Source organism: Pieris brassicae, chromosome 14 (assembly GCF_905147105.1).
Source record: "Pieris brassicae chromosome 14, ilPieBrab1.1, whole genome shotgun sequence".
Lineage (NCBI taxonomy): Eukaryota > Metazoa > Arthropoda > Insecta > Lepidoptera > Pieridae > Pieris > Pieris brassicae.
This window is the reverse complement of record NC_059678.1, coordinates 714,623-786,711: the sequence shown is the minus strand read 5'-3', so window position 1 is coordinate 786,711 and position 72,089 is coordinate 714,623. Positions and strand designations below refer to the sequence as shown.

General features: G+C 35.5%; 3 protein-coding genes across 3 annotated transcripts in view; 2 read left to right on the top strand and 1 right to left on the bottom strand.

Moving 5' to 3' along the window:
* The window catches only part of LOC123718101 (transferrin-like), a 21,527-nt gene extending 4,396 nt beyond the window's left edge, over positions 1-17,131 (top strand). Inside the window, exons 4-16 of the mRNA XM_045674484.1 lie at positions 2,389-2,537; positions 2,794-2,938; positions 3,873-4,066; positions 6,280-6,422; positions 7,098-7,264; positions 8,301-8,541; positions 9,972-10,129; positions 11,128-11,270; positions 11,655-11,718; positions 13,213-13,329; positions 13,722-13,863; positions 14,212-14,330; positions 15,974-17,131. Coding sequence (XP_045530440.1) covers positions 2,389-2,537; positions 2,794-2,938; positions 3,873-4,066; positions 6,280-6,422; positions 7,098-7,264; positions 8,301-8,541; positions 9,972-10,129; positions 11,128-11,270; positions 11,655-11,718; positions 13,213-13,329; positions 13,722-13,863; positions 14,212-14,330; positions 15,974-16,182 — 1,991 coding nt within the window. The 3' untranslated portion in view covers positions 16,183-17,131. The remainder of the gene's footprint in view (positions 1-2,388; positions 2,538-2,793; positions 2,939-3,872; positions 4,067-6,279; positions 6,423-7,097; positions 7,265-8,300; positions 8,542-9,971; positions 10,130-11,127; positions 11,271-11,654; positions 11,719-13,212; positions 13,330-13,721; positions 13,864-14,211; positions 14,331-15,973) is intronic.
* A 10,855-nt stretch (positions 17,132-27,986) lies between these two features.
* LOC123718189 (lactotransferrin-like) lies at positions 27,987-40,770 on the top strand. Its single transcript, XM_045674632.1, is given in 6 exon segments — positions 27,987-28,006; positions 30,890-31,029; positions 39,606-39,722; positions 40,135-40,218; positions 40,221-40,263; positions 40,612-40,770. Coding segments are annotated over 6 exon segments (498 nt in total). The 3' UTR covers positions 40,706-40,770.
* Positions 40,771-48,748: 7,978 nt separating this feature from the next.
* LOC123718186 lies at positions 48,749-58,587 on the bottom strand. Its single transcript, XM_045674625.1, has 7 exons — positions 58,493-58,587; positions 57,926-57,993; positions 56,992-57,084; positions 51,499-51,630; positions 50,219-50,293; positions 48,892-48,959; positions 48,749-48,767 (listed from the first exon to the last, which is right to left on the bottom strand). The coding sequence occupies exons 2-7, from the start codon at positions 57,989-57,991 to the stop codon at positions 48,749-48,751; spliced, it is 453 nt and encodes a 150-aa protein (XP_045530581.1). The 5' UTR covers positions 57,992-57,993; positions 58,493-58,587.
* Between the last annotated feature and the right edge of the window lie 13,502 nt (positions 58,588-72,089).

Genomic DNA, 72,089 nt, shown 5'->3' with positions numbered 1-72,089 from the left:
ATAATTAGTGACTGTAATTATTTTATCAATATAATAACTCTGATCGAAGCATTCATTTTAAACTATATTCATTGTTTTACATCCTCTTTGACGATATTTGCAGCTTTCATTCTGGCAATGTTATGTCAAACGCAATAAGGTTACATCAAGTTTGAATGGTAAAAGCGCTATGCACTGAAATAAAAATTTGCTACCCTATGAAAAGTATTCTTACATTTTCATTTTTTTTTCTTTAATAAGAACCTTCTCCTGACAATGACAAACACAACCAAAGAATAATTAGCGAAAACGGTCCAGCCGTTCACGCGTGATGCCGTGACCGAGGGAGATAGGGATTCACTTTTATGTATCAACCCGGCAGAAAGCTCACCTGATGTTAAGTGATACTGCCCGCCGCTCATGGACACTCATGGTCATTTTTGAAGGACCCCAAGTCGAATTGGTTTAGAAATACTTCAGTGGGCAGCTGGTTTTACATTGTAAAAGGCGGCAGAAACTGCCTCAAGAAACGCTCTTGTGGAACAACGGCTGTTGAGGTGATACGGCTGGTATTTTGTATTCAAATTTAAACTCAAAATATCATTATTCATTTAAAGAAAACACTTTTTCGAAACCCGACGTTTCGCGTGGTCACGTGAACACGAACGCTGTAAAAATTTAAAATTATGTAAAATAATTATAGGTTTATAATAATACATAGCTTCAATCCGGTAAAAAAGTGTTTTCTTTAAATGTGTAAAAGCTATGTTAACAAATGACAACACTAATTTTATTCATATAGGTCAACAAGTACATTTATGAACGTCAGAAAAGAAGTTAAATTAATTCTAACTTTACATTTACCAGTACGCAAGTCAAGGGCGTAGAGCGGCCAAGAAGAACTGGCAAGAAACTCTGCGCCACTCTTTCTAATCGCTATTATACCTTGACAGCCGATATATTTAAAAGAAATCTGTCAGATTGTTGGTTCTTCAGCTAATACAAAACACTTCAATGAAATCATGGCCTGAATCTCGCCTACTGATGAGGATCCTACAACTTCTGGACTTTCTACTTCGGTCAGAAAGCAGCACCCTCCTTCCCCCACAAACTAAATGATCCTATTTACACTGTTTTAACAAAAACCGTTCTTTTTCCTGTCATTGTAGCGTAAATAAATTTTACAACAGTTCAATATGAGACACTACTTCAATCAAAACATTGCCCAATTTATATACAATTGCTGTATTCTCCATGCTAATGCGTAATAATTTTAAAGGTGTATATGGTGATAATGGTGGTTCCTATAATGATCTTATCAGGCATTGCAAGGTCATCAGCTCTTATGCAGGTAGCATACAAACAATTACGCATATCTTATTTTAACTCGATTTAACAACGAAGTCTCTAAAGCATCAAATCAATTGGCTTTTGTTGGTTTGACTTGTCTTCTATACAATGATACACTCAACATAGCATTACACCCACTCCAAATAACGATAACAATTGAGTTATTAAGTCAAAATCAAAAATCATTTATTCATATAGGCAACACAATGTACACGTTTGAACGTCAAAAAATAATACATTAAATGCTTCTAATTTTACATTTACTGCCAGTTCTCAAATCAAGGGCGTAGAAGAGAAGACAAGAACTGGCAATAAACTCTCCACCTCTCTTTTTAATCGCAATGTTTTTTTGTTTTACAATCAGTGCAGTATTTTTTAAGTTGCTAAATTTAGTAAAAACTGCGCAGCTTTATTATTCCAGTCCGCAATAAAGTCGTCTGTCGGCATCATGCATACGAACTATCCAAGAAATTCGTTCTTTTGTTTACAAATTGGGATTGCTTGCACGTGTAAATGCACAGTCCTTACAGTGTCATTACATAGTGTCTGCACTGTAACTTATATCTTATTATTATTCCCATTGACCTAACATATGAAAATGCCACAGAGGCTGGTACCATTGAGCAACCTAGAAGGTTACACAACTTAAGGTCTGGGCCTCAGATTTTATATATGTTTCGTGGTCATTAGTTTTTTTCTAATAGGCAAGACGATCAGCATTCTGTGCCTGACATAGGCCGTCGACGTTTTTGGGTCTAAGGTCGGTTTCCTCGCGATGTTCTTCACCGTATGAGCAATTGTTATATTCGTATGCGCATATAGACAGAAAGTACACAGCTCGTGTTTTATTAATAATATAATATTTAGCAAAAAGTCAGGTAAAATTATAGTAATGGTATCACAAGGAAGTCAAAAATTAGAAAACATTCGTAACAGTGCTTTACGACTGTTCCTTGGGGCAAGCGATATATTAGTGAAACCGTAATTAATTCGAATCTTTATTTAATAATGAGATTAAACTCAATATCAAGTATTTTTAAATGTCACTTATTGTTCCAGAACCCTTCGCCTTCGAAGCCGTGGCCGTGGTAGCATCGAGCCACACTGGTGGTCTGGAAGGACTACGTGGAGGTCGCTACTGCCACCCAGGACTGGATGAGCCCGATCTACGCTGGTCATCCAGAGTTTTGAAGACTTTGGAGAAGCTGGTATGATATTAACATGAACGTTAATCACATTGTTATTTGGCTAAACTTGCGGTGCTCCTATGGACCTGGTAGTTCATTATAATGTACAAAATATGTATGACTGTGTTAGCAGCTAATTTGAAGTCTTGTGGCGACTGAGATTTATCAGAAAATATACTAAGTATAACATTATACTCTCCAGCATTTAGTCAACCGAAGTCTCCGCATTAATATCCATAATATTGTATCACATATGAATAAAGTTAAACATCTGCAGGCTGCCAAAACCGACCGCTGTCCCGATGCAAATACCAACGGAAAGACCGCTGAAGAGATGGAGGTGGAAACACTCTCCCAGTTCTTCAACAGCGCCTGCAGACCTGGACCCTGGAGTGCTAATACAACCGTCGACGCGAATTTGAGTACGTATCGTATATAAAAAAACATATTCTTGCGTCTCTTTAAAGAGGTTTACTTGTATTTATTTACATATACAGTTTTAACAATAAACTTAACCTACATAGTTATAATAATTTAAAATTAAAATAAATTTAAAAAGTTTGGTTTCTGTGGCAGTACCTCTATACCTTTAATGCTGGCATTTCCTCGGTATATTACGATGTTTAATTGTTGACTGAAGAAAACATCAGCTCTGGGTTCACCAGTATTGCCTACCAGGCGCCAACTTTAATTATTTAATTTTGTAAGCTAGTTCTACGCCAAGTTTCGTTTGAGTTCTAAAGAAAAATTGTAAAGCTTACAAATTGCCGCGACAGCATATATCTAAAATAACATTCTAGACGACGCCAACATCGTCCAATTCATAAAGTGCAACAGGCTCAAGTGGCTGGGACATGTGCACCGAATGGCGAACGACAGAACCCCATGGTCCTTACTAAACTCACAACCTGTAGGCAAGAGCAAACCCGGTAGACCGAGGCTACGTTGGTGGGATGTTGTGAAGGACCTGGAAACAATAGGGGTTCGCAATTGGAAACGGGAAACTCTGGATAGATTGCGATGGCGAAGTGTATTGAGGAGGCTAACGCTCACATGGCTGTATAACCATTGATGATGATGCATATATCTGACTATTAAATTTAAATCACAAAAAGTAGCCCAAACTAAGGCTTACAAACAATTTGTATAACTCAAAACTTGGCTATTAAAAACAGTGGAGAATTTCTTGCTAGTTCTCGCCCTCTCTACGCCCTGGACTTGCGAACTGGTAGTAAATGTATTATTAGAATCAATTTAACATCTTTTCTGTTGACGTCCATAAGTTTACTTGTTTACCTATATGAATAGAGTTATTTTGAGTTTGAATCCAGTAATATTAATTAAATATACTTACAGAAAGCCGCTTCCAATCCCTATGCTCACTGTGTGGTGACAACTCGGATTGTTCCCGCTACACCATTGATATGGGAGTGACAGTTTCCGGAGTACGAAATGACAATAGACATATTCAAGCATTGGAATGTCTACGAAGTGGTAACGAATCACGTGTAGCTTACGTAGCATGGCAGCATGTTCGCGAATTCTTTAATGTGAGTACTGGTAAAGGCCGACCAACAAAAACAAGCTAGTGGCGAGTTAAGTTCGATGAGTGTAGGCAATCTATTGGACATTATCCGAAACGAGAGTTATATTACAATTTGTGTGGGGAAAACTGGACTCATTTTGGTTTCTAATGTACGATTGCTAATACTTGCTTTTCTCTCCTTATTATTAACTAAAACCTATATATATATTATGGAGGAGTAGCGAAAAAAATACCCTTTGTCGCTACTCCGCTTTTCGAAAACACTCTTCTTGAAGCCACAGCCAGCATCGGAATACTTGGCGTTGACATATCGAACGACGTTCAGTTTCGCGGTCATTTGGAGGGAAAGGCTAAATTAGCCTCCAAAAAGCTTGGTGTGCTCAGCAAGGCGAGACGGTACTTCACTCCGGGCCACCGCTTGCAACTCTATAAACGGCAAATACGGCCCCACATGGAATACTGTTCTCACCTCTGGGCGGGGGCTCCCCAGTACCAGCTCCTTCTACTTGACCGTATCCAACGAAGAGCGGTTCGAATCGTCGATGACCAATTCCTCTCCGAGCGGCTCGATCCTTTGGCGTTGCGTACAGATGTGGGGTCACTCTGCATCTTCTACCGCATTTACCATGGAGAGTGTTCAGAGGAGTTGTTCGAATTAATACCTGCAGCTGAGTTTCATGATCGGACGTCGAGGCAGAATACAAAATTCCACCCGTATCACCTCGACGTCCGCCGTTCCACGACTGAGCGTTTTTCAAGGCAATTTTTGCCGCGCACCACCGCTATGTGGAACCAGCTGCCCACTGAAGTATTTCCGAACCAATTCGACTTAGGGTCCTTCAAGAAAAGAGCGTACAAATTCTTAAAAGGCCGGCAACGCACTCGCGAGCCCTCTGGCATTGAGTGTCCATGGGCGGCGGTATCACTTAACATCAGGTGAGCCTCCTGCCCGTTTGCCCCCTATTAAAAAAAAAAATGTAGCTTAACTAATGTTGCATAAGTTGTGCTAGAATTTTTTTTAGGTGTGGGCCTCAGATTTCTGTATCTCTTTCGTGATCATTTAATAGGCAAGTAGGTGAACAGCCTCCTGTGCCTGACACACACCGTTTTCCTTCGCCGTTCGAGAAAACGTTAAATACACATACAATAATACATAGACAGAAAGTCCATTGGTGGACAGGGAGCGTTCAAGTATTTTTTGAGATTCTTGATGTGGGGGGGGGATTCATGGGGGGGGGGCATGAAACGCACCGTAACGTTTTCTGTATCCAATAGTAAAACGTTTCGTAACCACCCCCAGTGATTCTTTTTACCTAAAACTTACCATTATGTAGTGTAAAGTACTGGTAAGTCGAAAATAATATTATAAATAACGCGTAATTCAATCCCTGCCCCGCATCGTAACGTTTTACAAGAGGACCTCCCCCCCAAAATTCGTTACGTAATACTTGAACGCTCCCACAGTCGGGTATCGAACCTACATCTTAGGGATCACGCTGAAGCTAGGTGGGGTAGAAAATGATTTTAATTGAGAATTACCTAGAAACTATTGAATGTTAGTACTCTGACCTTTTCTTCATTAAATAATTGAATAATAAATAATAAAATAAAAAAAGCCTCTTAATTCTTACTTATAAAACAAGAAGTTAGATTAAGTTAGTTTACTTACATACAATTATTAGCTTTGTTAGTAATTAAGTTTGTATCCTAAATTTACTTGTGTTAGTTTTTCCTTAACCTTACTATTAAACTATTATTCTTCATTCTGTAAGAACTCTTCAGTAGGCCAAGCCCTCTTCCAAAGATAATTGAATAATAGAAAAATAAAATAAAAATAAAAACAGAACGTTTATGTTTTCGTAAGTTTATGTATGTTCAAATATTACGGAAAGAGACTACATACAATATTTCCGAACCAATTCAACTTGGAGTCCTTCAAGAAAAGAGCTTATTCTTAAAATACCGACAACACACTTGCGAACCTTGGCAATGTGAGTGTCCATCGGTATCAGTTATTATATTTAATAAATACCCTCCTTTATAACAAAGAAAACAGTTTAAGAATAGAAACGGTTCGGTTCGTTGAACAGGATATATATAAACCAGTTTACTTGTTCTAAAGTACTTTTATTCTATATTTCAACCATTTCGACACACAAGTATTATAAAAATTGATATTACAAAGAGCCTTCGATACCAACCAACTCTATATTCCAGATCCGCAACCCTCAAGAAGCGACATCATATTCTCTGCTATGTCCGGATGAGACCCTTGTAGTGCTGACTAGTGAGGTCTTGGCTCAAGGTACCGCTCCTTGCTCCTTCGTTAAGCAACCATGGAGCGCTCTTGTCGCACCAACGTGAGTATTATTTATAAATCAAGGAACTAACATATGTTAAAAGTAATTATAAAAAGAAAACTGAAATAAATTTAAAAATCTTGGTCCCTGTGGGTAGTGTGCCACACTTAATGCTGGCAGTTCCTCGCTATATTGCGATACTTATTCGTTGAGCGAGACAAGCACCAGCTCTGGGGTACTATCAATAAAATCTTTTATTAACGGCTGTACACTTGGCACAAGAGGAAAAAGCTTTTCTGCCCTGCTCTGCGGTCTCGCCAGGTGAGATGGGGCTGGGCTCCAAGGGGTCAATGATGTTCCATTCAGGCGCTTGCCATAGTCACTAGCGATGCCTGATATAACCTAATTTTAAAACAATTGAATAACTCACGTCACCATTTCGTCAATCCAAATTATTTTCAAATGAGACTTTCCTAAAATTAGATACAGAAAGTTTGGTTCAGTTAATTAGTTCAGGAAGAGGCCTACGTGTCTAAGGCCTTTCCTGTACTTTCCATTTGGATTTGCTCTTTGCTTCCTCGATCCATTTCTCCCCAGAATCGTTAATGATGTCGAAAGCCCATCGCTTGTGTGGTCTTCCTAAATTTCTTTTTCCTGGAGGTTAAGAAGAGCATTAGATTGTTATCTTTTAATATTTGCCGGTTAAAAGCAAGTAAATGTTATTGATTTATTCAGAAATCAAGCAAAGGGAATCCAGACCAACCTACAACAGTGGTGGCAAAACGGCGCCAGTCCTGGTGGTAATTCTTGGCAAGCGGTGCTCTTTGGTGCCATCGTTGGAGGTTCCAGTGCCAGGGTTTTATTTGACGAGACACTACCAAATTTGTCGTATTCTGCTAATTGTAAGTGAATGAAAATCTTTATTACACACAAGCTGAACCCGCGTACTTCGTTTTGTTTCAATATGATTTTTTACTTAGCCTAAGTTTTTAGTAGCTAGATACCAACATACGGAACATTTTGCTAGAGGCTATTTTCCGGAATCAAAATCTAACTACTAAATTAAACTAAATTGTTCATTTTTTTTCCATAAAAATCTTTCTCATAGATCAAGGAATAAATAAAATAATAAAACTCTATTTGGTCCAGCCGTCTTCGATTTCTGCGCTTAGCATATTTTGCGATCCCTTTTTATTTATATAGATAGTAAAAAGATGTGACAGCAGGGTTGGCCTAGCGGCTTCAGCGTGTGACTCTCATCCCTGAGCTCGTAGGTTTGGCTGTGCACCAATGTACTTTCTATGTGCGCATTCAACATTCGCTGGAACGGTGAAGAAAAGCATTGTGAGGAAACCGACTTTTTACCCATAAGTTGGCATACAATACTGTCGAGAAAAAAAAGTCATCCGTTTAAAAAGTTTTTTGCTTAAAGTATATAATGTTAAACGTATAATATACACAATATCGCTACTGTGAATTCACTCTGCGAACATATAACTACGTTGATAGTTTCGGAGACAGTCTTTGATGACAGGGATCTGTCTAACAGACTGGTTCTGACCCTTGGTCAACAACCATGGCTTTCGCCGTCGTACATGTCCCCTAGGTACAAAGAAAGCCAGTTCTTGAAGAACGCTTGGATTGCACACCACATCCCGCATCCACAAAGTCCCGTTTGGTTTACAATTTACGTATATTGTAATCCACAATCCCTAACACAAATAATGTTGGGTACATTGAAGGAAATACATTATATATGATGTAGTGTACTCCAAAAAATAGCTGATTGGAGTCGCTGAACGCGTTCAGGGATAGTGTCAAACTCCCTAACTTGTTTAGCTCATACTGCTCCTGATAACTTAACGAATTGGGAAAATTTTCACTAATACTAACAGAATTTTTTATAAAACTATACTTTTATGCCAATCATCTTTGCAGTACGAAACATATCGGCAATCGATGCGTCTCCAAGCTGCATCCCAGCCCGTCGCTGGTGCACCATCTCCGAATCTGAACACTCCAAGTGCCTCTGGGTGCAATTAGCTGCGCATACCCTGGGAATCGAACCGGCGATTTCCTGCCAACAAAGGAAATCCATCTTCGAATGCTTCGCTGCTATCAAGGATAACACTGCTGATTTTATCGCTGCACCAGCAAACTACGGATTTCTGGCCAGACAGTGAGTAAAAATTGATCTCTTTCAAGTATACAACAGTGTTTGTAACTAAACTCCACTGATTTTTAAAAAATAATAATAATAGTAATCAATGGCGCTACAACCTTTTAGGTCTGAGCCTCAGATTTCTGTATTTGTTTCATGATCATTTGTTAATCGAATAGGCAAGTAGGTGATCAGCCTGTGCCTGACACACGCCGTCGACTTTTTGGGTCTAAGGCAAGCCAGTTTCCTCGCGATGTTTTCCTTCATTGTTCGAGCTAATGTTAAATGCGCACACAGAAAGAAAATCCACTGGTGCACAGCCGGGGATCGAACCTACGACTTCAGGGATGAGAGTCGCACGCTGAAGCCACTAGGCCAACACTGCTAATTTTTTTTGAATATGTGAAGTGAAATCTAAAGGGTTGATGTCTGGGCTGGATATTTTTAAAAAGTGTATTGCTGAGAGGTTTCACCACATGATCCAAGCGTATATCTTGATACACTTTGACTGAAGTCTTCTATATTTTTTGACAAAAATGTAGTTTTGTGATTCCTTCATAAGACACGCCCCACCAAACCATAACTGACTGATGCAGGATGATGACCACGTTGTACCTACCACTTGATCAGCTTCTTTAGAACTATGAGCGTACTCTTAATAATTTTCTCTTTAATGGTAAAGATTGAAGACATGTCCTGTATATCGGCGATAAGCACCTAGCTTCAGGTCTTTCGTATTAATGCGACAGTGACAGTAATGAGTCCTAGCGGGAATCTTCATTTCTCGCGATAAGATTTTTTGCTTCTTACTAGCGTTTAGACGAATTCTGACTTCAACAGCACTAACAGCCTTTGTAACTACAAAGAACTCTAGAAGTCTAACAGCACGCGGTTGTTGTATTTGTACGAAGACGGCCATACGGCTGGTACCAAGCTTTTGAAGTGTCTGAAGTATGACCGACGGCTACATACTCACTTTGTGCAAGGCGATCACTGCCTGGTTCCCATTTTCTTTAACATTCCATTCCATATTGTAATTAAATAATAATAAACACGAAAAATGTATGAAATGGCGAAAAATCTAAAGAAGTTTTTAAAATAGTATAGGTGTCCAGAATAATTAAACAGTTGAAAAAATAAAAGCTTTTATGTAACAGTACTAATGGTCCGACTAGTTATAATCAAGGTCATTCATAAAAAGGTGTTTTTTTTTACTATTCTACACTCCCTATGTGGAACCAGCTGCCTGCTGAAATATTTCCGAATAAATTCGACTTAGAGTTCCTCAAGAAAAGACCGTGCCAATACTTAAAATGATGGCCACGCACTTGAGAACCCTCTGGCAATATGAGTGTCTATCACTTGGTAGTTGCATCAGGGGAGCCTTTTGCCCGATTGCCCCTGTTCTATAAAAAATAGGTACGAGAAATATTCCTTTTATATTGCAGACACTACGGTCTTTCATCAGTGAAGCTAGTTCAGAACTCTCGCAACGACCCGCGCGCTTTCTCCCGCGTCGCAACACTTCTACAGGCTTCGAGTTCCATTACACGCTTTGAGAACCTTCGCGGGAAGAAGGCTTGCTTCCCCGAGTTTGGAGGAATTTGTAAGTGTTAATAAAAAGACAATCAATACTAATGTAAAACCTTTGGTCCGTTTGGTCCCTGTGGTAGTGTCCTTTAACGCTGGCAGCATTTACTCGCTGTTTAGTTATTCGTTGAGCGAGGAACGCACCAGCTCTGGAGTCACCGGTACTATCTACCAGACGCTAAGTTAAATCTTTAATTAGAATCTGTGCACTTGACGGCCACGGCCAAAGAGTCTTAATTCCAAAGGGAATGAAATCGAAGTTGAAAACTCTTATAATTATTTGAGCCGTGTATTATTTCCCGCCTGCTTTTTTGTTTGGCCGAGGAAGGTGAGACGGTGCTAACGTGTCCAGACAAGAGACTCTTATCTGACATCTTCCAAGGGATTAATGACACCCATCTGGCCACTTTCCATTGTCTCTAGCAATGCCTGTTGGCTTCAGAATGGCTGGAACATTGACGGAGCCATGGGAGCTACGTATTATGTCGTCAGCAGCAGCATGGTGACAAAAAAACGACCTGCTCTGTCGAATACTGCTTACGTCAAAGCCATAGGGACACTTATCGGGAGTACATATGGGCACTCCTAACCGAAGGCCGATGGCAATGCAAAGTTATTTAGGGTCCAAAAGGGTGCTAGTGTTTGGTAAAGGGTAAACATTAATGACCAGCTTTCCTAGATCCCACTGAGACCAACTCGGCGCGGTCCCGATCATCATCCCAGCTGATCCCATCAAGATCGTCCCAGCTGTTTTAAAAGTTGACGCTAGAAAGTAAACTCAAGCTTTGGTCGGATGCTAAATAAGCACTTCACGCATCTGTTAAATCCACAGTCTAGTTTTTTTATTTTACCTAGCAGACTCATAGAATTGTGAGCATATGAGAGAAACACTGGAAGAGCTACCTACCATTGTTATACTATTATTCATTCAAGCGCGAACTGTCGTACTAAAACCAGCCTTGTTCGTGACAGGCTTCTCCACTACACAGAGTACATTTCAAACATTTATTTCAGCATACGTAGCCTTCATCAGAGCTGCGCAAGAGCGCGACGTGATCTCTCGCTCAGAATGCGACTACGCCCGCGCGGTTGGAGAGTTCTTTGGCGGCGCATGCGCACCCGGAGCACTCAACGCGTCACACGTTATCGCTTCATCTGTAAGTTTTGAAAAAGTCTACTTCCAATACAGCAAATGCCAACTACTCACGCGAGAAACGGACTGTACATTGTAGTTCCATTCTGTTTGCATCTTTTAAACAAATATAATCTGTGGATATGTGATGCTCTATGCATTCATAATTAAAATTTGGCGGGAAATAAAAATTATTAAAAAAAATTGAATCTTATTCATTTGATTTACGAAATATAAAATTAGTTTTAGTTTGTCTCGATATTTTTTAGAAGTCATTTGTATGTAGTAATTTGGATATTAAATTTTTTTGTAAATGTTATCTTCAGTCAAAAAGGCACTCTATTAGTCATTACATCATTTTCATCATAATCTATGAAATCATGTTCATGTTCGTTTATATTTTTTTCAGGATTACGATGTCAAGCCTCTCTGTTCTTTGTGCAAACCAGCTAATACCAGCGTAGCCCCAGAAGGTAAGTTTTATCTAAGACTTACATTATCGACTCCGAACCTTAAGGTATTTTTAGAATGATTAACAACTCGGTTATATTTGTCTAACATAGAATATTACTGCATCTTACATTGGAATTCTTTAACCGAACGGCAATGCAGATCCTTACAGATTCTTCATGCCAGTCCATCAGTATACCACAGCCACTTTATATTATACTTCAGACTACACAACAGAACTTCATAGGTATTTTTTTAACATCTATACGATTACGTACGGAGTATCTATAGGTTGGTCAAATGACATCACTTTCATAACCCTTTTGGAGATGTTTTTTAGTAGTTCAAAGAGAAATAATCAGTTGTTTTTGGTATAATAAAGTACAGAATATATTTGTATAGTCTATGCCTATAACTTAGAAACGTTTCGTGAACAAATCCTACTTGCACTAAGCTACTTTTTAATCTATACTTGGGTTAACTTCGGTGTCGGTTGTTGTAGATATGTTCAAACATATGTTAAATGAAACACTTTGTTTGAAGATGGGTGTCAACTGGCTTAAACATGAGCTTATAACAAAGATTTTTGCGAACAAAAAACTAACACTGACTATTATTGGACATTATCGGAAATGATAATGTTTAATTTTTGGCTTGAACTGTACATCGTGCATTACGTATTACACACTTCAATCTAGAACGAGCCCTTTATTGTACATAATTAATGTTAGGTTACATAACTTTTGTTTAAATAAAGTTTATACAGCTTGCTAGATAGTGGACTGTGAAATGTGTGTTTAATCTTTAAATGTATTGTATGTCAGGGGTATCTGTATAGTATATGTAATGTATGTATGAGCAAGCTGCACGAGATAACTAAATATATGAGAGGGTGAGATGTAAGAACCTATCAACCCTACGGATCCCTAAGCCCTACAGATGTACCCTAACACATAAATGGGGAATATATACATAAGCACGGGATGTCTTCACCAAGAGACCTAAGGTAACAGACAGAGCCCTACGGGTAGGATCAAAGGTTTGAGGTGGTGGGATTATCTCAAAGTTATCGGGTATCACCACGATAATAAAAGGCTTGAAGACGTCTTCGCCACTTTGAGAGGAATCGAGAAATGAATAAGACAGAACAATATTCAAACTGATTTATTGTTATATAACAACATCTTAAATATTACTTACACCTATTCACACATACATAATATTATTTAAGTGAACTGTTGGTGGATTGCGCAACTTCAGCTATTGTCAGTGTCAGCAATTCATCAATATTTCAATAAAATATAATTCAAAATTACACTTCATCTAATAATATTTGGAGCACACGTTAGCCGTGTCAATTGGTCAATGTTCAAATGAAATCTGAACAAAGTTCATAAGTAGTTATGCGGTTTTTGCACTGTCTTTAATTGTTTTCTTATACCCATTTGTGTCTATTTTACATAATTTATGTAGATTTGAGGAAGTATCTAATAGATAGAAAAAATATTTTTTTCCAGGAACGGAAATCTGTTCATATGACTCCAACAACAAATACTATGGCAACGCAGGTGCAGTGGCCTGTTTAGCTGATCCAGACAGTGATGTAGCGTTCGTGGAATTGGAGAATATCGATGGTGAGTGACATTTAATCACTTGCGAGACATTTAATTTTCTTATTCATATTTTTTGGGTACTCAACTTGTGTACTTAAGCAACAGCTCATTCATGCTCCCATTGACATTAGCAACATGCTGACCCTTTTAAATGGACTTTAGAACACAAAGATAAAATCGTTACTAACTGTTCCAGAGTTAACAAAATCTTTAACTTTCTCACACACTCAACAGCTCTCACTTTCATAATCTGTTATAATAAATTGTGTGTTTAGTGTTATGTACGCTTTATTATCTTTTATCTGTGTTGCAATCCTCAATTATAATTCGTATTTCTTTTATATATCCTGCTTTGTGATGTTATGTTTCACTATTCTCATGCTCTGTGCGTATTCAAATTTAAATGTTTTCAGCTAATCTACGAGCGGCGGGTCTTGATGCATCACAAATTCGAGTTCTTTGTCGTAACAATACCTTGGCGTTGTCGACGGGTGTTTCGGTCGACTCGAACTGTCTCCTCGCTGATGTTGTCGACTCCGAGGTCTTGGCACGAAGGTGAGTTATGAATTTTATTTATTTTACTAAAAGTTAAACGAATTGTGTTTAAAATCCAAATGTATTTCGTCAGTCTCCTGGTGCTATATGCACAAGTAAATTCCAAAAATGGCACTTTCATTCTAATATTGAAACGACTTTTTGTTTGTCAAATGTTTCTTTATATTATTTTTCTAAATAAAATGTTCTTAACAAGCTAAATAATCTTATTCACGAAAATACCTTTAATACGTTTGGTCATATATATCACATTCGTGATTCATAAACGTCTTTAACTAACTACAGTATCTAATGAATAAGAACTTTGATATTGAAACAAAATCACAATTATGCCTATCTATGTTTCAGAAATGACCCACTCCTAAACAGCTTGAACGCTCTACTGGACACTCTTGACCTACACTTTGGATACAATGCGGCCACATCGACCCAACTCATCAATTTGGCGATTTATTCACCTCTCGATGGTATGATTATGTCCTTATCTAGTTATATACATTTCATTTTTATTCATTCATAAATAAGGTAAACAAATCGGGTCAAAGAAATCTACCTTGTCATACCCTATCATTTCCATAGCAATTCAAGTTTTATCAGCTTTCAAACGTAATTCTAGGTTTGCGGAAATAACACTATGCATATTAAAACAATTCGCCTTTGTTATTCACTTTAGTGGAAACGTCCTAGGTTCTTACTCTGACACTTCTAGTATGTTAGTCAATTATTTTCACCACTAATTGAAGATAAATCTTCAAAATTTTCGCTTTTCATACATTAATAGCTTTTAAATATTAAGTAAAGCATGCTGTATTTGCCAATTAAAGGGTGTAAATAGTCTTTATTTGTTTCTAGATGGAAGATTTGATTATCATGCCCATTAAACGTTTCTTTAAAACAATAAATTACACCAATAGAAAATATCAGAGATAATGTTACGCTTTATGTCTCATTTCATTAAAATATTTAGCTGTCTGTTAAATTATTATGCACATGCCGATGTTGCAAACAAGGTTCCCGGGTTCTGGAAACTTTCATAAAAATTGTAATGGTCGCCCTAAGTTTGGATGTTCGCCGATTTTTGTACACGTTTTCTGGCACCCGGTGTCTTGGCTGATCACATTAGGCTGCCATGTTGGCTCTGTTATTATCGCAAACATGTAGACATTCAGACGCGGCAGTCGGTAGACGATAATTGTTTCATATATAAATAGTAAATCGTTTATTTGCAAAGAAAGTGGTACATTCAGATTAATTATTTATAAAGAAACCGCACAATCAATATAAAAATAGACGTGCAAGTGTCATATTAATTATCATTATAATAATAAGAACAGTTAAGTTATTTGCGACCGTTGTCAAAATTTGGTCTAAATACTCTCTATTCTATAAACGCCTTTTTCAATGCGTAATTTATAAATAAAATCACCAATAAAAACAACATTTTTCGAAAAATAATATTCAAGATGCAATTTTGCAGAAATTGGTTAAATAAAGTTGAATTAGATAAAGTTTAACAAAAGGCTTTTATCATCATAGACACGAATACAAATAATTCAATCAAAAACTGAGGTTAACTTGAGATAACTTAGAATAGAGATATAATTGCCTACTTTTTTTAGAAATTCACTGGAATTACAATTAAAATAAACCCTTTGATTTTGCTGATCACTTTAATACATATATATATATAACGTCACTATAGAGGGTTAGAAATAAATAAGGGTGCAATAGAAAAACGGTGGTGGGAGTAAATCCGCTTGAACGACATACTGTCTTTACTCCGCTGGAGAAAGTACTCTTCGAATCAACTTTGGTAGGGACAAATAAAATATGGCGCGTAACGAAAAAATGTGACGATAATGTTTTTCCAACGCCGATAAAGAAGTTTTACTTTAAAAACAGATTAGATAACACAAAATACTGCTCTTACACTATTAAATTTAAATAAAAACAATAACTATTTGACCAACAAATAAGTAATGTAGTAATCATGCGCGAGCGACGAAGATGTGAACCAGACCATGCCACGCAAGCTGCTGAAAACCAGTTTGCCCTCACTCCTGCGTATCGCATGAGGATTATCAGCTCATAGTTCTAAAATTTTCCTCAGGTGTGAATGACCTACTCTTCAAAAACACAGCAGTTGGCTTATCAGAGCCATCCAGTGCAGCGGCGAACGAAGCTTCCCGTAATTACAACGAGTTGTTCAAACATCTCGACTCCTGCACATCAGCAGCCCCAGGAAATGGAGCTAAGAACTACTACAGCTATGTCACATTTGTCCTCATGGCTATTATGACTAAATATGTCGTTTATTAATAAATTTTTGTATCTTGTCTTCGTGAGATTCAGTGTCGAGGCTTAGTGCAAAGTTACGTTCTCGTAACTGTCAAAATCCCTATAAGTTTTTGACACACAGGAGTCATACGTGACGCTAATTCTCAACTCTCTTTCACTTAGTTTAAATTAAAGAATGTCAGATTTCATTTTAATAGATAAATAGGCTTATCAGGGTTATATGTCGCAGTCAACTAGCTTAATTAGTCCTTCTATTAACAGCCATTCAGCCGTTTGATCAAACAGCTAGGCAAATATTAAATGACTGGAATCGATCACATTTAATTACATAACTAAACGGTTCATTTCAATTTAGTTCCAATTTCTGCCACAGAAAAACTGTCAATATGGCTTGCTTTCCAAAAACCATTTTCATTTTAAATATATTAAATAAGGATGATTCATCTTTCTTATTTCTGTCACATGGTCGTCCTACCGTACGAATGGCCGCTAGTTAAACGGCGCTGTTAAGTAAAGAGGCTCTTGATTGCACGGCTTATTATGCTAATTGTCTGTGACATATACAAAATTATCATTCCATTTGTTATAATACATAAATTCTACGTGAATCATAAATGTTTTATTCCTTCATAAATTATTATTTTTGTAAAAAATTGTTACTATTATATTCGACTTATATGCTATTACGGATTGATGAAATACGAACTGTTAATTGGTTGGAACCAGTCACCTAAAGTGAGTTTTTACGTTGCCGTCTATAAAATTAAAATCTATACAATTTACTCAATAAGAATCCGCAAGGCATTCATGACATTTCATGCCACGATTAGGATATGCCAATTTGACAGTTTGCATATTACATCTGTCAGCTATCATTTAGCATCTTTTGCATGCTTTGCAAAATGTTACCAGTGTAGTTTTAATTTGTTTTCCGATTTTACAATTAGAATAAAAGTTTTTTTAAATAAAATTTGTTTTATTTGAATCTTAGAATGTAAAAGGCATTTCATTTAATTTCAAGTTAGTTCTCAATTACACTTGACGTGCCACATTTGTGAGAGAACTGGATAAGTTTTGTGACTCTTATAATATACATTATTATTTTGAAGATTAAAGAAAATATTTTATTTATAGAGAAATTAACACGCGAAATATGAAACACCAGCCAGAATAACTTCCACGTATATATATATTAAAAAATGTAATTGAGTCGCTAGTCGCTAGTCGCCAACCAAGTCCACTTTTTCAAATAAACGACTTTTTCTTGTCTCTTGAAAGACGATCAAAATATGTTCCACTGCTTCCTTTCAAAAACGCTCAAATCCTAATATATTCCATACAAAATGGCTTTGAAAACTTTTGTCACAAAGGCAAAAAAACCAATATTTCAGACAATCTGCTTTATTTACATTGGTAAAATGTTAGACAGCGATAGAGCATTAATAATAAGATTCATTTTGAATTAACACTAAGGCAACAAATAGCTTTGACAAAAAGAAAACAAAAAAAGATGATTTGCTGCTAAACAACCTGTTTGGATTTTGAAATCTAGCGACTCAATTAGAGTCGACCAAAAGAACGATAGACGACCTCGATCGATAGATAGACTATCTACTATAGTACTCAATGACTTTAATCTATTGCCAAGTCATGTCGACTAAGCCATGCCGGAATTAGACGACTGTGTAATAATATAAAGAAATACTATTTCTGGACTGGACTAGAAAACGACATTAAAACGTTCGCAAAACGCTGTAATATGTGTCAAATAAGTAAGAATTTCAATCATTATGTAAAATCTAATCTAATCTAATGTTTTCTCATCTTTTATCATCAGTGATAAAAGATGAGTCACCTAATGTGTCTACATAAAAAAATATAAGTAGTATTATGTCCTATTAATATAGTTAAATAAATCAATCAGGACGTTTGAATGAAAGAACTATGTCCGATAAATTTCCTTTACCAAAAACCTGATCGTCACTATGAGTTTCTAAGAAAGCTTTTTCATTGCACCGACTTTCAAACACATGATGAATTGAATGAGATTTCGCGATTGAACTGGTAAGATATTTAAAAAGAAGCTTTACTTAAAGATAACACTTTTTATTATAGAATATACAAAAGTATTTAAAATTAACTAGAGCTTAGTGGATGCGACGTCTGCAGAGTAAAATACCGGTGGTCACTGGTGTCAATGCAATAATGCTTCAATGCTCCATGATACATATTGTAACATTCCAAGGTGTCATTACCCGAAGTTGTTTATCTTTATGACAGTATACGGATTTCTCAAGAATAAGATCATTATTGTTTATGTTAAAAAGAACTCTTGGGTGGCTTGCGTGTGAAAGAAGAAATCTAATTTTTAGGTCGTGTTTTAAATAAAGATGGATTAAAACGAAACCATTTAAAAAATTCCTATACCTTAAACATTAAAACAGAGGATTCGTAAGATTCAGAGAATATTATAGATTTTTTTCCAAATAAAGAAAACGTTAGTGTACTTATGTACACCCGATAGAAGTTATACTTTTTTGGCGTAACAAGATAAAAATCTTTACAATGATTTTACTCTAGGTGTGTAGAAAAAAACTACACTAACAATAGGAAAAAACTAAAATATGGACTATAGCTAACTACAGGGTGTAGATTTTTTGTGACAGTGTGCGTAAATAAAAAAATACTCTACAAACAAGAAATATATAGAAGCTTTCGAAATCTGTGAGCATTTATTGAGTAACACTCATATACTAGCTTTACCAGATTTTGATAAATATGACAGAGGTATGTGGTGTTTTTATATTCCACCAAATAACGAAAAACAGATTATTAAAGAATTTATGTGAGAATATTTAAATAAAGATAAAAATGCTCTAATTAATCCTATTGAGGAATTATATTATAAACAGAAGTTAATAGGAAATACTTAGACCACAGTAAATTTAAGCCAGCTAGTATTACGAGAAATTTATTTGAAATAGATGGTATGGAGGAGCAATTAACATTAATTAGGGATTATCATTTGTTTGAAAATAGACATGCTGGTATAGAAAGTGTGTATAAACAGTTACGAGATAAATATTATTGGGAAAATATGCGCAAGCACATTAATAAATTTATTTTAAATTGTGAAACTTGTATAAAAGAAAAATATAACAGACATACTAATGTTTCTTTATCTTTAGAAGGACAATTGAACCTTACAGTTACAGATATATTTTCAAAGTAAGCCATAATTAAACCATCCGAAAAGTATAGTCTACGACACTATCGATGCAGTAGCATAGGTGCCCAAGGGCCCTGGGGCAAACTAAAAAATGAGGCCACACTATTACGCTATGTAATCTGATTTGGTTTTATCAATTGGTACTTTATGGCAGGTAGTAAAAATATTAAAAGTAGCAACATAAATTACAATTAATACTTGGTGTAGGTTTGGCTAATAAAACAAAATAGAGAAGATTTGAGGGTTTATTATAGAAAGGTTAGGCCTACCAACTGACTAAATAACAATTATAAAAAAAAACCATGGCGCTACAACCTTTTAGGTCTGGGCCTCAGATTTCATAGGCAAGTAGGTGATGAGACTTCTGTGCCTGACACACACCGTCGACTTCTTGGGTCTAAGGCAAGCCGGTTTCCTCACGATGTTTTCCTTCACCGTTCGAGCTAATGTTAAATGCACACAAAGAAAGAAAATCCATTGGTGCACAGCCGGGGAACGCAGCTACGACCTCAGGAATGAGAGTCGCACGCTGAAGCTAGGCCAACACTGCTCTTTAAAAAATAACAATTATATCAACAATTTTTCCTAGCTTTAGTTTTCGCAAAAGTATCAATGTCTTCGTTTAAATCCAGGCTTGATGCGATTGTTTTCATTTGCTATTAGCTATAAATGTCGAGTTTATTATTTTTATTATTCTTAGCTAAATAACCTTTCAGCTGCTGCAGTAGTGATAGGAATTGTAAATAATAATAATATTGCTGTAAATACTTCCGTTGGGCCGCATTCTAGCACTCCATATTTGTTCATTATTTCCTTACATAAATCGTGAACAGTCTTCATGCTTAAGTAAGTTGAGATAAAACTTGGTGGTGAATATTAATAAATTTTAGTAAAAAGGTGGAGCCTATTATATTTGAATATTTTTTTTTGGAATTCTTCACACTTTTGTAATGAAGTTGCTTCATCATCTATACAGTATAGAGAAATCAGAAAAAGAACTTTATATCGCATTCTTATAATACAGTGCATAGTTCCATAAATATGACACAATTTGAAATTCATTTTGGAAGAAAGGATAAGTTGCGTAGATTGCATAATCTCAAAGTGGTACAAAATTATACAGCTTAACATCGAGATTTTTATTAAAAATTTAATAAAAATGTTCATGAGCTATTAAAAGGAGGAAAAATTAAAGCTCCTAGGATATATAAACTAGGTGACGTGGATTAATTAAGGGACCGTACGGCATATGGACACAAAATCTAGATTTTTAGATTCATTCACTATAGTTAGTATAGAGCCACACAAAAAATATAAATTTGAAACACAAAAATTACACTGCAAAATTTAACAATCACATATCTTACACGGTCATTATTATATGTACCTTCCCAAATAATAAATTATATAAATAAGATTGTCGCCATGAATCAGCCTCTTGAACAATATACTATTTAAACCACAGCTTAGTTCAAATTATCTGAATTAGGTCATCGATGTTTTCGTTTTTTAATCGTTATTTGACGAGGTGATATGCTATCAACTCGCTTAACATATTTATTTGACATCCTGGTATATAAATTTAAGCCGGGAGGGCGCGTGTGTAAACAGAACAGAAGTAATAAATAGGTTTTAATTTAATTCGTATCTAAAAAGACTTAGTGTTAACAATTATTTATTGATTAACAATTCGTTGCTTGTATACAATAATACAGGACAATTAAAATAATTAAATAAAAAGGAGGGCAACTGGCGGCCATATCTCATTCGGACAAGTAAGAAGAAAGAAATACAAATTAAATAAGGTGAGCGAAACAAAGTAAATCGAAAATATTATTGTGAAATTCGGGTATGGCAGGAGTTACGTTCAGTGGCGGTTGTTTAAAGGATGTTCAAACAAATGTTAATTGAAATACTTTGTTTGGAGCTGGCTATAACTTTGAGCTTATAACTTACATTAAATTAGGGGCTTGCGGGGTTGCGACGCTAACAAAAAATTGACTTAACTAATTGAAGGGTTCTTAAATCTTAGTGACAACTAACTATAAAGAATGTAGTTCGAGGCGACATTTTTGACATTAACGACAACGAGAATGTCATATTACAATGAGTGTGGGAGAGACTAAAGGGCTCATTTTGGCTTCAAGTGTGCTATAATTGCTAACATTTGGTTTGCGCTTCTAATTATTAACTAAAATATATATTAGTAACTTATGTTAGGTTACATAAATCAGGCTAGTATGAAATATTTATGCGCCGTAATATAAAACATCTTTATACAATTGTTTGTATAAACTTTAAAGTATAAACACTTGCCTTACTACACATTACTTTATCAACATTGAACAAGATTCAGTTTCCGCACTTGGACGCCCATTGGGTCCGTTGTGCGTAAAGCCCTGGCTAATAAAGTTTGCCTAGCTCCTTACAAAAGCTCAGAAGTGCACTCTGCAGGCTTCACGGAGCGACCTCACTGCTACGAGGATTTCTGTGGCAAGCCACAACTCGTTTATCAGTATTGGTTAGTTGTTAAACTACTCGTTTGTAAAGAATAATTTGATGGACGACTATCGCCGCGTCTATAAAAATATAAAAAAAAACCAGTGGTGGTACAACGTTTATAGGTTTAGGACTCAGATATCTGTCACATAATCATTTGTCATTCTAATAGGAAAGTAGCTAATCAACCTCCTGCAGCTAACACATGGCGTCGTCGTTTTGGATCTGAGATAAGCCGGTTTCCTCACAACGTTTTCATTCCATCGAAAGTCATCGAAAGTTAAATGCACACATAGAAAGAAAGTCCTCAGCCCGAGATTGAACCTATGACCTCAATCATTAGAGTCGCACGCTGAAGCCACTAGGGTTACGGATACTATACAGTACAGGGATTCATTAGGTGAATGCATAACTTTGTCATCCCATATATAGGATTTGGTGTAACAAAAAAACCAAATAAAAATTGCAAAATGTGTTTCCTTGATTACTCTAAACACTAATGGTATTCAAAACTTGAATCTTCTATGTCTGGTTGAAGATATTAAAAAACCATAAGGCAGCTGGCAGCATTAGATGTTCGATCAGTCAGTGAGGGACAAAAATTAAGGAATTTGACTAGTTATAATTCTCCAACAACTGGTTCAAATTATATATACCGTGTTGATACAATGCCTACTTGGTAACTGAAAGGTTGAAAAGGGTGGTTGACAGTGGCCTCTTTCTAAAACCTATCAGGAATTATAGAACTATTGTGTTTGCTGCCAGAAGTCTAATTTTTTGTGCTCTGCTGGTAAGTGCTCTGCTAACTTCACAGACACGGCCTGAACTGCCTCGAGAAAGGGATTTTTTGCTCGACTTGGTGGTCGCACTCTATTTCTTCTGCATATCAATGAGTAAATGCAATAATTAAAGTCAGTCACAGGCGTAATGAACTGAAGACAAATCTCTAACTTGAGAGGTTACTAAAACTCTAACTAGGTTACGAAATCTAGTCCAATTTAACTTCAACAAGACACCAGAAAAGTCTTTATGCAACAAATACTCCTTTGAATTGACCTTTAGTTTTTTGTTTCCCAAGTAAACAATAAACCACATTTTTCAGCGCGACTGCTTAGTGCGGTGGGTTAGTGGGACTAGCTTAACCCACAGGAGCCATCAGCAATCGCATTTTATTTCTATACGAGATGAGACAACAGCCGAGCCTTACCCGTGACGCGATACAACGGTTGCGTCAGAGTTCACGCCCATTGTCAGTTTGTGAGCTGAGATTGAGTCAAAATCGGAGCACTTGGTCCGAAAGTGAATTACTAGCAGCGGGCTGAGATGGTACCTCTCTCTGAGTCACCGCTTGCAATTACATAATCTGCATTGGTCTCTCATGAACTACTTACCTTGCAAAAGCATCGAGTGGCATCTAGGAAAGATCTGAGTTTCTACGGACGCCCCGGTTCTACAATAGATATCGCCAACTTTGGTTGAGACTTTTGCTTCTTTTGCCATCATTAAATTGTATAACAAATATTATCAGTGTTTTTTTATCACATCTTTGCGGTGAATGTCGGTGATAAGCGTTAACGAGGCTTTGAGATAAAAACAGGTTGGCCAAAAAGTCGAAGATCAAACGCAACTAGGGGTCAGGTTCCACAGGAGGTCCTTATACTTGACCCCTGCATAGTTATAATTTATTTTGCGTTTTCATAAGAAAATTTCCTTTTTGACTAATTCTTATTAAAATTCGAAAAATCTACATCCCGTATATTTTTCAAAATATCCACTAGATTGGTACTGATGAGACCTTGCGTTAGACATGCTATTAATGGTTGTTTATTGGGTTTATGGAAAATAATGTTAAGTTTTACTAAATCAAAATTTCTTTATTTCGGACCCCACTGTAATATCAAGTTTTGGCGCATTTAATAGGGATTCTGAAAAGAATTTTTAGAATCCCTATTAAATGCCGCAAAACTTGTAATACAAGGTCACTTTTTGATATATATTTTTTTAACAGTGTGGTCCGAAGTAAACAAGAAGTTACGATTTGAGAAATTTTAATTTCCTAAAACTTAATATTGTCTTCAGTACACTCAAGTAACAACCATAAATAGTATGTCTAACGCAAGGTCTCATCAGTACCAATCTAGTGGATATTATGAAAAATATACAGGATGTAGATTTTTGGAATTTTAATAAGTATTAGTCAAAAAGGAAATTTTCTTATGAAAACGCAAAATAAATTATAACTATGCAGAGGTCGGGTTTAAGGACCTCCTGTAGAACAATTTTTTGCAGCGTATGACCCCTTTTAGTCTTTAGAGGGATTAGTCCCTAGTTGCGTTTGATCCACGACTTTTTGGCCAGCCTGTATACGTTTGTCAAGGTATTGAAAAAATTTTCTACGAGTTTTAAGCATCGTCTAGAATAATGGGGATTAATTTCTTATTAATATTAACTGTCATCGGAGCCGCATCAGCACTTCATACAGTTTGTCTGTAAGTATTGCTTCTTCATAATATTTTCCTTTTTACTATCAACAAAGATTGATTTCCAACACACAAATAAACAGTATTAACAATATTCGTATTACTGATAATAAAAAATGTTGGTCCTCACTCTATTGCGATACTTCCTCCAGTCCTATCTACCAGGCGCTATCTTAAATGTTTGTGCAGGCAGGCATAGGCATGCAAATGTCATATTAATTATCATGATGTCACAATAATAACAGTTTATTATAATTGTTGTCAAAACTTATGATCTAAACACATTTATGTCTTTAAAAATCTAATCACATCCGGCAGTAATCTATGTTTGAATACACTGTGGTGCAACATACAGGCAGTAGTGTTAGATTCCTTGGTAGATACAGGCAAGTTTCTTCAAATGTTTTGAATAATTGAATATGTTTTTTTACAGTCATGACTGTTTGTAGCGTATCTTAAGTCTAGTAAGTCGTCATATAGATGCCGCAGTGTGCGGGATATAAGCCTTTCTGTTCAGATTTCGCTTGAGCATTCACCAACTGCTGAAACGGCTGTTAAATCAGATTTGAATATTGCTTATTGAGTCTTATTCATTTCTCGCTTCCTCTCAAAGTGGCGAAGACTCCTTCAAGCCCTTTATTACCGTGGTGATGCTCGATAGCTTTGAGATAATCCCACCACCTCGAACCTTTGATCCCTTAAGGCTCCGGCTATATATATAAATAATCTCTTGTCAATAATTTATCCGTCAAAACTTATTTTTAGTATATCTTATTAGTAACTATGTTTTATTATGTTCGCTTTGTTCACGTATGTGCGCAATTATCATTCGTATGGTAAAGGTATATGTATATGTCGCAGTAAAGTTAAATCAAAGAGTTAATTCCCTTCCTCAACAGTGACTCAATTCTTATCTATACTAAATGTTAGACATAAATTTCTCATCAAATAGACTAAAGATATGTATGTCGTATGTACTTCATAGTTCGTGATAGCACTACCAATATTTCATTAGTAAAGCAATCCAAAGTAATCGTTAAATCGAGCATTTATAATAGTAAAGTACTTAAAAACAGCGATATCTCTCGTAACGAAACGAAACCGTATTGAATTCTTATTAACAAGAGCCATAGTCTAATTAATTAACTCGGATGAGACCAAGAGCTCACGGCTGCTCGTGGTAAAAGTAACACAGAGAAGTGTAAAAACATCAAATACATATTTGCTTCTTGTATTTCCTTACGTTAGTCTAGCCATAAATACTGAAAAATAAAAATAAATAAATCAATGGTGCTACAACCCATTTAGGTCTGGGCCTCAGAATTCCGTATCTGTTTCATGATCATTTGTAAATTGAATAGGCAAGTAGGTGTCCTACCGTGTCTGACGCACGTCGACTTTGGGTCTAAGGCGAGTCGGTTTCCTCACGATGTTTTCCTTCACCGTTCGAGCGAATGTTGAATGCGCACATAGAAAGATTCTCTTTGTTGCACAGCCGGGGTTCGAACCTACGAACTCAGGGATGAGAGTCGCACGCTGAAGCCACTAGGCCAACGCTGCTCTAACAAATACTGAAAGAAAGTAAAAAAATCTATTGCAAATAATATTTATTACATTTACAGTGTATTAGTTTATTATATAAATATTTAACAATTTATAATATAAAAAGGTTATTCGAAGTGGTCTTCATTGGCTGCAATACAGCCCTTTAAACGTTAAGGCCAGATATCAATAGAAGCACGCACTCTTTCCATGGGAAAATAAGGAAAATTCTTCACTGCCAATCGTACGGATTGTTTGAGGGACTCTAAATTATCATGGCGTTTAGAGAAAGCCGTGTTCTCTAAAACTGGCCATAAATCATAATCCATCAGATTAGGATCGGGACGTCGATTAGTCTTCAGCTCTGCGTAGACTGAGCTTTATGCTCAGGCCCGAGTCTTGCTGGAAGGACCATTCTTGGTTATTGGACATGGTGTTAAGGGCCTTTACTACCTTGTAACAATGGTATCACTTGTGCCGATGTTTTGATACCTTTTTCATAAAAGTATGGCTCAATCCCTCCTTCATAGCTAATACCCCACCAAACCATCACTGAATTTGGATATTGCCCACGTTGCACTCTGTCGACTAATTGGAAAGCTTCCAGAGCTTTGAGTATAAATACGGTCATATTGTTTGTTAAAATGCTGCTCAATTGTAAAGAATGTCTCATCCGTAAACAAAAAATTTCTGTAACCTCCCTTTGTGTACCGCTTAATTAGTTGTTTTGGTTTTAACATCCTATTCTTTTTTAAAATACCAGTCAATGCTACAAATCCTAAGTCAACTTGTAAAATAATAAATTAGGTGTGATCTTCATTCAAATTTATTATGCTTTCGGACAGGTTCTCTTCGAATTCTTTCCCTTACTGCTTTGACCACCTTTTTCGTACGAACACTACGTCAACGGCCAGTTCTTTTTCTGTTACAAACAGAAGAGGTCTCGTCGTACCTAATAATAGCCCGGTACACAAACATTTTACTAATACCAAGCGTATGGAGAGTTTTAAAAATTGCATTTGGCTCCAAACCTACTTTGTGTAATGCAATTACAGCGATTCGGTCACCACAGTCAATTTTAATATCGCAAAATATTGTACAATGTATTGGTGCCAAAATCAGAAATCCCAATGAACAAAGTTTGTTTTTTATTTATTTTATTTTATTAAAGTATTCCTACAGCTACTCATTAAACAATATTCAAACAATTACATTATACACAAAAGCCAAAAACGGAATACACATTCAAACATAAACATAAAGCATACTTTTACCTATTTATACAAAAAATATAACAAAGTACAAATTCATACTATATTCTAAATTATCAGTTCTAAGATTCATTATTAAAAATATAAAGGAAGATTAACAAAGCCATTATTAATAAAAGATACGATAAAGTTTTTGAAATATTTTTTCAAGCATTTTTTAGTCACATTAAGTATATATATTTGCTGGTAATTTGTGTTATATTCTGAAGGTATACGATACATAAATGAGTTACGTGAATAGTTTTGATTAGACCGAGGAATTTGAAACAGTTGGGTTTGCCTTGTATTGTATGATGAAAGGGTGTGAAAAAGTAAAAGCGACAATAAGTCAAGTCAGTCAATTAAACCGTTGCAAATAGTGTAAAAACATTAGGTCGTATTGTTTACGTCTACATTCAAGAGATTCAATACCAAAGTACTTGCAGGAATCTATGCAGCTACTATGCTTTCGGAAACCCTTAAAACTTAAGAAACTGTTTTTGAATATTCTCCATTGCTTCAATGTATTTCTTGTAAATGGGGGACCAAACAATGCATGCATATTCTAGTGTGCTCCTAACAAAAGCAATTTTTGAGCAATTAATGAATTTTCAATTGTAACAGTATTTATGGCCAGAAGTATAATAATATAACAAATGTAAATTATGATTCTTAAAAGTAAAAGAACAAATCTCAATGATTAACAAAAGCAAACCAACAATAAGAAAATGATCATATAACTTTTCCACTTTTATATTATTTTTTTCTAGACTGAGTATGAATTCCGAATTCTCAAAAACATTTATGCCAGAGCCTTGAAGTCTAATGGTGGTGGTGGAGTCCAAGTAAGGCACAAAAATCAAGATAATAACGCAATTTGGACACATTATTATACACAAAACTATTTATTTACCTTTCGTTAAACACATAAAAACATCAGACTACAGGCGGCTTTATCGCTAACAAGCAATATCTTCAAGGCAACCCTAGTATGGAGGCGCATATAAAATTAACCAAAAAAAACATACAATTACGTGTAACACTAGAGATACTAACTGAACTAAAATCTATAATTGATAATAATAATAAAGAAAACTGCAAATAACAAGATACAATTCCTTAATGAAATTACTTATTATATTTAACTTAAACTACTTAATACAAAATAAATTCATTAAAATCCTCTTTCTCCGCCTCTAACATTCACTAACAAACTATACTTTGACACTATGCTTTGAAAATTCATGAGCATTAAGCAGCTGTATAAATACACGCATGCATGCATGCAATGCATGTTGTGTATTTGCAACTTAATTAAAAAAAGTGTCAGAAGTGAAACATCATTGGCAAAACAATTTTTATGTAAATTTTCAATATCATTAAAATTTTAAGTGTCGAAAATTGATACAAATATTTTTTTTTAATTTAATTTCTTCGATATTTACATTATTCGACGCGATTTCTATTGGAATTGTTGACTAAAGCATTATGATAAGTAAAATATGCAATACGACTGGTATTCGACTGTTTCGACATTATCAAAGATCTTGTAAAAAAATTGGTTGTCTGTCAAGTGGGTTTACTGACAATAGTTGAACGTGACAACGTCATAAGAAAATACTGATGCAATGGTTGCTTTTTCAAAAGAAAATTTTAATTTTATTTGTTTCATAGATATTTTGTATGAATAGAGAAGTAGGTAAATGGGAATCACGATTGATCAAGTTACCTTTATTAATACGCATAAATACAATTGTGTCAATTTTCTTTTTCATCGCTCACTCAAGTAGATGAGACACAGCCTCAGAGCTAGGTATCACCGCATGCGTCATGTTTTTTCGTGCGTGCAGCCGGCTCCATCGAATTATAAGACGTTGTCACGTCAAAATAGCATCTATTGTCGTTCTACTCTCGCTCCATGGCTATTTGTTTCATGCTACGTTCGCCGTTTCTCACTCTCTCTCAATTGGTCTCATTCGCTCTCTCTTTTCTTCGTCAAAAACGTTGCACATCTTTGTGACGCTAAAAGTATTATTATTGCGTTTGATCCGTAAATAAATTACACTCATGCGCCTAAAGAAGTTTCATTTCAAAAATATTTGCCCAATCAAATATAAACGAGCATTAAATTTAACTTCATAACCAATATCCGAGCGAGTCTTTACAACAGCTTGCCTCTAAGATATGCGAAATAGTATACCGTTACGAATACGCCTTCGAAGTTTTTGGTAGATGGACTCTGATGCAGCGTACGATGATTAATATTTTCTTTTCTTCATGTAAGCGACATTGAGATTAATGAGAATAAACTTATTTAAGCCTCAATGGGGTTTATAAGTCATACTTATTATATATAAGAACTTAATGGTCGGCATTGTATACGTACTACTTGATAAATTACGAATAAATATAATAACAGCTCAGATATATAGTTTGTAAATGTGTGAAGTGTTTCGTTTCTTGATAAATGTTCGTACATAAGTGGACATCGAACCTTTATGATTACATGGTATTCCTATTCATCCAGGGCGATATTGTCATTCAATTAGTTTCACTATCATGACACATGTCTTCATGAAAAAGCATTTATTGTCTGCTTAAAGACAGGTCCTATGGTACTATGACATAAAAGCTTTATTAGAAAATCAATAGAATTTTTTTAATAATTTTAGTTATTCACAAAAATACTTTACAATAGTGTCCAATACTATAATATCGAAAAAAATCAATATGTAATAATACTTTTATAGCATAGTATTTGGACCATATATTTGACATCGATTTTAAATAATTTAACTTTGCCATTATTTAATTGATATGACATTTGTATGCCTATTTATGTATGGCTGATTGTGCGGGTATTTATAATTGATCGATCTAACCACTGTACCACTATTCTGGCACATAAACGATTATTATTATTATTACTGTTAACACGGGCTGCGAACATGTTAAGATGTCGATTGTATAGGAGACAGCATTCAGTAGGTGCAACGTCTTTGATGTGCATCTGTGCAACATACTGGCTCTGGCCTTTGGTATCGCAAACAACCTTGGCCTTTACACATATCCTCTAGATACAAAGCAAGCGAGCTCTTAAAGAACGCTGGGATTGCACACCACACCCCGCAAGACTTAAAGTAGATAATAGGCCAAATGTGAGTTTCCGATTTATTGTATCCCATAATCCCATCAAAATGTGGGTTCATTTAGGGACAGTACGGATAGATGCCATATAGTCTGTAATAAAGGAATCGTGTAAACGTATCCTGTATGCGCTCCAACATAAGGCAGTATTTAGTTTCGTACGGGGCCCGAACAGAGGAATTACACTCTAACACACTTGGTAATGTTTTTCTAGTGAGTTTCATATAGTACTGTCTTGTGTTAACATAGCTTTTACACATTAAGAAAAATTTGAACGGATTGAAGCTATGTATTATTATTTAAAACTTATAATTATTTACATAATTCCAAATTTTAATTGTCCGACGTTTCGCGTGCTTTTCAGCGTGCGTGGTCACGGTGACTGAAGACAAAAGGTGTTGAATGTCAAAAGTATCACAGCTGCAGAGTTAACTGTTATACATGTTACCAGCAAAGTAGTGTTTTTATAAGTTCTCAACTCTGAATCCCCTCAACCCGGCTGTGGAATCGTATTTCTGTGCACACACCATCCCTTGACAATAATTACTACGAATTATTCCGTAAAATGTGATAATTTTTAGAATCGACTGCGTCCTTAAACTATCTCGCGGTGAGGCTGATCTCGGTGTATTATCTGAAGAGGAGGTGGCCCTAATCCCGCAGCATGCTTCCTGTATAGACTTCATAATCGTGGGCTCCATCAGAAATGACTCAAGGAGCGGTAAGACTGAAATATCAAACAAAATTAACATTGTCCGAAAAGCGAGAATTGAGAATCCATACACAATAATTATTTCGTTAAGAAATATCCGTTAAAGTTTTACTAATTAAATGTTATATATTTAACGATATAAAATATACTATTTTTTAAATTTTTATGTAATAGCAGGCAAACGGGCAAGAGGCTCACCTGATGTGAAGCGATACCGTCGCCCAGGGACACTCACATTGCCAGAAGGCTCGCAAGTGCGTTGCCGGTCTTTCAAGAATTGGTACGCTCTTTTCTTGAAGGACCCTTAGTCTAATTGGTTCGGAAATACTTCAGTGGGCAGCTGGTTCCACATAGTAGAGGTGCGCGGCAAAAACTGCCTTAGAAAACGTTCAGTTGTGGAACGACGGACGTCAAGGTGATACGGATGGTATTTTGTATTTTGCCTTGACGTCCGATAATGAAACTCAGCTGCGGGTATTAGACCGAATAACTCTTCTGAACACTCCCCATGGTAAATGCGGTAGAAGATGCAGAGAGACGCAACATCTCTCTCTACGCAATTAATTGTAATCTCTGTTTCATTTATTTATTTATTAATATACTTGTGATACGATAAATCATTGTAAGTACTCTCGACTTCTGATCATAAAGATATTTTTTCACGAATTGTTTTTGAAATTTTATATGCGAGAAAAATTATTCTAAATAAGATAAAACTAATATAACATAAAACAATAACTAATCTTAAAAGATACTATAAAATACATTATTACACGGTCCCTTTATTTATTTTATTTAATAACACTTCGTTACACTAAACAAAAGAAAAATCTTCAGCGTTTCCCCTTTGAATAGCTAGACTAATGCCTTGTTCGAGGTGCCAGATCTTCGGTCTCCTGTGGTGTTGACTAACGCATTCTTTTATTTAGTACTAGCTGCCTCGCGTACTTCGTTTCTCCTTACTGTGATTATACTTAGCCTACCTTTTTAGTACATACCAACATGGAACATTTTCCAACAGTCTGTTCGGTTTTCCGGAATGAAAACTTTATAGGGTTTTCTGTAAATATTTCTCTATACGTGTATAAACCTCGGTGTTCACGACATAAGATTTTAAGAATTATAAAATAGTGGTTGATAATAGAGGGGTGAAAATGAAGGGTTGTATGTATTTTTGTATGCTGCATCTAGATCTCTGTAGATAGATAGTAGCTGATTCTCAGACTTACTGAATATGCATAAAATCATAAGTGTCGGTCGAGCCGTTTCGGAGGAGTATGGGAACGAACATTGTGACACGAGATTTATATATATATATATATATATATATATATATATAAACTAAAACTTTATAGGGTTCTCTGTAAATATTTCTCTATACGTATATAAACCTCGGAGTTCACGACATAAGATTTTAAGAATTATAAAATAGGGGTTGATAATAGAGGGGTGAAAATGAAGGGTTGTATATATTTTTGTATGCTGCATCTAGATCTCTGTAGATAGATAGTAGCCTAGTAGATAGTAGTGTGTAGATAGATTCTCAGACTTACTGAATATGCATAAAATCATAGGCATCGGTCGATCCGTTTCGGAGGAGTATGGGAACGAACATTGTGACACGAGATTTATATATATATATATATATATATATATAGAGATGAGATAAAATATTAAGAAATACACTTTTTCAACGGATTAAAGCTAATTCTAAATGTTGCTTTAAATTTTTGACGCGAAACGCCGGTTTTTTTTTTAGAATTATGTAAATAATTATAAGTTTTAATAATAATACATAGCTTTAATCCGTTCAAAAAGTGTTTTTCTTAATGTGTGAAAGCTATTTTAACAAAAGATAAAAGCTTGTCAACGATCGGGATAAATACATGAAAATAAAATATAATATTGAATCCATATTCATCCATCTAGCAGTTATTGGCAAACATAATAAACACGAAAAGATTGAAATTCAATTCATGTTTTAAAGAGTGAGCGGAGCTATGGATATCTAGGTCCTAGGTCGTTTATCAGAATGCTCAAAATATCGGTGTGTTCTGACCAAAACGCGTTTTTCTGAAAGGAGATCCTTGGGATTGGGGGAAAAGAGATGATGAGATGTCTCGGGTATCTAGAGAGTATACATGAAATTTAACTTAGTTCAAAGGTTGGGGCAATCAACTTAATTGGTAAATATCTTAAATGAGATATTAATATCAAGCCAAATGCAAACGAGTTCACGAGTCATGTAACGCTTACATCATTTACTTTTGCGCCGGAGCGAGCTTTGATATTGTGAGATAATACAGCCAGCCCGTTCTCAACCACATCGAAAAATAAATTAAAATGAGTACGAAACTACATAATCTTTTGATTATAAAAAAATTGATATTTCAGTTTTACATAAATCCAGAACCCTTTGCCTTCGAATCCGTGGCAGTGGTAGCATCGAGCTACACTGGCCTGAAAAGAGTCTAAGTCTAAAGGTTTAGACCCTCTACGTGGAGGTCGCTACTGCCGCCCAGGTCTGGATGAACTATGCTGGTCACCCAGGGTTTCAAAGTTCTTGGAGAAGAAGTTATTGTATTGCTGTTGATTGAGGCAATGCTTGAAAGTCAGATATATCCTTATACATTAAAAAATTAACTACCGCTACAGATGTCTTTCTGTATGTACGCGATAAGCTCTAAAACATCAGATAATTTTTCACCAATAAATAGTAAATTAATAATTAAATACTATATGATAACACGTAGGTTGCTGAAACTGACCGCTGTCCCGATGCAAACATAGACGGAAAGACAGCAGAATTGATGGAGGTGGACGTCCTGTCCCAGTTCTTCAACAGCGGCTGCAGACCTGGGCCCTGGAGTGCTAATAGCTCCGTAGATACGGATTTGAGTATGTATCATCTTTTTTATGAGGCATATTTCTGGATCTCTTTTATTCATTTTATATTCAAACCTCCAAAAAATGTTTTGCGATCTATCTTAGACGATACATTATGGCTACAAACACTACTATGACGCGCGCCTGAAACTCGCCGACACAGTATATATAATAATTCTCGACCTCCACTGGGATCTTGGGGAAAGTCAGTGGTAAGAAAGGTTAAGAATCTTCCAGCAGGTTGGAAGAAGCGTACAACAATCCATAAACATCTTAAAAAGGATGGATGACAAATTCAATTGTCATCTTCAAGAAAGATATAGAAACTTTATAATTCTGTTTACATACCATTCGTGCTCAAAGAACTTGAATAAACTTTCAGAAAACCGCTACCAGTCCCTCTGCTCACTCTGTGGTGTCAACTCGAACTGTGCCAGCTATACCAGAGACAATGGGATGGGAGTAACAGTTGCCCGAGTTCGAAATGGCAATAGATACAGACAAGCATTGCAATGTCTCACAGGTGGTAATAATCCAGGAGTAGCGTACGTATCCTGGCAACACGTTCGCGAGTACTTTAATGTGAGTGAAATTTATTATTAATCGGTATAAAGGCACCGTTGGTTATAAAAATAATATATATAAAGGTTGGCCTAAGGGCCTTAGAGCCTAGGCTAGCCTAGGTCTTTGTCACATACAAAGACTGCTGTGGTGAGAGGTACTGGGTTCGATTCCCGGTTCGAGTGCAAGTTTTAATTTAAATTTGTTCTCGGCCTTTGGTAGGGTTGTACGGTACCGGGCGAGTGCTTAAACCGTACATGGAGGGTACGGTCGAATTTCTGTAGTATGCACTAACCCTCTGAATAGCAGAGGGATTTGAGTGTAGACCCAGCCCCACAGTCCCCGCGTCAAACTCGATATCCTTGGCGCGGGCCTGCGCAAGCGCATTTTCACCTCATACAAAAAAAAAGAACAGTGTTGGCCTAGTGGCTTCAGTTATTTTCATGTTTGATCCCCGACTGTGCATGATTGGAATTTATTTATATATGCGCTCCTAACATTCGCTAATGGTGAAGAAAGGCATTGTGAGGGAACCGGCTTGACAAACCCAAACAGTTGACGGCGTGTGGAAGGCACAGGAGACTGATCGTCCACTTGCCAATTAGATTGACAAATGATCATGAAACAGATACAGAAATCTAGCCCAGACCTAAAAAGGTTGTAGCGCCGTTGATTCATTTTTTATTTATTTATAAAGGAATTATATTATGTCTGTATAATATATACAGTGTAATGATTTGTGGTCTTAGGATTCGTTTCGGTGTCGTTATATAATATATACATAGACCAGCCACAACATATTGCAAATCTGCAAACTGCACAAAGAGAGAAAACTTACTTCAAATAGAACTACACGATAATACCTATACTGATAATTCTACAATTAAAATACACAAAATTATATATGCACCTAGATATAAATAATTATAACAAGCAGCTTTTTTGAACTCAGCCAGTGTACAAACAAATAGGTCTACCACTATAGAAATCTTATTTATGACGTGTATCGCTCTCGTGAGTGGCGCTTCGCTAACCAAGTTACTACGTGCGTTATACGTAAAAGATTTTTTTTATATTTTAAGACGTAAGGAATTCTTTAAACTATAACGAATAGCTTATTAAAAATTCGATTTAAATACCGTCCCTATATTCAGATACCAAGCGAAATGAATCCAGGTAAACCTACAAAAGTGGTGGGCAAATGGCGCCATTCCTGCTGTCAATTCCCGGCAAGCGGTGTTCTTTGAAGCCGTTGTTAGGGGATCCAATGCGAGATTTTTCTAACTGGGACCTTGAATTAACGAGGAAAATATTTATTTAGAAAAGATTGCCAACGCTCGGCACACTGATACATTATAAGAATAAGAGCCAGAACAGAGCGTTTCTTATGGCAGTTTTTATCTCGCACCACCACTATGTGGAACCAGCTGTCCACTAAAGTATTTCCGAACTAATTTTAAGCCTGCAGGTGCAGGTGTGGACGGTTTTTACGCCACGATGCGCAAGCAAGCTGTATCTCTGGTAAGGCGCGGGCGGGGAACCCTAACAGTACGCTGGTGGTAATAGCCGGAAGGCTGGAATGCCTTTACATAGATCATTGCTATGCCCTTTTTAATTTAAAGATTTAATACAGATTAAAGATAACCTACAGATATAATAATTAGGTAAATATTGTAACTAACCCAATAATAACAATATGGGCTTATGATTGTTTACTGGAAGAAATTATTATTAATAAAATGGATATTTAAAAATTAGTTAATTAGTTAGTAAATAGTGCGAAACATCCCACCAAACGATGCGTCTCCAAGCTGTATTCCAGCTCGTCGCTGGTGCACCATTTCTGAATCTGAACAATCCAAATGTCTCTGGGTGCAATTAGCTGCGCATACCCTGGGAATCGAACCGGCAAATTCATGCCAATAGAGGAAGTCTATCTTCGAAGGTCATTTTTATCCGAAGTTTTCTTATTGTCCAAAAGTATTGAAATTCAAAAATGGTAAGTGCTATGTAGCTTTTTACTAAACACCCTTTTTTAAATTATAATAAATATTTTCTTTTCTTCTTTCGCTAATACAACATTTTCTTTGTGACTTTCAATTGAGGTCCTTTTTGTATGTAGTTCTCTCAATATTGTTAGATTCGAAACTTTTGCGCGGTACAACGCAACATTTTAAAGGGATCACAATTACTATGGGACTACCGGCACATGTTAAACTGATAAATCAGTCTGGCTAAGTTTATAGTACAGAGGTTCTGTTTTCATAATGCTTATCGATGTATATAGGTGAGGTCAATACAAAATATTCAAAGGTTTTATCTGGGAATTAAATATTTATTATGAAATTGGAGTAGAGACTCTGGTAGATAGTACCGGTGACCACAGAGTTGGTGCTTTTCTCGCTCAACGCAAATCGCATAACAGCGAGAAAATACAAACTATTGAAATTTGTTTGAATTTTCCATTCATCAATTTCTAATTATAATTATTATTATGTATGATTTATGTTTTTTTTTTTTAATATTATGGCAATAGTTTTATTCCAGTTTCAAGTAAAATGCTTTATATTGTAACTGTCATAAATACCTTTACTTAAAAACTTCTTTTTTTCAACTTTTTAATTATATATATTTTGAATTTGAAACACGTTACATTTTTAAAACTTCTTACGATTTTGCACTATTTCGCATAGTTTCGTGTTCATTATCTAATTACAATATGGAATGAGGTGTTAAAGAAAATAAGATTGTAGTCATCTCCTTGCACAATGTGGGTATGGAGCCGTTGGTCATATTACAGACACTTGCTTGGTGTCAGCCGTATGTACGTATCTATCTATCTATCAACAGATACAACAACACTTCGTCTGTCGAAGACCAGAAAACATCTAAACTACAAAGGCTGTTAATGCTGTTGAAGTCAGAATTCGTCTAAACGCTAGTAAGAAACAAAAAATCTTATCGCGAGAAATGAAGATTCTCGCTAGGACTCTGTCACTTATTAAAAAACAAGACCTGAAGCTCAGTGCTTATCGTGTATACAGGACATGCCCTAAGTCAATCTTTACAATTAAAGAGATGGATCAAAACGCCTTCTGTGAACTAACCTCCTTTTTAAAATAAACAATAATAATTTAAGCAATAAACTTTTTAAAAATATATACTTGTGCACATGGTCACAAGGCACGAACTACCCAAGCCTGGCTTGAAACCAACGTTCCGGACTTTATAAGAGCTGAAAACTGGCCCTCATCTAACCCAGACCTCAACCATTAAGACTTAAAATTATAGTCAGTCTTAGAGGATAAGGAATGCTCTGAATGTATATCTTAATTGAAAAAGTGCAATTTCAATTGCATCAGAACTTGGCTGGACTAGGTATAATATTACAGTGCACGAGTGAATGTGTGGGTTGCGGAATTGAAGTAGTGTTGGTAACCTGATGTTAAGTGATACCTCCGCTCACGCTCAACCCGAGTGCGTTCACGGCCTTTAATCTCTCTTCAATCGCTTCGTTGATAATTTTGCCTGGCATTACCAATGCTTGTAGACCAATGGATGTTAACATTTGTTCATACTGTGAATATTGTAAGGAAAACTGTTCTGTTCTATTAACTGTTATATTCACGAAGGTTGGTTTTTGCAGACGAAATTTGGAAAACTCTGCTGATTAACCTTAGGAATTAATAATGGACGAAATTGTTAATTTCCTATACGAGATTACTGTTCTACATTCCAACAATTTGCTTTAGAATGTAACACCGGCTAGAGTTCTCTGATCGTACACGTGCGTACGTGATATCAATTTTAATTTCAATTGACTTCAGAATTCAAGGTGTCGAGTAGATGTTCTTTGAATACCTTCCTACAATACGTTGTGTATGGATCTGAAAGGACTGAACTGTTTCTAAAATAAAAATAATAAAGATACGGATGCGGCAGTGGGTAGTGCAATCGTAACAAACGCGCTATATTCCAAGAAAATTTTGAAGACATAATCGTAAAGCACTAAGCGAGGGAGTTATGATCGAACTACCATTCATAACAATCTTATTTATTTATTTCCGTATCATTTTTTCTACAGTTACTTATTATACAATATATAAACAGTGATATACACAAGCCAAAAATAACTGTATATATCTTAATATATATAAATCTCATGTCACGATGTTTGTCCGCGATGGACTCGACCGATTTTAGATTAAATTGGCACACCGTGAGCAGTCTGGTCCAACTTAAGAGATAGGATAGCTTAGATCTTTAATTATAGTCGCAATTTTATTTTATTGCAAATTATTTGTCTATAATTTGACAGTCACAAATTGACAGTCACAATTATCTGTTAACTCCAAAAGATTCTAACAGATGTCGATACTTTTCGACTGGATTGAGTAAGTAATCAATAGATGGCACTGCTATGGTAAATCGACAAACGTGTCATATAGGCTACAATTCAATATCATGATTACCACGTAATATTGAGGCTAAAGTATAAATTAAATTTATTTTGTAGTAAACGAAATATCGTGAAATTCAATTATTTCTATTTTTTTAATTTTTGGTGTTAGCATAGCCAGCCACGTGTTACTTAGACCGAAGTGTAAATAAAATTCAAAATATAGTGACGATAATACAGTAAAATTATTCTTTCGTGTCACGGTATTAAGGCCAATTAAAACCACATTAAGGAGAAACGAAGTTCGCGGGGGCAGCTAGTTTATATATAAAGTAGGAATAACAAAGCCAATATATCTAAAATTTTAGTTTTATATTATTCTTTAAGCATTTTAATTACACTTATTATATCTATTTGCTGGTAATTTGTAGGGATATGTAACATGAGTAACGTGAATAGTTTGTATTAGACTGAGATGTTTGGAATAGTTGGGTATGCATTGTATTCTGTGAACAAGGGCTGTGAAATAGTAAAAGCGACAATAAAGCGTCAAGGCAGTAAGAAACGCGTCATAACCCAGTCATATTTTCATTATGTTCTTGTCACTGAAGTAGTATTTTTACTTAAATTAAGTTAATCACACCACAGAGGAAATCCTAGTGCGTTTAATTGTATATACTTGTGTTTATCTTCTAATGGAAAAACGAATGCTTATTTGAAATAAACTACTTATTTACAGGATCGAATGTCTGTTCATATGACTCCACCAACAAATACTATGGCAACGCAGGTGCAGTGGCCTGTTTAGCTGATCCAGACAGTGATGTAGCGTTCGTGGAATTGGAGAATATCGATGGTGAGTGACATTTAATCACTTGCAAGACACTTAAATAACTTTTTGAACAAACGGCGCACCTTAATAAATAAATTACGTAATAACTATTATGGTATTTACAATATTCCTAACCTATATAGTAATAATTATAATCTTTGGTTGTGTGTGAGGACGAGTGGAAAGTACAAGCCTTAGGGTCGAATCTACCAGGCTTGCAAAATCTTTAATTAGCGCCTGTGCACCTCAACCCAAGAGTATCTACTTTATAGGGGCTCTAAAGGAAATCAAAGTTGGGGAAACAACTTTTATTAGAGCCGTTTATTTCCGTCTGCTACGGCCGCACCAACTTTTGCAATTATGATTTATATTGATTTGTGATGTTATGTTTTATTATATTAATGCACTGGGAGTATTCAAATATAAATGTTTGCAGCTGATCTACAAGCGGCGGGTCTTCAAGCATCACAAATTCGACTTCTCTGTCGCAACAATACCTTGGCTTTGTCAACTGGTGTTTCAGTCTCCTCGCTGATGTTGTCGACTCCGAGGTCGTGTCACGAGGGTGAATCGTGAATTTTACTTATCCAACTAAAATTGAGTGGCTTTCTGTTCAATCCAAATATGTTCATCAAAGCATATTAGTCTGGAGACAGAAAAGTAAATTCCAAAAAATTGCGCTTGCATTCTAAAATTGAAATAAATTTTGTTTGTCCAATGTTTCTTTTAATGTTTATCTAAATTAAAATGTTTTTAACTAGCTAATTAATCTTATTCACGAAGATACCTTTAATACGTTTGGTCACATATATCACATCCGTGGCTCGTAAACGTTTTTAACTAACTACAGTATCTAATGAATAAGAATTTTGATATTGAAACAAAATCACAATTATGCCTATCTATGTTTCAGAAATGACTCACTCCTCAAAAGCTTGAACGCTCTCCTGGACACTCTAGACCCTTTGGATAAAATGCAGCCACACCCAATTTGTCGATTTATCTAGTTATATATATTTTATTTTTATTCATTCATAAATAAGATAAACAAATCGGGTCAAAGTAGTCAATAAATTTTTGTTATCATTTTATTTCTCGCTTTGTTAAATATTTTGGCTAGCTTTTAAGTATTTTACAATAGTTATTCATACATGCTTACGTTAAGATTGTATTGTAAGCCCATCAAAAGTTTCTTTATGTCTATAAAACACACTAATATAAAATATTAGCGAAAAGCTTGTATTTAATTAAACGCGGGTAAATTTTCGCGAATTCTTCACAGCAATGAATAAAATATTTCAGAAATATAAATGCTAGGTTACTGGATTCTGGAATTTTTCACAAAATCACAATGGTCGCCCTATATTTGGAGATTTTTCAATTTTTGTACACGTTTTTTGGCACGTGGCAAAGCCGAGGCATGATTACATTAAGTTGATATATCTATTGCGAACATGTAGACATACTGACGCGGTGGTCGGTAGAGGATATTTGTTTTATATAATTATAATAATAAATAGTTTATTTGCAAAGAAAGTACATTCAGATTGATGATAAAAACCGCAAATGTCATATTAATTATAACAGTAAAGTTAATTATAATCGTTGTCAGAACTTGGTGTAAATACACTCTTACGCTATAAACGCCTTTTTAAATTTATAATAATAAATAGAATTACAATTAAAAAAACAAATAACAGAGAATAGATAACACAAAATACTGCTATTACACTATTAAAATAATAACTATTTGACCAATAAATAAGTAATATAGTAATCATGCGCGAGCGACGAAAAAGTGAACCAGAACATGCCAAGCACGCTGCTGAAGACCAGTTCAAAGTTATACAATTTTACGCAGGTGTGAACGACCTACTCTTCAAAAACACAGCAGTTGGCTTATCAGAGCAATCCAGTGCAGCGGCGAACGAAGCTTTCCGTAATTAAAACGAGTTGTTCCAACATCTCGACTTCTGCACATCATCAGCCCCACGAAATAGAGCTAAATACTACATTTATCCTCATGCCTATTATGACTACATGTGTTGTTTATTAATAATTTTTTGTATTTTGTCTTCGTGAGATTCAGTGTCGAGGCTTAGTGCAAAGTTACGTTCTCGTAACTGTCCAAATCCCAATAAGTTTCTGACATACAGTGAGTCATAGATGACGCTAATTTTCAACTCTCTTTCACTTAGTTTAAACTAAACAATGTCAGATTCAACTACAAGACTATTCAATTCGACTTTACGGATTTATATTGATACGAATGGTTAATCGATTGGAACCAGTTAACGAAAGTCAGTTTTTATACGTCTAAGCAATAAATAAAATTCACTCAATAACAATCCGCGGGATATTCATGACATTTCATGTCACAAATACTATATGCAAATTTGACAGATTGCATATTACATCTGTCAGCTATCATTGCATGCTTTAAAAATGTTACCAGTCTAGTTTTAAAATTAAGTTATGTTTCGTTCAATTTTGTTTCCGATTTTACATTTAGAATAAAAGTTTTTTTTTAATTTTAACCTTAGAATGTAAAAAGCTATCTTTCATACACCTCTACCTCTTGAGTTCGACGCATCAGCACCCCTTATTAGATAAAATACTAAATAGCCTAAATTGTAGTGACATTCCTTTTAATTAGTGTACGGATCAGAATTCTTTAAATAATAGAGGTTCTTTATATTTAAGCTTTATTTCTCATTACAAATTAAAAATGTATTTTTATTAACTAATTTTAGACAGTAATTGATTATTTCTTTTTAACTTTATGTATAACTTGCGTACAATAATGAAATTTTTGTTGCTATGTAACGAATGAGTGCAATGTAACAGTTGAAGATAGTGCCTACGTCTGGCTTTACTCTCGGGGTGTAATCGCCATACTTAAACTAAGAAAGCCTGAGTAAGCGAAATGTAGATTCTTAGCTCGGACAATTAGGGATTAACATATCTTTTTCATCCCTAAGCATAGTGATTGGAATTCGGAGATTATTTTTTTAAAGATTAATTGAGGCAACTCGCTTTCATATAGTAGTCCAGGATATACTATAAGTAAATATTTAACCAAAGAGAACGTTTATGAACATTTTATGAAAACGTTACTTACTGGCTGTCAAAAAATAAGTCGCGCGCATTAATAAAAAAAGTTTCTATAGGAGTAAAAACACACGGAACGCAGTCTTTCTTTTGTTTATTGTTACGTTTACTTAATCCTTTTCAATCCCAGAACCTTAGAAATTTTAAATTCTTTAGTCTAGGTAACTGGATACTACGCTGCTTTGATAGATGCATTTTGAAAAATTCCTTCTTCGGTCATTCTTCGAAGAGAAAAAAGGAAAAAAGGTCATTCTTCGAAGAGAAAAAAAAAAGAAAAGGTCATTCTTCGAAGACAAAAAAGGAGAAAGGTCATTCTTCGAAGACAAAAAAGGAGAAAAGGTCATTCTACGAAGAGAAAAAAGGAGAAAAGGTCATTCTTCGAAGAGAAAAAAGGAGAAAGGTCATTCTTCGAAGACAAAAAAGGAGAAAAGGTCATTCTTCGAAGGCATTAGAATCCCGATTAGCGACCTCTAACGGCTTTTAAAAGTCTTCTATGTTCACCTAAACCATGTTCTTTCCGTCTGTTGATCATCATGACGTTTGTAATTATAACCTAGCATTGTATGAATCACAGTCTTTAAAGAGTAGGTATTTTGTTTTCATTTTTGTAATTATTTAAGTCTACATTATAATTGGTAATTTTTAAGTTCAGTTACGAACTTAGTATTTATTTATCCTTATAGGGTTGTCTGGAAGAGGACGCTTGTTAGCACGCTTGTTACGGCTTTTCAAATATTTTTCTAGTTTCAATATTTTGGCTCGTGTAATTGTTAATCTAATAGGCAAGTAGGTGATCAGTCATCTGTGCCTGACGCACGCCGCCGACCTTTTGGGTCTAAGGCAAGCCGGTTTCCTCACGATATTTTCCTTCACCGTTCGAGCGAATGTTAAATGCTCACTGTCACTTGGAAAGAAAGTCCATTGGTGCACACATCGGGGATCGAACCTACGACCACAGGCATGAGAGTCGCTCACTGAAGCCACTAGGCCAACACTGCTCTAGAGATTACACACAGCTCGTCATTTGTTATATACGTTTTTTTAATTATTGACAATTATAAATAACAAAAACATCTGTACTTTAGACGAATATATCCACTTGTTTAACCCTGTCTCTTTTTACCACAGCGTAACCACAGTTTGACAGAGAGAGACCGAGTGCTGTACTTAGACTGCTTAGATGTCTAAAGATGGTAATAATTTATTCTTTGAAAAAATATGTTTATATTGTATGATCCTGATTATTCTTGTGGAACAGAAATTAAAATAAAAAGCCTATTATTTCTGGCAAAGTAAATTTATAATTCCTATTTTTTTTAAGTTAAACAAACTTATATGTATACGAAATAATATCTGCAAGATGCGTATTTCAAGGATCTCCAGGTACATGCTGCATCCAGCTCGAACCAATTTTGCGCAGGCTCCGATCTCCTTTGACAATTTTCTTTTCTTTCTGATTTTTCTCTTCTTGTCTGTATATTTCCAAGTCTGGCCAGTATATGTTAGAAATGGCAAGAAGCGCAACATTGCTTTGGTTTGAAATTTGCAGATGGAGATTGCTGAGCGTTTGAAGGAAAGTTCTGGGATTAAAGCTCCTCGGAAAAGCAGGTCTTGATTAAGCTCTATGTCGGATACCTCGGCTTGAAGCCTTTGCGAACCCCAAGGGACCTTAAGGGCGTGAAGAGGGCTGAAGTAGGTGGGTAGGGTCTCATTAACCTTCTGAGTAGCAGAAGGCTGGGGCTGTAGGGCTGGGTGTGCACTCAAACCCAGCCCGGGGACTGTAGCCCCGCGTCAAACTCGATATTGTTTTAATTTTAACTGGCATTTTCCTTTAGACTCCAGAACTTGTTCCATCTATGGTGAAAGGCAATTCGATTTCTGACAAGCAGGACAGAAGTATGGGGACATATATAAATCGTACAGTATGATTGTTCCTTGGAGAGGGAGATGCGTTCAGCTATTGCTCCATCATCTCAAAACCGTTTTACAACCCACAGGCACAAAGAACAATATCAAGAAGGCTATGGAATGGATGGTGAATTTTGGACATGGAAAGGTCAAGAAAATTTAGAAATACTTAATAGTGGAGGGAACTAAACCTCCTTGCTGGACCGACCAAGTAAAAAGCTTTAAGAAAACACTTTTTAAAAGGATTGAAGCTTTGTATTATTATTATAAACTTATAATCAAACATATAAATCACCGTGATCACGCACGCTGTACGCTGCACGCGAAACGTAGGATTTAAGTTATGTGAATAATTCAATTTAATCCGTTTAAAAAGTGTTTTCTTAATGTGTAAAAGCTATGTTAACAAAAGACAATATTAAGTAAAAAGCTTTACGGGTCGAGCAGCCGCTGAAGCTTGTCGAAGACTGAGGGGAGTGAAGGAAAAGGAAATAGAATCAAATGATATTGAGTGATACCGTCACCGATAGACATTGCCAAAGGATTCGTAAGTGCATTGCCGACCTTTGCATTACACATTAGCAATTTATATTTAGGTTTCTTTATCGACCCAGCCTATCCGGCCCCTCCCCAACACGACCATCATCACGTCATCAATGTCCTCTGGCCCTACGCGGGCGCCTCTCTGATTAGCTGAAACATTAAAAATCTTCTAAAATAAAGAACATAAATAAATATTCTGGAACATAAGAGACAAGCATCACTTATTTCAGAATAGGTAGATATCCCTACTCATCCGCAAAGAAGATAGAGGATGTAGGCCGAGAGAAAAAGACGGCAAAAACTATCGGCGTTCTTTTAAAATATCAAATCATCAAACAACACTTATTTTTAAAAAAATATCGCAAATTCATTAGAAGCAGCCTGTCTAGCCACTAGGGCTAGCCCAGGCCCTATTATCACTAGATAATCGTTAACTTTGTAGTAAGCCTATTTACGCAGCCTCTCTCTAATACATTTCATAAATTTGTTAAAAGGCAGAGATAAAAGAGCCTCTGGGATTTTATTAAAGAAAAGTATCCCTTTTCCCAAAGAAGAATTACTAACTTTAGGTAGTCTCGTACGGGGAAATTGCAGCCTGCGAATTGCTAAATCAGATCAGCCTTCTGTGCCCAAGGTGTAAGGTATCGTACTCTTCCCCCGATGTTTTGATCGTGATTCGTACAGTCAAGCAAACGGAACTTTGTTGGTAGCGGCAACCAATTTTTTAAAATTATTCTAATTTAATAAGCTAATTGCAAAGCGTTTCGATTTCCACTAAAACGTCCCATTATCAGAGGGCATAGGGGCAGGAGGCTCATCTGATGTTAATATATACATACAAGGATACAGGGACACTCTCAAAGCCAGCGAGTTCGCGTTGCCAGCCATTTTAAAATTGAAGGATTTCTTACTTCATTCGAATCGATTCAATAATTCAGTGGGCAGGTTTAGAAAAACATCGTGAGGAAACCGACTTTCCTTAGACCCAAAAACTCGACGGCGTGTGTCAGGCACAGCAGGCTGATGAACTTGCCTATTAGATTGAAAAATGTTCACGAAATAGATACTGAAATCTGAGGGCTAGATGTAAAACAGTTGTAGCGCTACTAATTCATTTTTAAAAGTGATTAAAATGAAACATGGCTCTTTAGCAAGAAAGACGAGACTTCACTCCTAATTTTCGAGCGTAAGATTCTTCGAAGAATCTTTGGTCCTGTTTGCGACGACGGTGTTTGGCGTATTCGCTACAATAAGGAACTTTATAACACCCTAGACGATGCCAACATCGTAAAGTGCAACAGGCTCAAGTGGCTGGCATGTGCACCGAATGGCGAACGACAGAACCCCAAGGTCTTTATTAAACTCACAACCTGGTGGCAAGAGAAAACGCGGTAGACCTACGTTACGTTGGTGGGATGGAGTTGTGAAGGACCTGGAAACAATAGGAGTTCGCAATTGGAAACGGGAAGCTCTGGATAGATTGTGATGGCGAAGTGTACTTAAGGAGGCTAACGCCCACAAGGGGCTGTATAGCCATTGATGATGATTATGATTAAAATGAAAATAAGAATTATATTCGTTTGCATTACTACTGGTATATTTTTAAGTGGACACTTAACTAAAGTCTCCACTGAATGTTACCAAAAATATAAAGAATTCTATAATTTATGAAAAATAACTTACCGCCAAAATGGCGCTGCGATCGCTAGGTGTGCGCGCGGGACGCACTGTTCGCACGACGTAGGAGTGAGCAGGACGACAATATCACATGAGATGCTATTAGCGAACCATAGACTATAGTTCCGTAATGGTGGAGCCAGTTTGACATCGCGTCCTTGCAATTCTAAAATATAATTTCTAGTTTTATAAAAATCTAATTTTTAATTAATTTTTGGGCTTAGAAGTATAATAAAAATCTAACTAACGTTATCATACAGTTTTTTTTAAATAATAATTATTTAAATTCTTACAAAATTGCGAAATTTTAGTAATTCTAAAATAATATTGCCAATAAACACGGGTAAATAGACAAAACCTCACTTACTTTGCTAAAACTCATTTCTTGCGAACAGTTTTTGGTCCCACAACAAGACCAAGACATGCTATCAGAGACGCTGAAAATAATGTAAGGATAATTGGATCAATTTTCATAAAAACTATAGATATGCTGAATATATTATGGAAGAGACTCCTCAGTCGGCAGCTCGTAGTCTGTCCAGCGATCTTATGAGATCATAGTTATCATCAGATAACAGTGTATAGTTTTGAGTGTTTCATTTGATCGGTCCATCTGGTTGGTGATCGGTGACCTGATCTTTTGCTTTCTGTGCCACTACGATCAGTTTCACCAAGCTCCCATGGAAGACGCATTTCTGCATATTGATTGAGCAAAAAATAGAAGAAAGAACAGCTTTATTGGATTACAGCTCATCCTTCGCAGCGAGTAGACGAGCATTCGAGCGAGTGTTGCGCAAAGAAAGGTCCGTTGCACAGCCGTTCAAACCTAGTATCTTAGGGATGAGAGTTGCCAAAGCCACCAGCGCAACCCTGCTGGAATTTGGAACTAAATGCATCATTTGACTATTCACACGTCATGTATTTAGAAAATACTATTAGTGGTCTGTTCTTAAACAAAATCGATGGAAGCTTATAGTAATTTGTGATTTATTTTATTTATTGCATAAATATCGCAATACAGAGAGAAAATGCTGCCAGGGTAAAGGTACAGGACCAACCATTTAATTTGTTTTAATTTTCTATTATTGAAGTGAAACTTCATTATCGACGTTGAAAAAAAAATTACTGTAACATTTTTGGGTTACGCGTCACATTTTTCCGTTACGTGCTCATCTTGTCCCTACCACGGTTGATTCGAAGCCATTAATAACAAAAATATATTATAACGATAACAATGATGGTAATAATCTTAGTAGTAACAAGATAAAATGAAATAATTGTATTATTTGTATTCATATCTATGATAATAAAAACCTTTTGTTAAACTTTATCTAATTTAACTTTATTTAACCAATTTCTGTAAAGTTCCGTATAGTGTATCATTTTTGGAAAAATATTTATTTTCAAGAAATTGGGATGCATTATACGCATAATAAAAAGGCAATAATCTAATTTAACTGTATTTAACCTATTTCTGTAAAGTTGCATATAGTAGATAATTTTTCGAAAAATAAGGTCATAAAGAAGTTTCACTTCTTACGTGTGTACACTAGTATACGCACACATTTTTTTATTATTACTATGTAGGTTAAGAATATTGTATGAATATGTATTAATATAAATTTCAATGAATAATATTATAAAACTATAGAAAAGTACTTATAAATTGTAATAAAATATTCTCGTCTTCGATAATCTCCAGTAGATCGCCTACAGTTACATTATTTATAGGTATCATAACTGTCACTTAGACGTAAGAACCCAAAAAGCCAAGTTAGTTTGTTGTCAGCGTCACAACGCCTAATTTTATCTTACTCAGTTGACACCCAGCTTCAATCAAAGAGTTTCATTTAACATATATTTTAGCAATCGCCACTGAACATAACACGATTTTTTTGTTATATACAGAGCAATTACATGGTAGAACTATTATTATTTTTATAGATATACATACTTGTCACAACAGCGAAAAGCCAGCCGTAATGCGTGTCCCAAAGCTCCGTCACTGTCTTGGACACCTTTCTAAAGTAAAACGTTTTATGTTTAAAGCAACGTCGAGATATGATTTTTTACCTTTATTTATTTATTCAAGTTCACAACATCATATATGCTTTATCTACAGTTTATTAAAACCTTTCTAAATACATGACAGTTATGGTAAACATAAATGTTATAAAAAAAATAAAAATATTACACTTTTGCTAAACAATACGGATTAGGTAGGAGCTAAACAATGCTGTTTGTTGAATTTATCAGCCCTTTACCATGTAAGTGTTTATTATGATTTATTCCAATTCCAATTAAATAACTAATGATTCTGAATCGAATTCGAATGACTCGATTGAAAGAAAACACTTTTTTACCGCATTGAAGCTATGTATTATTATAAAGTTATAATTATTTTATATAATACATAGCTTCCATAAAAAAGTGTTTTCTTTCAATGTGTAAAAGCTATGTTAACAAAACACAATACTAATGAATCGATTTTAGTGAACCAAATTCAAATCAACTCAAAATGTCTTCTAGTTTTCGAGAAATTTGAGAACAAATATAAAAAAGAGGCAATAGTTCTCCTTTCTTTCTTCTTCACAGCGTGCACTTTTGAAAGGCCAAATGCATTATTTAGTTAAAAGTTTTTAGCTTCCATTAAAATGTATTTATGATACGTGACGTTATTTGATACATGGCCTACTGGAGGGCACGCCTATCCATGTAACCGTCTGAATATAAAACTGTCCAGGGAAGATGGAAAAGAGAAGAAATAACGATCTAAATCGTCCACAGGAGACGTCAATAAAGGAATGAAAGTCCAGCGCGCTTTTAGAGCGTTGTTTGAAAAGTGAACTGAAGTGACTGGAGAATCTAGTTGTGAAATCGTGAAATCGGGTTGGGTAAAGCTTGTCATACCTGAACCGAATGTAAAAATAAAAATATAAATGAACCGACGCGCATGGAGAATGTTTTGAAAGTGAATGAAGCGTGACAGATATGCCAGAACCATAGTCTCTGTCCACACCTCTGAGAAGAAGGCGTCATGAAATAACAAACTACACCCTTTTAAGAGTTACCAGATCAATGTTTCGTGATCATTTTCGTAATATACAGGTAGGTGATCAGCCATGCCTGTATATCACTTCTGAGCCCGCTGCCTCACGATATCTTTTATTATCCATTGGTGAACAGCGTCCATTCATCTGACGCACGGTGATGTTAATTGATGAGCCAACAACCCTTTTAGAACAATCAAAATGACGTGATGATAAAGTGTTCTGACTTACTTCTTTAATATTTGATGTAAAGTAGAAGAAAACTGCACACTCCAATAGCATCAAGAGTAATACCAGCGCTGCATACTGAAAAATTATTATTATCCCAATTATTTATGATTCAGATTTCACTTGAACATCGACCAAATGCTGACACGGCTGGCTGGTGTTTCCGAATTTTAACAGCTTTAGTTTAAGTGGTATCACTTAAGTGATGTTGATATTGACTTCAGGTGAGCCTTCTGATGAAATGTTGAATTTGTATTGTTTAACATTTAGTATTGCCTTGTATTAATATAACTTTTACACGTTTAATGAAAACACTTTTTTAACGGATTGAAGCTATGTATTATTATAAACTTATAATTATTTTACGCGAAACATCGGGGGAAAATTAAAATGATGTAAAATAATTATAAGTTTATAATACATAGCTTCAATCCGCTAAAAGTGTTTTGTTAAACATTACATGAATAATTATCTGTATTTTTTTTTATTAACGATCGTTTTGTGGAGGCAGATTCGGCTTAGCTAAGGCATTGACTTCGAGCGACTCTAATACAAATGTGAGTTTGATGAATTTTCACATACAGCAATCACGGTTCATAGACGCGATACTGAATCTTACGAAATTCCTCACGATTTTCGCGGAGTTCGAATGATATTTAAGAATGAAACGTTTATTTATAAGTCAGCCAACAGATTTGCATTTACATTTAAACAAAGGTTTGCACTATAAAGGTGCAGACAGACTGATAGGCTGAAACAGTTAGCGCTTTATAGCTAGAAGTCTTTCCGCAGACCCCGGAACGGACTGAATCTCAACCTTGTATGAGCGAGTCACTGACATGCTTCAACAGACTTAGCCAGGATTCGCATATATGCCGGTGTTGTCCACCCCGGAGACCACGAAAAGTCTGTTGTGCTCTCGACATACCTTAGAAGTGATGCCGTTTTACCCCAAATTATTTCTAGAACCCATTAGTTTAAAAGTTATATAGCAGTAAAGATTTTAGAGGAATTATTCGGGCTGCAATTCTGCAGTCGACTTTCAACGTCAGACGTCGAGGCATAATACGAAAATCCACCTGTAACACCTCGATGAGCGTTTGTGAACAATGTGGAACCAGTTGCATACTGAAGTATTTCCAAACCAATTAGACTTAGGGTCCTTCAAGTAAAGAGTGTACCAATTCTTAAAAGGCCGGCAATACGAGCCCTCTGGCATTGAGTGAGCAGGTGAGCCTTCTTCCTGTTTGCTCCCTGTTCCATAAAATATAGAGCGTACTTACCATAAACAAAATAAATGTTGAGCAATTAATAGCACCATAGAGTCCCATGACAGATATGAAGAGAAAAAATATACTGAGCATCGCTATTCCTACACCTAGTTGTACTGTCAGAACTTCATCGGGAAATAATGTCTGAAACAATTAATGTCTTATTGCCCCCTTGTAATTAATCTGTGTCCTGGACAAAAGCAGTACCTGTTAGGTCTGGGACACACTTATATATCTGTTTAATGATCATTTGTTTTATAGGATACGTCTTTCATATCTGATACGATTATTGGGTCCTGAAAAGATCATTTTCAGTGTGTAAGAGTACTTTAAAAGTGTGTTCGATCTGTCGTAAAAAGAATCGTGCTGTTTTTTGGGGAGATATGTACGGACTTATAATTCTGGCAGATTAACTTACCCTTTAATTTATTTACACGGTTAGAATACCGCGTGTTTTTTTTGTCTAAGATTTTGTGCGTGAACGGGTGCTACTTATTGTGACTGAAGGTCTTCGGATATAAATTCGTGTATGCAGTGATGTTAGTTATTTCGACTATGTATTTTCGTGTTGTTCCCATCAGGATGTAAGTGCGTGCTCCTATTTCACCATGTCATAATTAATTTGTTCTTTGTACAATGTACTTTGTAGATATGTGTCTGTGTACAACACACGAACTTTATGGAACAAACGCGCAAACTGATGTTTAGTGATTCCCATGGATACATACTGTCAGAAAGCAAACGCGTTGCGGATCTTTTAAGTCCGTGCTTCAAAAATGTTTATTCTACAATTTATGTAGTTTACGATTATGTATGGAATGAAAATGATTAATGTTAGGTTAATTTGGCTTTGTTGTATATAGGTTTCTAGGGCAGACAGACATTATGTGAAATTTTATTGTCATGATATCGAAATAATTGGTGTACGAAGCCTACCCTTTCAGGGGGTGTTACACACTGTCGACGCGTGTTATTTATGTACAAATATATTATCTGTTCTTTAAAATTTATTTTGTATTCATTTATATGTTAGAAAATCAATCCTTCGAGCATTCTATATTGTTCGATCCAACTATTTTTTCACGGGACAACATAAGGCCGCCAGTTGCCCTCCTTTTGATTTAATTATGTTCATTTGTTTATATTGTAGTGTAACGAAGTGTAAATAAATAAAAAATAAATAAGCAGGACGTCAGGGACGCCACATGTACAGGTCATCTTTCTAACGAAATATTTATCTTTTTTAAGTTTTGATGTTTTCTTTCACCGTAAGAGCCGGCTTCGAACATAATCGTAAACATCACTACGACCTGAGTTATAATGTACCTTAGAGCTTGGAAATGAGTTGCTCCAGTGTTAAAAACACGTATTAATCATAAACATTACCGGCAACTGAGTTTTTTACTTGCTAAAATTGTTAACTGGCCTTCATACATGGTTTGATTATCTGCCAGTAGACTCACGAGCGGTACCTTTCAGGTTTGTCTAAACGGTTCAGAGTTATTTAACAATTTAAAAATGCTTACTGCTAGTAAGTTTGTAAGCTGTAAAATGCCGGAGATTTTTGATCATAAATGTCAAAAACAATTAAAAAACTAAGAGTGCAGGTAGTTTTACTCGCAATGATAACAAACGCCGCTCTCTTGGCTCCGTCAATATTTCAGCCATTTTGGAGCGATCAGGCATCGATAGAGACGATCGCAAGGGCCGGAATGTCATCCCTTGGAGGATGAGGCGGGCTTTGAGGGTGCTACTTGTGTGGACTCGTTAGCCATGTCTCACCTCCCTAGGACAAGCAAAACAGCTTGCGCGGCCACAAAGCAGGCGGAAAATAATAAACGGCTCAAATATAAGAGTCTTGCCTCAAACTTTGATTTCCCGTTGGGAATCTTGACTTGTTAAAGATTAAAGTTGGCTGGCAGATACTTCCGGAGAGCCAGAGCTGGTGCTTTCCTATACGAATAAGGATCGCGATATATCAAGGAAATGCTGCCAGCATTGAAAGTTGCCACAGGGGTAGGATTTTTTTTAATTGTTTGAATTTTCTGTTATTTAATTTTTAATTATTATTATTACTATGGTAAGTATATTGTAAATACTCTATATTTGTGTGTTGGATATAAATAACTGTATTATCGGAGAGTAAGTGTGTATGAACCCTTGTACACGTTGCGTGATGTCATTTTAATACTTTATTGACTTATTACACAACTATCCGTGTCATTTTAATGTCGTTACTGGAACTCCAAACGGAATTAATTAAAGTAGAAAATATTTTGTTATATTATACCACTAAAGTATTTCCGAACACACTCGACTTAAGTTCCATGAAGAGCGAACGAATTCTTAAAAGGATATGGAATGAGCCTCTGGCAACATAACTGTCACTTAACATCAGATTAGCTTTATGCCCGTTAATAAAAAGCTTAATTAACAAAGACATACTCGCCATACAAAATTATTCTAATAGCTTATATTCGTAAAGGTTTTGACAGGCAGAAACATAGAGCAAAGTTCTTAAAAGCTCTCGAAAGCTTTATCCGACCTAAAAAGAGGCTTTCAGTCTAACTACTACTGACTCAGTTCTACTACTGGTTCAGATCAAGAAGTTGTATATATCAGCTGAAAATAATTCGTTACCGCGTTTTAGGGTATGACATCACCGTAGTGATTGGATAAACTCAAAGATACCTGTTTGTTTCTCTGTTTTAAAATATTTAAAGACAATTGCAGAAAAATCGCTATAAATTAAGAGCTTTTTGGTAGAATGCTGAATTAGAAGTAGTTTTAATGTCAGATCATAAACATTACACGTTCCTCAAGACGGGTTTGCCTGTGTTCCAATCAAAAACTTAGCAAGTCAAACGCTTAGCAATTTCAGAATGAATTGCGGACTGGACTGGGGTTATGAGGACGTGGAGAACTCCTAAATTATATGGAACTAGCGGACTCGACATATGTGGTCCTGTCTTAACTAGAAATATTGATTTCGAATTTAAACAAAGTATTTATTATTCTAATGGTTAAGATATACAACATTCTTTGTTTGTTTTTCTGGCGCGTATATAAATCCTTGTTTTGCTTTTTTTTTCTTGCATAATCTTAACGATATTTGCAGCACGCATTCTGTCAATGTTATGTCAAACGCCGTAAGGTTACATGAAAAAAGTTTGAATTGTAAATTTGCTTTCGTAACAAAGGTATTCCTAAATTTTCTAATTTTCCGCGCAACTTTCTTAATTTTTTCTTTCACAAGTACCTTTTCCTGACAATAACAAATACACCAAAAAATAAATTTGCGAAATTGGTCCAGCTGTTCACGCGTGATGCCGTGACCAAGGGCAATAGGGATTCATTTTTATACGTGTATATATAGATAAATAAGTAAAATCAAATACATATTTTGAAAAAAGCTAGTGGCGCTACAATCTTTTGAGGTCTGGGCCTTTCTGGATATGTTTCGTGATTATTTGTCAATCTTATAGGCTCTAGGAATGAGTTAAATGCGCACATAGAAAGTCCATTAGGGCACAGCCGAGGATCGAACCTAGCCAACACTGCCTGTATTAACGTATATACATTCACCTTATCACGATAATTTTTATGAAGTACAGTTCTCTCTACAAGGATCTTAAGATACGTTTTGATATATGTCCGTAGGCGATAAACAAAATTATTATATAAAAAAGTTTGTAAAGATTTAACCGTTTGTAAAGGTCTGATACATGAGAATTATATATAAATAAAAAACCATGGAAACTTATTTCTTGGCTTGCTTAAAATAATTAAAAGCATAAATAACTTTATTCATATAGGAAGTACACTTATGAACGTATATTAATACTAAATTTTGTCCGTAAATTTAGAATTAATATACAGAAGAACTGGCAACTCTCCGCCACTCTTTTTAATCGCTAAGTTTTGAGTCATACAAAATTGTATGAACTGAAGCAAAGAATTCCCAAGGATTAGAATCCTTTAAATATTCATCAAATTTATAAATAGCTTTATTGATTTACAGTTTACGAAAACAATTAATATGTATTGATCCTTCACTAGTTCAATGGCTACGTGCAATATAAATTCCTTGATACAAACAAGCTACTTTTTGTCTCGAGTGTTTTCGTTTTCATTCAATCATGGCGAGTGTTACGGAGCCAAAAATTCCATTATCAAACCAAGGGCTGTTGCTAGAGAATTTTATTAAATATCGTAGAAGGCGAGCAACTAAATTAGTACCGTGTGAACGAAGCCTACTGTGACCTGGGTCACTGTCCCGCGAGTTCCCACGGATATCGTGCATGCATTATTGATATTTTAAACACAAAGCATTTGTCAGGGGGCCTATTTTTAATATGCGAATGTTATTTAGCATTTAAAAAGTACTACAACCTTTTGAGGTCTGAGCAACTGATTTCTGTATCTGTCTAGTATCGTGATGTTTCTTTCTAGTAGATGATGAGCCTGATACACGCTATTGAATTTTTGGATCTTAGGCCGACTTTTCGATGCTTTCCTTCACCGTACGAGCGATTTTGCTTAGCCGGGGGACGAGAGCCGCAAGCTGAAGCCAAAACTTAGATACTTACTGTCGGTTTTTGAATAGAGAATTTCGCTAGACGTAACCAAACTTAACATTTTTTTTTATTTAATTCAGTTGGGTTTTTAAGCTTTTTCAACATGTTCGGTACTTGTTCTCCGGTCAGAGTTGAGATAATTACATGATACGAGATTTATGTATACTACTGTTGTCTTTTCAAATACTTTAATAGAAACAACTGTAATTTCTGTATCAATACATTCATTATAACCTGTATTTTTTTTTATACGCGAACACGATTTCTGCACCATTCGCTGTTTGTTTCGAGTTTTATGATACTTATAATGAGGATATTGGTATTTTACTTCACCAAAGAGGATGTAAGGACCTAGTCGAAGAGGCGGGAAGACTTTGACTTTGTTTAAGCAGTTACAATCTAGTTTTTTCTTAAAAAATTTAAATTGTCGTGGATAAATTTCAGTTTTCTTTAATTTATGTTTTTGTGTATTAATGTACTTACTTATGTTTTCTGTTTTATATATATTGTTTATCTATGTAACATACAGCTGTTAGATTATTAATAAATTAATAAATAGTGATTAAAGGCACTTTATGTTAAATATCCTTATTAGTAAATTAGGTTAGATTTGAATTACGTATTTAAATCTAATAATATTCTTAAGTTAGGCTGGAGCGTCCATGATGTCTTTGTGCGGACATTTATAAAGGTTTTTTTTTTAATTTTTGGCAATAGTATTAGCTTTATGCCAGTTTCAAATAAAAAATAAAGGATATTTGTGTTTTGTTTCCATGTTTCATAAAAACTTGAATAAAATCGCGCTCTCGAAGTATTTTCGACCGAACATCTCGACATCAGCCGGCTTCTACTTCTACTACTGGTCCAGAATCGTCTTTCAGAAGATTCTTCCCGTTTTTCTGATGGCTATGGCTTTAATAATATTTACCTTTAACGGACCAGCTCTCTCGAGGACATACGCCAGCGTCTTCGGAGAGATTATCACCCATAGGCCAATTGCGAATGAAGCTAGGCTTAACATCTAAAAAAAACAACAGCTGTCTTCACTAGAAAGTTTTATATCCATAAAAAAGAAGAGTGTTGGCCTGAGCGAGACAGGCAATTTAATCTATAGTCTATGGCAGCTAATCTATGGTCTAACAATCCTGTCATTATAATAATCGTAGGCATTAAATCGATTTGTATGATTCTGCTATTGGAATAAAAATATAAAGTCGGTTCTTCGTGTTTTAATACGTTTAAGGGTTTTTCAATAAAGAATGGGAGCAGCAGAGCATCATGACATTCGGCCTGAACTAAAAAAATATCGGGTACGAAATACAAAATAGAAATAAGTTAATTTTCGATTATGGCAACTATCCCAATCTGTCATATGTAATCTATGACCGTAGAGGATCTAATAATATTGTTTATGGATGCATACAAAAGTTTAGGCTTGAAATTTGACTCTATAATGCTACGATCCGCCTTCGATTTTTGAATTGATCATAGAATTTCCTTATCTTTCCGACCTATGTAATTATCATTTAAATAAATCTATAAACTATGAAGGTGTGTAATTTTCAATGTATTAAAACTGTCCGATGGCAACTTGTACTAAGTAAAATAAGTTCTAGAAAAAATATAATTTATTTATGCACTTCTAAAACTCTACCCTTAATATTGTTTTTCCTTTCTAGGGTATTCTGGAAATATCTTTTTAACGACAAAGCCGCCCGTTGCCTCCTTAATAATGTATGGTATCTGATTGTATAGTTATGTACTATTAATTCAATAGTGTTAATAAATAAAATAATTGATGTGAACGTTCTTTAAACTTGCTTAAATTCATAATGTTTTAAGATTATTTAAAAATTACTTACCGTTGTGACAAAATTTACGAAGATCAAAACAATTCCAGCCAGTCGTGATGCTTTTTGTATTGCCATATCTAAATATTATAAAAAAATGACTGTCAATTAACGTAATTTTAAGTTTCGTATCGTGTCATACAGTGAGATTAAAAAACGAGATTTAACGCGAAATATGGCTCACGTCGTGATTAAAAACTTTCGTAAAGGAATCGGCATTTGTAATAAATACTTCTGGCGTACATAGTTTAAATCATAACCACAAAACATCGAAGTAATGAAAGATCTTCATTCTGATCTTTATAATACTATTGAATTATAATAGTAGGATTGCAACACGATAAATAAATCTATTATAATTTATGAGAAGAGAAGATAAATAATGTTACTTCATAATCCTTAATTCATTGTAATCTTACAATTTAAATAAATAAGTTCATATTAAACGCAATACGTATTAAAATAAAAATAAAAATTATGTGTTTTAATAACTTTATCACACTAGATAGAAACATTTTAAAATTTATCCTAATATCACCATATTTATTACAAAAATAAACACTTGTGTATAATAATTACCTTTTGGTATAAACTTTAGAGCTTTAAATCAACAACAATCAACATACGAACTAAGAAGCGGGAAATTTGAACGAAATCTAGTACACACAGCACCGACGCGCTTATTTTTTGAAACTGAAGACTTGAAACGTGAATAACACAGAGTTCGTTGCAAATGGATAGTGGATACTGTCACAGATATAAAAGCCTCAAGAGCCTTAATATGTGACAGTTGATGGACAAACCACAGATACGATTATCTATATTATACTGCTGTGGGGATAACACAAAATTAAATGTGTTGATAATATAATTCAATCTCAAACACAAAATAACCATTCATATACGTAACCAAATACACTTATGAACATCAACAGAAAATATGTTAAATTGATTCAATTTTTTTGATTTCCTACTAGTTTGAATAGTTTCTATTTATTGATTGATCCTGAAATCTTTTCTTCATACACTGCGTATGTAGAAAACTTTTAATGTATTAATATATTGATATGACTAAACCCCCTGGTATATTATTAGGATAGAACATCTATGGTTCCGCTGCTAGTCTGTGAACTTAGGAAAGTTTTTTATCTTCTTTGTGAATTATGTGGTACATGGGGTCTAGCCATATTGATACGGAAAATTTTTCTACATAAACTATCGCTTTTGCGTAATTGTATTGTCGAAAACGCTTCGTTCGCAGCCAAGAGACTTGTTACTACACTGCCGTGAAGTGGGCTGCGTAGTTGCTATTCGTAACACCTTATTCCGTCAAATTGTCTCTAGATTAAATGTATTCCTAATCCAAAATCACATTTATAAACGTAATAAAATTAAAAAAAAACTATACGTACAATATTAGGTAATTGTATTTTTTAATACTTTTTTTACAGTTCTTTACAGTTTTACTTAGTTTTACAGTTTAGCAGTCTTATTTAATTGTTGTATTAAATTATTTAACACTGCTCTCCCTCTAAATTAATAAGTAATATGGGCTTCCCACAGCTGTATCAATTATCTTTGTTTTTCGGATCTTTGTTTAAATATTCATAATTACTCAGGAATGTCATGGATTAAACAAACCGAAATCTAGATTTTAATTATTTCAATAAGCACTTTCGGTTTTACTTAAATAGGTTAAAATCTAAATTCAATAGTCAATACAGCAAATATTTTAAAATTATGGATACTTAAAATCTTAACCGAATTGTACTAAACAGCAGCATTTAAGATCATGTAAATAAATATAATGGCCCATAAACGCTGTTTTTTTCTACACGGCTGAAACATTGATTAGCCGTTGGCTACCGAAAAGCGTGAGCGTTAATGCGTGTCTTTTCATAGCACTGTCATGGCGTCGCTTATTGTATGCCGACTCACGACTTTTGGGCTTAGGCTAACGACTCTCGACATGAACTGTCAGTTTCATACAATTTTAATTTTCGACTTTCTTAATACACTACTGTTAAGACATTTTGTCTGGGCTCCACAATACTAAATACCCATATTACACAATATTACCACAGAACACTATTACTTCTACATTACTGACTTTACCTATACCGAAATCGTATTCTGTGAGTTTGAGATATTGATTTCTTTTGAATAAAATTTGTATCTCCAAAAAGGGAGTATCCCTCGCTGTAATCAAGGAAGTAAGCATGCATTCAATATAGTGGTAAATTAGCTTATTCATGGAAATTGGCTATCCTGCGAATTCCACACGGACCAGCGTTTACCGATGGTTCGTATTTTCGAAGATTGTCTTTTTTCCATTTTAAGTTATTAAAAACGATTATTTATATCTATACATGAAGTTTAAATCTTAAGGGGAAAGATGTTTGAACGCATCAATTAATATCACAATTAGTTGCATAAAAAGTTTAAAGTTTATAATAAAACCCCTATTGTAGCTTCTTTTAATTGTCTGATATGCAAGTGTGTGGAATAACTGGAATAGCAGTAAACTACTGGCTGAAATAGAGAACATGCTTCTTAATGTTTGAATTGGGAGTCACAATATATACAATAATTATAAGTCTTTATTCAGGCAAACAAGAGTATTAAAATATTACCACGGTGATCTTTGTCCCGATGCTGGTTTGAGTTGTTGCCCTATGTAGAAGCACTGGCACATTTGTTTTGAGCTTTCCATTCTAGGAGCATCACATTTCCATTACATGTCCATTTATATTCCATGAAGATGTTCTACTTGTTCCTTGTTGCATTACACACACAGTTTAGTTTAAAGGCCAAGGCTTTGGGTTGCTGTGCCAGTGAAGTGAATAAGTATGGTGGTTACATTTGAAATGCAACGATATTTTTGGGATGATACTACATACATAATTTTTTGATAGTCAGGCCATTTGAAAACTATGTTTAATCAAATCTCCTGTGTATGAATGTCAGAAAGTTGGTAAACTAACACTAGTCACAGTTATTAAAACATTTACAAAAGTCAATAATAGAGCAAGATAAGTGTTAATTTATGGTGAGTTGAGTTGGTTCTAGCCAAGAAGACTTAATGATTTAAAGATTTAATATCCATGTTTCTTCTTAACACGTTCCCAGTTCAGTGCAACATATGTAGGACATGTTAGGCAAGCCCACAAACTCCGTGTTGACATGGTCAACAACATCAATTCACTTTTTTTATGTTGTAATGCAATATCATATTGGGTCGCAATTTAGGGACACAACCCTTATGGACATAACTTTTCCATGGCAAGTTGACAACATGCAAACATCCTTGTCTCCATTTTTAAACTGTTATGTTTCATAATTTTTTTTTAGGGTATTTCTCCAGGAGTTAACTTCGCATCAACAACATCTTTAGGAAAGCATCTTCTGTTTCTGCAGAGATTGGTGCCTAGAGATAATAGAAATTCTGCTAAAGCAATACTTGTGTAATAATCGTCGGTTGCCAAGCACCAACCTTCATCCAACAGCTCTTCAGCTAATTGTACTACTATGCTTCCAGACATATCCAAACCAAAGACCTGAACTCTCTGAACTCTATAAATTTGCTAACCTCAGGGGAATTCATCAAGAGTGGTTTATACATTTTTATGCTGTATTTATGTGCCTTTAATGGAATAAGAGTCTTCCTCGGAATTGCACCATAGATTCATCCACAACAATTATCTCTTCGGGTGTATAAATCGACCTGAAATTAACGATAATAAGTTTCATGAGATCATTTATTTTGTAAAGTCGGTCATTCTTCTGTTCTGGTTGCTTCATGATCAACTAAACACCAACATCTCAGAAGGATATTGAGTCTGTTGTACAACATTTCAACACCGTGAAGCAAGGAACGGTAATATAAGTCATCTCATTTCCAGTCATTGGTTGGAAATGTAATCAAACCCTGATATTTCATCCAAAAATGCTTTGAACTGACGACGGTTAAGCCCTTGGGATCAAATAAAGTTGATGGTTTTTACTAACATTCATTCATAACATTCTGGAGTTGAATGGACTTAGAACACAAGTTCAGTTGGTGGATAATGTTATGAAGAACTATAAAATCATATTTTTTCACAATTAATTCTGTTGCATTTTCATTCAAAATTCCGATGAAACCTTAACGTAAGCCGACAATAGAAGGTGCACTATTAGTGCATACTCCAACTAATTTTGACCAGGGCAAGCCAAAACTTGTGAATTCAATCAAATACCTTATGAACGTCAATCAAATATTCCTGTAGTGGTTCCTTTTAGCGGCTGTAAAGCATTCAATCCCTCCGTAACAGTGAACTCCTTATTAACATCTCGAATAAATATAGCCACTTGAGGTGAGTCGGACAAATCTCTCGGCTCTCTCGTCTAATGCTATGTAATGATTCAAAACCAGCCATACGGTCAGTTAATGTTGTTTTTGTATCATTAGCCATCATTTCTATACGTCGAACGACAGTTTGTCTTGACAAACTAATTTTTTCAAATTAATTTTTCTTTTCAGGACACAAAACACCACAACCGTCTAACATACACTCTTTGATAAATTCTCTTTCGGCAAATGGTTTGCCAATTTTGAGCTAACTATACAACTAGCTTTCAGAACATTATTAAGTTGTGTTTTTTGTTTATGAAACATTTGTTGCTGTTTTTCCAAATTTCCGGTAAGCTTCTGGATTTGGTATGTTCTTAATTGTCCTGTCAGTGACTGCAGCGTAGCATGCTTAGTTGAGTAATGCCTCTTCATATTGAATTCTTTCATTTCGTGTTATTTATCATTCTATACCAAAGGCCACTGGGACATTATAGACTTGACAAAAGCTTTAGTCCCCAATCGAAAGAACATTTGCATCCGGTCTTATATTTATCACTTTCACAGTTTCTTTGTTAAATGTATGTTTTTCGACGTCTATTAGCTGCCACACGAACGGATGATTTAATTATTTTTTACAGCATGTATTTGAGTTCCTCTTACAGCTGCAGCCTTTCTTTTGTCCGTATTAGGCATCTAAAATAATAATTATGGAAATTAATATTATTGGTTTAATACAAAAAACAATTGATCTTATAAAATTTGGTGGTTTTAATTGTTAACGTAGACTTTTGATGCGGCTAGTCCAGGGGGTGCCTATTTAACTTCCGTTTAAATCAAAGTAAGATGAAGTAAGGGTTCAAGAAGTTCCACTCCAAGTTGCTGTTTTCCAATAACTTGAACATTAATCCCAAGAAAACTGCTACTGTGACTGGCAGCAATATCCAATTTGAGACATAGGTTTGTCTTGAATTCTTGCAGAAATAGGGCTTTGAATATTGTCACTTTTATTTCATATTTCCTCGCGAATATTATGCGAGTTAATATTTGAAGAGCCTTTCACATTATTGGATAAGCTTTTTGATGTCTTGTTGTTTGTCTTTCTGAAATTTTTTGTGCAATATTGACAATTTTCTTTGTTTTTCTGAATTACTTTGTATTGAAGTGGATGATTTTTCATGTGTTATATATTGTTACGAGCTAGGGGATCGGATAGAAAATGCCGTAGATTTCTTCAAAAGTTTATTTCTTGATAACTCAATGAGGAATTTATGGGCACAATTAATTGCAGAGATGCACTAATTACACACACAAAACAATCACTAATTACTTCACTTATGCGCACTTCACACTGTAATTTATCACTTGTATTCACTTTGTTCGCACTTTATCGCTTCGGTGTTTCGCTCTTGTTATCGCATTCCAAACTAAAGGCGACTAGTCGCGTTTCGGCTCGCTTATATATCCCTGGGAATAATTCTAAACAATATTCGAGAACTTTCTAGGCGGGCTTGCTACTGAGTAGCGATTGCACAATTCTAGAACGTCCGCACTCTTTGTCTCTTTCGCACGTTGCTCCGTCCTTGTCGTACGGCGTTCTAGAGTGTCAGTCTAGTTTCGAGAAAGTTCTGATCTTCTCTCTCTCTCTCTCGTATCATTTCGTCCTTGTCTCACACCTAGAAAGTTCGGTCTAGAATATTCCTTCATGAAAGAGGTATACCTAGGCCTGAAAACGAGTCTCCTGAAAACTGCACCAATCGACTACACATGTTTTGAAACGGACTGAAAAAAGGTTTCAGCTTCCTGAAAACTAGGGTAACATTATGGAAATTACAATGGAATTACAATTACAAATTACAATTTTCTAATATGTGATTGACCCTCTCCTGAAACGGTCAGAAATCATATTACAGCCTGCTGAAAAGTTCTCTAAGTAGTGGAAAAATCTAGAAACATTGCAGTCGACCCGTCTTCGTAACAATATTATAAAGTTGCCACACGTGAGTTAACTATTAGTTGCGACTCGTTCCCTCTTATTCAAATATATTTTTTTTGTCAGAAAAATGAAAAGGGGACTTGGTTTTTGGGAAATAGATGGAGATACCGAAAAACCTTTTTTGATAAAGTGGGGGGAAATGGGGGATTTCAGTGGGAAATTATTTCCAATTATCCGTAATAGAAAAGCAAAATTTAATCTAGTGAGATATTATTTCTCAAATAATAAAAAATTGCTAATTTTAAACATATTCCCCCTTTATATAGTTGCCCAGCTTTGCTTGTAAACAGCCCCAACGATCCAAGACTTGACGTAGCCCCAAATAAAAAAATAGAGGCGTTAAATCGCACGAACGAGGCCGCCAATCGACTGGTCCATTTCTTGAGATAACACGCTCATTAAACTTGTTATTCAATAAATCGATTGTAACGTAACACACGTTTGGCTTGTGGCGCCGTCCTGTTGAAACCACATGCTGTCCAAGTCCATATTTTCCAATTCGGGTCAAAAATAATCGATAATCGTGGCGCGATAACGATCACCATTCACAGTATCGTGGTGACCACTATCGTCGATGAAAAAATATGGCTCTATGACGCCACCGGTGTGAAAACCGCACCAAACAGTTATCTTTTGTGGATAAAGTGGTTTTTCGTTAAGCACATGTGAATTTTCACCCGCCCAATACCGCATATTTTCTTTGTTGACAAATCCGTTGAGCCAGAAATGAGCTTCGTCACTGAAGATGATTTTGCGATGAAATTGAATATCTTGGCGTATCTTTTCCAGAGCCCAATCGGAGAACGTACGTCGCTCCGAATAGTCCATTGGCTTCAATTCTTGAGTGAGCCTGATCTTATATGTAAAGTTAGATCCTTACGCAAAATTCGCCATAAAGTGGTCTTAACGATGCCCAACTCTTGAGAACGCCGTGGAATTCACTCATTTGGATCATTTTTTTACAGATGTTTCAACGGCAGCGATATTACTATTACTTTGTATTGAAGAGGATGTTCTTTCATATGTTTTATAATCAATGTAGCAAAATTTCCCATTGCTCAAGTTGCCCCTCGTGAATTAACTTTAACACTTAGGTTATTTTAACAAATAAAACATTTTTAATTTAAAGTGACTACTAAAGTCTTCACTAGAATGTCGGTCTGTAATTTAAAAATTTATATTGGGTAGTGTTCTTTTTGATCTTGCTTATTTTCCATAGCTCGAAAACTAAGCATATGAGGCTTCGTCGAAACTAAAACTATCTTTACTCAAATTTGAGACATAGGTTTGTCTTGAATTCTTGCAGAAATAGGGCTTTGAATATTGTCACTTTTATTTCATATTTCCTCGCGAATATTATGCGAGTTAATATTTGAAGAGCCTTTCACATTATTGGATAAGCTTTTTGATGTCTTGTTGTTTGTCTTTCTGAAATTTTTTGTGCAATATTGACAATTTTCTTTGTTTTTCTGAATTACTTTGTATTGAAGTGGATGATTTTTCATGTGTTATATATTGTTACGAGCTAGAGGATCGGATAGAAAATGCCGTAGATTTCTTCAAAGGTTTATTTCTTGATAACTCAATGAGGAATTTATGGGCACAATTAATTGCAGAGATGCACTAATTACACACACAAAACAATCACTAATTACTTCACTTATGCGCACTTCACACTGTAATTTATCACTTGTATTCACTTTGTTCGCACTTTATCGCTTCGGTGTTTCGCTCTTGTTATCGCATTCCAAACTAAAGGCGACTAGTCGCGTTTCGGCTCGCTTATATATCCCTGGGAATAATTCTAAACAATATTCGAGAACTTTCTAGGTGGGCTTGCTACTGAGTAGCGATTGCACAATTCTAGAACGTCCGCACTCTTTGTCTCTTTCGCACGTTGCTCCGTCCTTGTCGTACGGCGTTCTAGAGTGTCAGTCTAGTTTCGAGAAAGTTCTGATCTTCTCTCTCTCTCTCTCGTATCATTTCGTCCTTGTCTCACACCTAGAAAGTTCGGTCTAGAATATTCCTTCATCAAAGGGGTATACCTAGGCCTGAAAACGCCTGAAAACGAGTCTCCTGAAAACTGCACCAATCGACTACACATGTTCTGAAACTGACTGAAAAAAGGTTTCAGCTTCCTGAAAACTAGGGTAACATTATGGAAATTACAATTTTCTAATATGTGATTGACCCTCTCCTGAAACGGTCAGAAATCATATTACAGCCTGCTGAAAAGTTCTCTAAGTAGTGGAAAAATCTAGAAACATTGCAGTCGACCCGTCTTCGTAACAATATTATAAAGTTGCCACACGTGAGTTAACTATTAGTTGCGACTCGTTCCCTCTTATTCAAATATATTTTTTTTGTCAGAAAAATGAAAAAGGGACTTGGTTTTTGGGAAATAGATGGAGATTCCGAAAAACCTTTTTTGATAAAGTGGGGGGAAATGGGGGATTTCAGCGGGAAATTATTTCCAATTATCCGTAATAGAAAAGCAAAATTTAATCTAGTGAGATATTATTTCTCAAATAATAAAAAAATGCAAATTTTAAACATATTCCCCCTTTATATAGTTGCCCAGCTTTGCTTGTAAACAGCCCCAAAGATCCAAGACTTGACGTAGCCCCAAATAAAAAAATAGAGGCGTAAAATCGCACGAACGAGGCCGCCAATCGACTGGTCCATTTTTTGAGATAACACGCTCATTAAACTTGTTATTCAATAAATCGATTGTAACGTAACACACGTTTGGCTTGTGGCGCCGTCCTGTTGAAACCACATGCTGTCCAAGTCCATATTTTCCAATTCGGGTCAAAAATAATCGATAATCATGGCGCGATAACGATCACCATTCACAGTATCGTGGTGACCACTATCGTCGATGAAAAAATATGGCTCTATGACGCCACCGGTGTGAAAACCGCACCAAACAGTTATCTTTTGTGGATAAAGTGGTTTTTCGTTAAGCACATGTGAATTTTCACCCGCCCAATACCGCATATTTTCTTTGTTGACAAATCCGTTGAGCCAGAAATGAGCTTCGTCACTGAAGATGATTTTGCGATGAAATTGAATATCTTGGCGTATCTTTTCCAGAGCCCAATCGGAGAACGTACGTCGCTCCGAATAGTCCATTGGCTTCAATTCTTGAGTGAGCCTGATCTTATATGTAAAGTTAGATCCTTACGCAAAATTCGCCATAAAGTGGTCTTAACGATGCCCAACTCTTGAGAACGCCGTGGAATTCACTCATTTGGATCATTTTTTTACAGATGTTTCAACGGCAGCGATATTACTATTACTTTGTATTGAAGAGGATGTTCTTTCATATGTTTTATAATCAATGTAGCAAAATTTCCCATTGCTCAAGTTGCCCCTCGTGAATTAACTTTAACACTTAGGTTATTTTAACAAATAAAACATTTTTAATTTAAAGTGACTACTAAAGTCTTCACTAGAATGTCGGTCTGTAATTTTAAATTTATATTGGGTAGTGTTCTTTTTGATCTTGCTTATTTTCCATAGCTCGAAAACTAAGCATATGAGGCTTCGTCGAAACTAAAACTATCTTTACTCAAATTTGAGACATAGGTTTGTCTTGAATTTTCGCAGAAATAAGGCTAATAATATTGTCACTTTAATTTCGTATTTCCTCGCGAATATTATGGGAGTTAATATTTGAAGAGCTTGCCACATTATTGGATAATCTTTTGTTGTTTGTCTTAACCCAAGAAAACTGCTATAGTGATTGGTAGCAATATCAAATTTGAGACATAGGTTTGTCTTGAATTTTCGCAGAAATAAGGCTAATAATATTGTCACTTTAATTTCGTATTTCCTCGCGAATATTATGGGAGTTAATATTTGAAGAGCTTGCCACATTATTGGATAAGCCTTTTAATGTTTTGTTGTTTGTTTTAATTCCAAGAAAACAGCTAAAGTGACTGGCAGCAATATCAAATTTGAGACATAGGTTTGTCTTGAATTTTCGCAGGAATAAGGTTATAAATATTGTCACTTTAATTTCGTATTTCCTCGCGAATATTATGGGAGTTAATATTTGAAGAGCTTGCCACATTATTGGATAATCTTTTGTTGTTTGTCTTAACCCAAGAAAACTGCTATAGTGACTGGCAGCAATATCAAATTTGAGACATTGGTATGTCTTGAATTTTCGCAGAAACAAGGCTATGAATATTGTCACTTTAATTTCGAATTTCTTCGCGAATATTATGGGAGTTAATATTTGAAGAGCTTGCCACATTATTGGATAATCTTTTGTTGTTTGTCTTAACCCAAGAAAACTGCTATAGTGACTGGCAGCAATATCAAAGTTGAGACATTGGTTTGTGTTGAATTTTCGCAGAAATAAGGCTAATGATATTGTCACTTTAATTTCGTATTTCCTCGCGAATATTATGGGAGTTAATATTTGAAGAGCATGCCACATTATTGGATAATCTTTTGTTGTTTGTCTTAACCCAAGAAAACTGCTATAGTGACTGGCAGCAATATACAATTTGAGACATTGGTTTGTGTTGAATTTTCGCAGAAATAAGGCTAATGATATTGTCACTTTAATTTTGTATTTCCTCGCGAATATTATGGGAGTTAATATTTGAAGAGCTTGCCACATTATTGGATAATCTTTTGTTGTTTGTCTTAACCCAAGAAAACTGCTATAGTGATTGGTAGCAATATCAAATTTGAGACATAGGTTTGTCTTGAATTTTCGCAGAAATAAGAAATAAGTTAATATTGTCACTTTAATTTCGTATTTCTTCGCCAATATTATGGGAGTTAATATTTGAAGAGCTTGCCACATTATTGGATAATCTTTTTAATCTTTTGTTGTTTGTCTTAACCCAAGAAAACTTTCCATGTTTTCTCTTTTCTCTTCATTTTATTAATTTCCTTTTCTAACAGATTTTCTTTTGGTGGCGTTGAAGTTAAAATTGTAGCGTGTTGCTTCTTTCGGCCCTGTCTTGTTTTAATAACAGATGCTTTCTCTGGCATTTTTATTAAATCATACAATTTACTATATTGATTAGGCGTGCCTGGAACTTGTGGTACAACATCTGATTCGGAATCAAGTGGACATCATAAGATCTAGTGAAACAATTTGTGTTGACGTGCTCGGAACTGGTGAGTCTTCTTTTGATGTGCTGGGAATCACACAGGCAGCTGCGAGAGATTCATTGCAGTCTTGGATTACAATGGTCTCAGATTGGAGAGTTTCTTCGGCGAGAAAATCTTCTTCTGTGAATACCTCCGGATTTAGTGGAAATATTTCAGTTGATCTAAACCCCGATTCTCCTTTACTAATAGAAGCAACATTATTAAATGCTTTCCTCACCAAGGATGCTACGTCGTAAGGGGTTATCTTTTCAGCAGAAAATCTGCAGCATCTAGCAAGATGGCTTTTTAAAAACAAGTCACATTCTTTTTTGTATGCCATTTTGAGTGGGCCAATAAAAGAAATGTCAAGGGGCTGCATTCTATGAGACGTGTGTGGTGGCAGAGACAACATATGAATGTGATTGGACTTGCAATATTCGTAGACGGAAAGAGAAATGTGACTAGCATGGTTGTCTAGTATTTAAAGGATGGGTTCATCTGCAGACGGTTTAGCGTGCTGTTTAAAATGCGCCAACCATTCAAGAAAGAGATGCTCGTTCAACCGTTGGCTGAACATTTGTAAAGCGCGCCTGCTGGACCATCCTTCTCAAGTAGTGGAGTCATCCTTTTTCTAGGGAAGATAAACATAGGTGGATTGTACCCCCCAGCACTGCTCATAGCACACAACAAGGTGATGTTTTTTCCTCTCTCCCAACTGGTAATAGATCCTACTCTCTTCTGTCCTTTTGCAGCTAAAATTTTTCCCGGTGTTTGAACCCTTGAAATACCGGTTTCATCGCAATTATAAATATTTTTTGCAACGAATCTGTGTTTTTTCATCAGCTGCAGCTCAAAGAACAGACTTACCTCTGTTTTATTAAAGGCCGTGATTCTATTTATGCTGGTCGCTTCCGGTTTTCTAATAGAAATGTTATTTCTAGCCATAAAAGCATGCAACCAATCGCGTCCAGCCATTATTGAAGCTTGATTAAAATTGTGCTTCACATTTAATTTTTCAGCATATTCGAAAGCGACTCTTCGGATTTGATTAGCATAGAAACCATAGAAAATATTTGCCATTTTCTTCACCAAGTTCGCTAGCTCGGCTACTTCCTCACGACTAAAGACAGTGAATCGTCCTAGATGTGGTGCAAAGGTAGAACCTTTTTTTATCCTCTTCTGAAGGCTTGAAAAAGGGATTCCCATTACTTTAGCAGCATTTCTTATAGAAGAACCGCCATCTATGAGCTGTATAGCTTTATTTAGGCTATCAGAAGACCAGGAAGCCTTTTCAGTTGTCCTGACGCGTACTTTCGGCATCTAGAAAGAAATAATAAAAACATAATTCAACAGCAACACACAGTTGCGGGCAATAGTAATCACTTGTGGGTAATGGGAGTCACCTGACTCTCATTACCCACAACTACACTAATGAGTAAAAAATAAAAATAAAAAAACAAACTTTAATACACTGATATAGTCTGAACTGCACATCACAATTTGAAACGTCTAAGTAAGTGTAAATGTCATAACCGCATACTGCAAGATGGTACTTACCTTCTAATTTGCATTTACGAAAAATTACATCAGCGGAGCGCAAAAACAAAACACGGTCGTTTGTCAGTGGCGCATGAGTGGACTGGCGCGAGCCGTTCGTGGCTGCGCGGGGGCCCGAAGCGGGGGCTGAGGACGCTGTTTACGCGTCGGTCTCATGTAGTGTTTCGTAGTGGTGTGGGTGACTCCCATTACCCTACTCCCCAAAGTGGATGGAATCGGCAAAATGTTTGGGAGCTAATTTTTAAGTGGCCAGTAATAAACTTTTTATAAAGATTAAACTGTGTCAAGAAGATCTCTTTTGCTTTTTCACAGTTTTCCTAGTTATAAATTCTTTTTTACCTGCTCCCAAACGGCTACCTTCGAAGAAATTATGAACAGCTCTTATAACTATCAGGTATTTTACATCGTTTAGCTACAGGTACAGGCTACATCTATGCCATTGAGATTAGATTTTTTTCCTGGTTTAGACATCGACTTCATTTCTTTAGGTATCCAGTGCTTATACTTTTGTATAATACTGCCAGTAACAACTTTTTTAAAGATTTGTCTCTCTTTGGTACGTTTCAATTTGGATTAATTTTCTTTCAACTGCTTTCTAATGACGTCGCCAAACAACGCGTTCTTGACTACTTCTTTTCTTTGATCAGGTTCCTCTAACATTTTCAAAATCTTTGTCTTAGGTGTATCTTCAACGATCTTTTTGTTTTTACTATTAAATCTCGATAATCTTTTTTTGTACTTCTCAAGTTTTTTCTCTAAACGTGCGATTTTATTATTTTTTTGTTGTCGCTTTGTAGCTTCTTTTCTTCTTTGCTGTAGACTAGTACTGGAGACTGCTGGGCTTGAGGCTGGAGATATATGAACTGGAACTGGAGTGGCGGGTATCATAGGCAGAGTATCTTCTTCTGGGTCTGACAATGGCGTATTTTCTCGTACGAAAGTATTAGTGATGCTTTTCAGTCTTAATTTTTTGGCTCGGTGGTGGTGCTCACGACGTGTCATGTCCTTTACTAATTTTCACAAACCTTTTTCTTTCTTCTTTTGGTACTTCGACTTTTCCTTTTCTCTCTTTTCAGGGTCATTTTTCTGTAGTAATTCCTCTCGGGATAACTTTTTCTTTTTAGGATCCATATCATGTGTGTTCAATCGGCCTGTGTGAAATAATATAAGTTTAT

Coding starts and splice junctions, on each gene's coding strand:
- LOC123718186 (XM_045674625.1), bottom strand. CDS start 57,991: ATGGCAATACAAAAAGCATCACGACTGGCTGGAATTGTTTTGATCTTC. Junction 57,085..57,925: donor TCGTAAATTTTGTCACAACG/GTAAGTAATTTT, acceptor TGTTTTTTTTAG/ATGTTAAGCCTAGCTTCATT. Junction 51,631..56,991: donor AGAGAGCTGGTCCGTTAAAG/GTAAATATTATT, acceptor TAATTGTTTCAG/ACATTATTTCCCGATGAAGT.